A 72,089-nucleotide genomic window follows, 5' to 3' on the forward strand; every position below is an offset into this window, starting at 1 on the left:
TGGCAGAAAGACATTCAGAGACACGGGGCAATACTGATGGTGACGATTCCGGGGAGGAAAGATAGATTTCAGTATCATCAGCGTACAGATGATACTGAAATCCAAAAGAGTTGATTAGCTTCCCAAGTGAGGAGGTACTGTATAGATTGAGAAAAGCAGAGGACCTAAGACTGAGCCTTGTGGTACTCTAACTGACAGAGGTAGTGAGGAGGAGGCAGAATCAGAGAAGCGAACACTGAAAGAGCGATTAGATAGGTAGGAAGAGAACCAAGAAAGGACTATGTTCTGGAGACCTAGGGATTGAAGTGTTTGTATGAGAAGAGAGTGGTCGACAGTGTCAAAGGCAGCTGAGAGATCTAGAAGAATAAGAAGTGAGAAATTGCCTTTAGATTTAGCAGTGGCCAAATAATTGACTACTTTAGTCAGTGCTGTCTCAGTGGAGTGTTAGGAGCGAAAGCCTGACTGAAGTCGGTCCAATAGGTTGTAGGAGTTAAGATAGTGTGTGAGGCGAGTGTAGGCAAGTCTCTCAAGTAGCTTGGAGAGTCATGGGAGCTGAGAGATAGGACAGTAGTTAGAGAGACAGTTTGTATCAGAATTGTGTTTTCTTAGAATGGGAGTAATAAGTGCATGCTTAAACAGAGAAGGGTATAGGATCAAGAGGGGAGTTAGTGGAGTAGGAAGATGAGAAGAGTGTGGATACTTCATCCTCACTTGTGGGGTCAAATGAGGAGAAAGTGGCAAAGGGCTCAGGAAAGGAAGTAAGCAAGTCACCGGCTGAGGAAGAGCATGCCATTTCATCTTGGATTTTAGAAATCTTTTCCTTGAAGAAGGAAGCAAGTTTTTGCACACTGATATTGGCAGGTGGGGAGGGTGAAGGAGGGTAAAGAAGGTATTCAAATGCATTATAAAGTCACTTGGGGTTAGTGGCATGAGAAAAGTTTTACACGTGAGTTTTTCATATGTTTTCGAGTCGTCTTGTGCCGACAAGCTGTATTTCATACACTGTAAGAGGGGTAAATAGGATGTAAGTGCGCAATCCCTACTGCTAAATAACAATTAACCAGTGACACCTCTCTGGTAAAGAATAAAAGTATTTTATTAATTAGTACAAAGTACAGTTTTGATCATCTATAAGGTACACTTAAAGACTAAAAATGGGAGTGTCTCCTAATACCGGTATACATCAACTAGACATACAGACATAAAACATAAAATAAAAATAAAAAATAATAAGATAAAAAAAGTTCATATATATATAGAAAATATATAAATATGTAAAAATTCCACAGGGGCCTGATTCAGCTCCTGCAAATAGAACAAATGTTGCACTGAAAAATCGGGGCCAAGATTATGCCAAAAATAAAGTCCTGCAATGAGGATGATAAGAGTCCTGTAAAGCAGTATACCCACTGTATGGACAGTTAATGTGGGGGCCTGATTCAGCTCCTGCTAATAGGATGAAAGTAGGTACTTAAAGAATGGCAAAATAGTGCCAAGAATGATGTCCTGCAATGAGGATGGTATGGGTCCTGTAAACCAGGATACCCTCTGTATAGATGATGGGTATAGGGGTCCCTGAGAGTTTGGGCAGGGTTATTACCTGATCACAAGATGCTCACTGACCATAAATCGAAAAACGTCTGCCGGCAGACTTTCCTCCTGCTGAGCTGTAAATAAAGACAGTCTGGAGTCCGATTATCCTCTGTACCTTCAACGCGTTTCACCTGAGTGTCAGGCTTCGTCAGGAATTTGCAGAGTGTCAGTTGAGCTTTAGATGAGGCTATTTATTGCCGTCTCTCCGTCACTTCCGGGTTTCCCCGCGTGTACTTCCGCCCCTTCTCATACTGTGTGTATAGTGCTGCGTCTGGCGGGTCTTCCGCCCTCACAGCCGTCACCTCCCGTCGGTGACTTCCGCCCTTTCTGTGCGTCATCAGCGCTACAGCCGCATATGTTCTGTATTATCATCCGTCTGGTCTTCCGCCCTTACAGCCGTCACCTCCTATCAGTGACTTCCGCCCTTCATGCGCATCATCAGTGTTGCAGCCGCAGATGCCCTGTAATTCATCTTTCAATCAGCGACGCCCCTGCTGTCAGGCTTATGACGTATATCTACCTGTGGTGGCCCTGAAAGTTACTTTGTAGCTCAATAGCTATATGTAAAAATGCTTTCATTTCTTTATGAGCAAAAAAACGTCCATATGTTAACTTATGTCCATTGATAAAGATGAAAACAAATATGTATAAATCAAAAAGATAATGAAAATGAATATAAAAGAATAAAAGTATTATCTATTAATTATTATTCTTTTTATTATTTATCATTTTTTATTCTTTTGCTATTATTATTTTTTTATTCTTTTGCTATTATTATTATTATATTTACAAGTTTACTTTTATTCTTTTATATTCATTTTCATTATCTTTTTGATTTATACATATTTGTTTTCATCTTTATCAATGGACATAAGTTAACATATGGACGTTTTTTTGCTCATAAAGAAATGAAAGCATTTTTACATATAGCTATTGAGCTACAAAGTAACTTTCAGGGCCACCACAGGTAGATATACGTCATAAGCCTGACAGCAGGGGCGTCGCTGATTGAAAGATGAATTACAGGGCATCTGCGGCTGCAACACTGATGATGCGCATGAAGGGCGGAAGTCACTGATAGGAGGTGACGGCTGTAAGGGCGGAAGACCCGACGGATGATAATACAGAACATATGCGGCTGTAGCGCTGATGACGCACAGAAAGGGCGGAAGTCACCGACGGGAGGTGACGGCTGTGAGGGCGGAAGACCCGCCAGACGCAGCACTATACACACAGTATGAGAAGGGGCGGAAGTACACGCGGGGAAACCCGGAAGTGACGGAGAGACGGCAATAAATAGCCTCATCTAAAGCTCAACTGACACTCTGCAAATTCCTGACGAAGCCTGACACTCAGGTGAAACGCGTTGAAGGTACAGAGGATAATCGGACTCCAGACTGTCTTTATTTACAGCTCAGCAGGAGGAAAGTCTGCCGGCAGACGTTTTTCGATTTATGGTCAGTGAGCATCTTGTGATCAGGTAATAACCCTGCCCAAACTCTCAGGGACCCCTATACCCATCATCTATACAGAGGGTATCCTGGTTTACAGGACCCATACCATCCTCATTGCAGGACATCATTCTTGGCACTATTTTGCCATTCTTTAAGTACCTACTTTCATCCTATTAGCAGGAGCTGAATCAGGCCCCCACATTAACTGTCCATACAGTGGGTATACTGCTTTACAGGACTCTTATCATCCTCATTGCAGGACTTTATTTTTGGCATAATCTTGGCCCCGATTTTTCAGTGCAACATTTGTTCTATTTGCAGGAGCTGAATCAGGCCCCTGTGGAATTTTTACATATTTATATATTTTCTATATATATATGAACTTTTTTTATCTTATTATTTTTTATTTTTATTTTATGTTTTATGTCTGTATGTCTAGTTGATGTATACCGGTATTAGGAGACAATCCCATTTTTAGTCTTTAAGTGTACCTTATAGATGATCAAAACTGTACTTTGCACTAATTAATAAAATACTTTTATTCTTTACCAGAGAGGTGTCACTGGTTAATTGTTATTTAGCAGTAGGGATTGCGCACTTACATCCTATTTACCCCTCTTACAGTCTTCTCTATCAAGGTGCTATTGTAGTGCATCTTAGGATATTGTGCAGCAGCCCTTTCCACATACTGCAGGTACAGCGCAGTCTTTACCCTTTCTTATATAGTTTGTATTTCATACACTACCATCCACTACGGCGCTACTAGGGTGTGCTCGCAGCGAGCCATGCAAGGGGATGTGGTACACTGATACAGTGTCCATGTCGACTAACGTTAAATTCCGGGACAAAAAAAAGAAAAGAAAAACTCATGTCGACATTTTGACTGTCCACCTTCCCATTGCCGACCTAATACTTGTGTTGATCTTCCGACCCTGTCGACCTTTAGAGGTCGACCTAATGTATGTTGACCTTCATACAGTCTACCCTATGACCCATACCCGGCCACAGATACAGCTGACGTGCTGTTCTTCTCCACATACTGTATGATCATTTTGGTTTAAACTCCCATTATTTCATCGTTGCAGATTGAAAAGTTTCTCTTGCACATGAATGTATGCCAAGCCTGGGCTTCCACCCGCCTCTGTCTGTACTCTGTAGCTGCGTGACTGCCAGGCATTTCGGGGGGAGTAAGAGGAGGGTGGAGAGAAATACAGGGACATCTAGAAGCTTCTCAATCCAGCTGCAGCTGTGCAGGGAGAGGAGACTGTCAGTGTATATAGAGAGAGACCACAGACAGAGAGCCAGCACAGTCTAAGGGAGCTGTCGCAGGTGAGGGGACTGAGACCCGTTCAGAAGACAGACAGGCGGCTGCGTACTGGGCATGCTGGGAGAAAGTGACAGATGTTTAGACTGACTGCTTCTATTTGTTGTCTGTGTTATGTCAACATTATAAAATCATTGTTCCAGACCTGCTGTGTTTAAAGCTGCACTAACATCTAGCCTGCTGCAAATAGTGCTCCCTTACTTTGCCACAAGGCTTACACTCATTTATCAAACACTGCAATTTGGGGGTCCAGGTAGCCTGAGGCAGGTGACTTTTCTTGGGACAAAGTAAAAACCGGACCCAGACAAGACCCCGGAATGCCGGACCGGACATCAATGTCTGCATTCTGGAGCTTGTAGTGTCTGGTCCGGGGGGTGTCTTGTACGGGGGGGCCTCCCTAGGGGGACACACACCTCCCTGGAAAATTCATAGAGGCTGCATTCTCCCCCTTCTCCCCTTCTTGGTGACAGGTGACAGAGCAGCTCCACCGGACAGGACACCCTGGGCTGGACACTACAAGCTCCAGAATTATAGGTAATGATGAATACAGCCTGTCCGTTCCGGCGTTCCGAAGTTCTCTCCGGTCTTTACCCATACCTACTTTCCTTGTCATTCTGCTACTATAGATATATCAGTTGAACGCCACACTACTTTGATTGTAAGTTCCTATGTGCAGGCTACTTATACCTTCTGTTTCATGTCATTGTATGTAATTTGTAGTGCCATTTCCTTAACCTTTTGCATGCCAACGTAGCTGTGAGTGATCCTCAAAATATCCTCTAAAAAAAGCTCACAGCGACTGTTCTTTTATGCCCCTTTCAGACCGCACTTTGAACACGGTATATTGCCGTTTTTTTACCATTTTAAAACGGTAATCTGTGCGGTCTGAAAGGTGCAGATCCAATTAACCGGTTTGAAAATACCGTTTTTTCAAACCGGTTAAAATGCAGGGTCCTACCCGTTTCAGACCCGGTATTTTGGGATCAAAATCGGGTCTGAAACGGTATTTAGGACCCAGCCAATGAGCTGGGTCCTAAATTCAGAGCAGCGAATATTTAATGAGCACTCATTAAATATTCGCAGCACTGGAGCCGCCCCCCGCCGCCCCCCCCCCCGCGCGTGTCGCCCCCCCGCATGTGTTGACACCCCCCCACGCGGCAAGTGTGTCGACACCCGCCGTGCAGCCGGTACCTTCGTTGTGGATCCCGGCAGTGAAGTATGGTCGGGGAAGCACTTATGAAAAAAAAGCGTCTTTCAGAAAATGGCTGCCCCATAGGAAAACCTGTTTTAAAAAACTGTCTTTCGTATGGGGGCAGCCATTTTCCGAAAGTCATTGTTCTTATAAGAAAAGTGACTTTCGGAAAATGGCTGCCCCCGTACGAAAGACAGTTTTTTTAAACTGATTTTCCTATGGGGCAGCCATTTTCTGAAAGACGCTTTTTTTCATAAGTGCTTCCCCGACCAACTGCAGTGCCGGATCACGCAACGGAGGTACCGGCTGCACAGGGGGGGGGGGGGGGGGGGTTGTTAGCCCTGGGGTGGGGGGGGGGTTTGGGGGTGTTAACCCCCGGGGGAGGGGGGGCGGGGGCGGCGCGCGCTGAAGACTGGCTTTGACCCTGTTTTTGGAAAGTTTCCAAAAACGGGTCTGCCAGTGTCAAAAAAACCGCACTTAAACGGTAATACGGTAATACCGGTACCGTTTAAGAGATGCGGTGTGAAAGGGGTTTTACCTGGCAGACCCATTTTTGGAAACGTTTCCAAATACAGGGTCAAAGCCAGTTTTGCGGTCTGAAAGCAGCATTAGTATAAATAAATACAAATACAGCCAAGTGAATTAGTTGAAGTTTAGTTAAATATTGCACCCAAAAAAAGAACAGTCGCTGTGAGCGGTGCTGGCATTTTTAGCGGATATATTGAGGATCTCTCACAGCAGCGCCGGCACTCAAAGGGTTAAAGTCCGGTTCTGCGCCATGTGCTGCTGACTTATAAATACAACGTTCTGTGTGGATAATGCAATGTTGACATATAACAACACAGCTCACTCTTCTAGAATGATTTCAGCATTTAATGATATATTGTTGGGATTTCAACCAGGATATTGGTTATTGACTTGAGGTACAGTTTATTTAACTATTGACGGGAATGTTCTGTCATTTATCCCAGACCAAAGTGTGAGTGTTGCTCGGATGGTATTTATCAAAGAGGAATAAAATTGTGCAGGATAAAATGCTAGCCAATCAGTTTCTTCCTTACAATTCAGAGGCTATGTTTGAAAAAAAAAAAAAAAATGATAGGACCTGATTGGTTAGAACTTCACCACTCACAATGTGCTCTCTCTCTGCAGCAACTATTTTTAAAACTTCCAAAGAAATGAATGTCATGTACTGTGATCAGCAATTCCTTTGTGACACCAGCAGATGCTCCAAATGTGACCCCCGTCCTCTCGTATCTTTGCTCCTTAACACTTTATGTCCCTGATTCAGGATCATTCGGAAAGAGACGTATCTGGCCCCGTTTCGATATTGGTGGGTCTGCTCATGCGCAAGTGTGTATTTGTGCAGATGGAGACCCCGGCAACAAACGATTTAGGTGACTTACAAACGTGCTGGCCCGTTCATGGCGGGAAAGAAGGGCTAGGAACGGATGGCGGCGGAAACGGGGATCACCCATGGGGACACCCAGTGTTTTATAGGTATCACCATAATACACAGGTGGCCTGATGCCTGCCGGGGGCGGGCGGCTGCTGTCACAGGACATCAGCGCCACACCCGTCGTCAGCGAATTGCGGAGGAAATAAAAGAGAGTTCAGACTGACTTTTATTAAGGAAGGCAGGAGAAATCATTCGGCGACCATCAAATGATTTCTCCTGCTAGTGGAGGCCATACTTGCCTACTTTTGAAAACTAGTTTCAGGGAGATTATAGTTGGTAGTATAATTTTGCACAGCGCCTCATTGAGGGGGCGTTTCAAGTTCCACCCAAAGGGTGTGTCTAGTTCCATATATGGAGAGATTGTGAAAAGAGATTGTGAACGTGGCACCTAGAAGCGTGGGTGTGTACTGCTACATCTGAGAGGAATCTAGTAAAATGACTTATATCCAAATGTAGATGAGCCCCAAAGCTGTCAGTAAGAGTTACTATACTTGGTAATGTGCTGGGAAATGGTGCTGATGATTCAGCAGAATGCAGGAGAGGAGGTAACTATGATGTAACAGTGCAATGTGGGCTAGGTGACGTGAGGGAGATTGCTAGACTAATGAGGGAGAGGGAGATTGCTGCTACAGTAGGAGCAAGTTTCATCTTTGCTCCTTTGGCCATGGCTAGCCATGGCTATTCTATTGTTCTCAGCTGCAATACGTATTGTATTGCAGTTGAGAACAATAGAATTAGCCATGGCTAGCCCTGCCCAAAGGAGCAAAGATGAAACTTGCTCCTACTGTATGTCAGGGAGTCTCCTGCAAAATGCAGGAGGGGAGGTAACTATGATGTAACAGTGCAATGTGGATTAGGTGACATGAGGGAGATTGCTAGACTAATGAGGGAGAGAGGGAGATTGCTGCTATGTGTTAGCGAGGTGATCCGGTGGCGGGGGGTGTCCATTCAGCTGGGCGGTGTTTCAGTGCTTGTTGCTGCTTACCGAGCCCACATGAATTAGGCCCTACGTTAGATAGAGGGTTGTTTATAACATCAGCTAATTAATTCAGCCCAGGTTAATACAAAGTGAACCGTTTTGGAGAAAATTATGACCAATTAGAAAACATGATAAATTGTTTTGTTCCGCTGTATTTTGGTCTGTATGAAAAAAGTGTGGAGCGGGGTGGGGCGGGGTTGGTTGGGGACAGAGTGGGGGATTGCATGAGGGAGGGGCCTTACAATAGCTTGTTTACATTGTGAGTTTGTTCAAATTGGTTCCGGTTGTTAGGGCGGCGGTATCTAAGTCGACATTGACAAAAGGGTCGACATACCAATGATCTGCACATGACAAGGTTGATATTGTTTTTTTTTAGAATTCTTTTTTTTTTTTTTATTGCCTTGTTCATACATTACGATCCACAGTGGACTACAGTTGTGAACAGTAATGCGTGTGGGGATACACAATACACTTATTGGGGATCCATGTTGACACCTGTTGACACAGACACAAAATCCCATGGAAAACTCATGTCGACATTTTCATGAGTCGACCCTTTCCGTGTCAACATTTTGCTTGTGTCGAATTAGTGCAAGTCAACCTTTTCCATGTGTTGACCTTTTCACCGTCAACCAATAATGGTCGACCTATTCACTGTCGCGTGCTGTTTTGATACCAATAGTTTCATCTTGGACTAATATTTTAGAAATAAATGCAATGCGGGAGAGTGTCCAGGTGGTGGCACTGGTGCTGTTGCTGTCAATATGACAGAGCCCTTTACAGTACATGTCATGTCTGTTTCCTTATTTTTGATACTAATCATCCATAGTAATGCAGATGAGGAGGGAGAAGATGTGTTCTCTGAAAACAGCAAACATTTGTATTTAAGCATCCCTGGAATTGGACTGTTCTATGCTCTGCTCTGTACTATGGAAAGAGGGTGCGGCAGACTTCCACTAGCTGTCACTGGTCACTACCATATGCATCCTGTTGGAGCAGTGAGTGCTGCTCTGGGAATATGTCTGTGCTTCTCTCCCCCCTGTCACATGGGCCGGATTCCCAGCCCGGCCTTTTGAACGGCAGCCAAAGTATCACTGATTCTAGAACGTCCCGGCTCTCTGTCTGTTTGTCACAGCAGAAGTCAGTCAGAACCGATACTCCAGGCCAGATCTGCCTGCAGCCGGTGTCAGCGAGCATCACAAACGTTTGCAAAATATAACAAAGGGAACAGCTTGCTTACATAACGCTGTTCCAAGAAGAAAACACACTGTTGTAGTACGCCTGAAACACGTGCTGAGGATATGGCAGCTCATTAATGCATACAGTACTGTATCTCAATCTCAGTGGACTCCCTGTTTTAAAGAACGCAGAACCTACTGTACTCTAACATTATTCATTTCAAATGCACCAAAAACATAGAGGGCCTGATTCTGAGATGCGAACAGGGCAAAAAAGAGGATGTATAGTAACTGTGCACCAGGACAAACCACTTACCTCCCAACAGTCCAAGTTTTCCTGGGACAGTCACAATGTTTTGTGATTGTCCTACCCAAGGGCAGCAGTGTCCTTCGGAGGTATTGGGCAGTTGGGAGTCCCCCTGTCACTTGCTGTCCTACTGAGCAGAGCAGCGGCGATTGGATGCTGTGCGCACAGCATCTATTCAATGGGAGTGAGGGACAGGGGGCATGCCGGGTGCTCTTGTACATTGTCAGTGACATCCTCCGTTGTCTATAAATGCAAGACGATGGAGGACATTGAAAGCTAGGGCCATTCATGGACCCCAGCCCTTGGCTGTTGGTGACAAATATGTATCCATTTGCTGATGTCGGCGCAGTGCTGGTTACACGTAGTATGTACCCAGCATTAGGAAAACCGCTGTACTTTAGGTGGATACACACTGTGCGATTTCAGCTCCCGATTTTGACTATATACAGTAGCATACAGAACTTGCCTACTTTTTTTTCCAGAGAGGGGACCAGGGAGTACGTATCAGGGGGGCGGGGCAAGGCTGATGTCTCAAAGCCCCGCCCCTATGTCAGTCAAAAGCGGCAATTTCACGGCTCGGGGGATTGATGGAGAGGAGGATCCCCTCGCTGCGGACCCTTGAAATACGGTATTGGTTGCAGGGGTTGCGGGGGAAATGTGGGAGACTTGCCCACATTTACGGGGGGCTGGGAGAGGGACCCCATTTTCGGGAGCCTCCTAGCCATTTCAGGAGGGTAGGCAAGTATGCTATATAAAAAAGTTAGCACCAATCGCACAGTGGGGGTCATTCTGGTTGGCTCACTAAGCAGCGAAAGTTCACTGCTTAGCAGCCTTCTAATGCCGCCTGCCAGGCGTGTGAATGCCTGCCCTCCGCCATGCTCCGAATATTTCCGCTGCTTTGCGAATGGATCTTTTGCATAAACATCCATTAGCAATGTAGTGTGTGGGGCCGAAATCATTTGATGGTCGCAAATCTAAATCAGTCTGTGCTGACTTTCTGCCAGAATCGGGTGAAATCTGGCAGAACTCTTATTCTGGTTCACTCGCAAAGGCAAATTCTTTCTCAAATGGACAAAACCATCTGCACTGCAGGTGGGGCAGATGTAACATGTGCAGAGAGAGTTAGATTTGGGTGAGTTATTTTGTTTCTGTGCAGGGAAAATACTGACTGCTTTATTTTTACACTGCAAAATAGATCTCACTTTGAAGTAAAACCCCACCCAAATCTAATTCTCTCTGCACATGTTACATCTGCCCCACCTGCAGTGCACATGGTTTTGTCCATTAGAGAAGGAATTTGCCTTTGCGAGTGAACCAGAATAAGGGCCTTAGTGTAACTAAAGCGCACATGTATGAGCCTCAGAATATTGGGGCGCTGTCCTCCTGGGGCTGCATGGATCCCGATCACCCCAGGATATTTATAATGTAGGCATGTATTAGCTAAAAACCTTTCCCAATATGTATGAATAAATTTAGTAAATTCATATCCACATTAAAGAGCAGCCGGCTTCCAATTCAGGGACAGATATATTACACAGAGAAGCTTACACGGGTGTCATAGACCCACAATTCCCTGTTCCGTTGTAGAATGTGTCCAGTGAGACAGTGCTGAATGTGCAGATCGTTTCTATAGGGACAATAGGGCAGGAGCTGCTGATTGAGGGAAGCGGCACAATTACTGTTCACCAACCAGACCATGGGCGAGCACAACAATAATAAAAGGAGGAATTCCAACATTTTTATTACCCAGAATTAGAGATGTGCAGATTTGGATTTATCCGGATCTCAAAATGGGATCTTATTGGCTATCCGCCAGTCACATGTTTTGAAACCAAAACATGTGACTGCCGATAGCCAATTAAGATATAATTTTGAGATCTGAGTAAATCTGAACATCTCTACCTAGAATATTAATTCTATGGTGAGACATGCTATAAATGGGGGCCCAGTTATGGAGCAAATTTTATTCTGTCATTATTAAAATGTCTTTGGGTGTGGAATGTTTGATTGACAGCTATCAAGTTGACTTCCTTCGGGTCAAAATGCGACTGTCGATATGCTTCGTAATGAATATATAGACATCCTTTTTTTAAAATAGAAGACATGTCAGCAAAATAGGATGTTGCCCTAACATAACTGGTGGCCCCGTGGCCATTTACCTGGTCCCGGTCGTAGCACATGTCACCAGAAGTGTCTTTCATGTCCCAGTGGTCATCCGATAAGGCGTTCCGATGCAGACAGCTGACGAGCGGCGTTCTAACGCTAATGCCTGCAACTTACCCCAGCCTTTCCACTAGGGCCTAAGGTGTCCAGATCATAGTCAACAGTGTCTAGGTCAACAGTGCACAAGGTCGACATCCACAAGGTGGATATTGAAAAAAAAGGTCAGGACAAGCAAAATGTCGACATGTCAGCGGTCGACACATGAGAATGTCGACATATGTTTTTCATTATTTATTTCTCTGTTTTTTTTTTTATGTAACATCCACGTGGACTCTGATTGTAAACAATATTGAATGCAGCAAGGCTCCTGGCCAGAAGCATGGCGAGCGAATGTGCAACCAATCAGATATTATCTGTTACCTTCTAGAAGCTGAATCAGATTGAATGCATACTGTACCTCCCAACTTTACAGCCACGGGAGGAGGGATGCTCTCGCTTGCCATAGGTGCGTGCCTGAAATTTTCACCGCTGTGGGGGCATGCCCAGCGGCTCTGTGAGCTGCTGACCATGCCCCCAGATCCACTGGCTGCAGGAATAGTCTGTTCACGGATGACAGGGGGGACTCCCAACTGCCACCACCACCCCCTGCCGACAGGGCACTGCCGGCCACGGGCAGGACGCGGGAACGCCCCCCCCCCCCCCCCCCCGGTGCCGCAAAAAGCTGGACAGTTGGGAGGTATGTAAATGTTCCCACAAAATGTTAACCTCCACCTCCTTGCCCCACAGGTATTGTACACGTAATTAATTGGTTCCCTCTTTTCATGGAAGTCATTGCCATTAAAAGGAAAAGACACCAAGAATCTAATATAATTTAATAGATAATTATTTATTTCCTACTATTAGTTTTACAGCTTCATACCTGAATGCTTCTCGTGCTTGGGGTAGTTGTAAAAGGAAGAGGCGGGTGTGACGTGACATGTACAGTGGCATTAACCTCACAGATACAGTATTCTTATTGTATCAAGAAGGTTTTGCTATGAAAGATTTCCCCAGCGGCATCTTCGGCTTGTGTTAATAAAGCCCCACAATAGCCAACTGGGGCAGCCAGGCGTTATGGAACACGTTCTGTTCTACACAATGAAGGGTACTTGTTTCATAGCACGGCGCCCATCGCATCGTATACCATAAGGCATACAATGGTATGCGATACGATGCGATGGAGCAGCCAGGCATTATAGAACACGTTCTGTTCTACCCAATGAAGAGCTGTGCTACTATCGCCAGCCCCAGGCTACCACATATATGTGCTGATCACATGCAATAAAATGTCTTAACTGGGAATTTGATCGCTCATCTTTGCATATTGTAGGTAACCCATTCAATCAGTAAATCAATAGTATGGCTTATCTCACTGTGATAAATAGTGACTGTGGCTGCAATCAATCACATGTCATTGTATTAAACTTTATAGAATATGGTTATACTTTTACTAGGCCATTTAACTGATGATTATGTATGTATGTAAAACATAATTTTATTTTTATTCGTATATACTGTACCGCTTTGTGATATTAATAAATAGCTCTTAGAACTCTGACTCCTTTGAGGAAATGTAATTGTCCCATTCAACTTCCTTTACTATCTGATTTCAGTTTTGGACGAGGCTATCTATTCCCTTACCAGGATCTTTTTAAAACCCTTCTATAAATGTCCACAATTCAATATTCCAAATAGTGGCCCGGTTGTAATTCCAGTCGAATTCGAGATTACCCCTTTAAAATAACGTCTGAGGTTAGCCGGCATCCTGCCCAGGTGGCATTACATCCCGCCCATTGTATTTTTAAAGATCATTTTAATAATAATAATACTTCTAATAATAATACATTTATTTATATAGCGCTCTTTCTCCAATAGAATATAGATAGAATAAATGTAGTACAGTACAGGAACAATAAAGTACATAAAAGCTTTTCAGAAATGATACTTAAGGGATTTCCGGAAATGCTTGAGTAAACAGGAAAGTTTTGAGGCTGTTTTTATTGGTTTCTAGAGTGAGGGCCTCTTGAACTGTGCATTGAAGTGAGTTCCTTAGAATTGGGGCCTCATGGATAAAAGCTCAAACCCCAGATGAATTACAGGAGATTCTAAGCTGTATATTAGCTTTAAGGGTCTATGGAGTAAGGCAGTGGGGATTACAGATTGGTGAGTATGTCATCTGCCCACAGCCTACTGGGAGTGCATCAGATCACAGACAATGTCTAGGTTGACAGTCAATAGGTCAAAATGCACAAAATCGACATTGACAAAAGGTCAACATGCAGAATGTCGACAATGACAAAAGTATGGTGGATACATGGATGGTATAGCATGAAAAGCCCAATAAATGGTAAAGAAATTGTGAATATATCATGTCAAACTGGTTATGTGATGACCATTGCCATGTTGACCTTTTGCTTATGTCGACCTTTTGTCAAATTCGACCTTGTGCATGTTGATCTTTAGTCAATGACTTTCGACCTAGACATTGGCTGTCAACCATCCGGACACCCAGCCCACTGACCACTGACTTGGTTTGGATTTTTAAACAAATTTGTTGATGAGATTCTCGTTTTGGCCCAATGAATATTTCGGTTTTCCGATATCTGGATAACGGCTACTCGACCTGTACCATGGAGTACATAGCCAAGTGTTTAGTTGGATAGTTGGGTACTTGTGTACTAGCACGGCGCCCATCACATCGCATACCATATCGCATGCGATGCGATGCGACGCGATATCGGCCGATGTTCTACAATGGCATACAATTTTGAAGTATAAACATGAACCCGAAGCATGACGAGCGCAGTGAGCCCGCGAGGGGTGGCGGTACGCGTCCTACGACCTTTTCATACCCCCACTATCCACATCGGCATGGAGTTGATTATATAAAGTGTGGCGAGCGCAGCGAGCCACCGAGCCCGAAGCGCACCGAGCTCCGCGAGGGGACGCGGATAACTTCACAGGTATCCGCATCCCCTCGCGGGCTTCACAAGTATCCGCGTGCGCTCGCCACGCTTCGGGCTCAGTGGCTCGCTGCGCTCGCCACACTTTATAGAATGAGACGCATGAGAATGTCGACATATGTTTTTCATTATTTATTTCTCTTTTTTGGGGGGGGGATGTAACATCCACGTGGACTCCGATTGTGAACAATAGTGAGCGCAGCAAGGCACCTGGCCAGAAGCATGGCGAGCGAATGTGAAAAATTCATGTTGACCTGTCGACCTATGCGTGTGTCGAAATTTTGTTAATGTCAATGTCACTCTTATAGTCATATTGTCAATGTCGAAACAAGTGCATGTAGACCTTTGGGGGCCACTTAGACATTGATCCACAACCAGTGCCTAAATCCACCCCACCCCGCATCCTCAGCAAAGAGGAGTTAGTGCAATTGGCCAATGCAGCGCAGGTGAGTATAATACAGTATTTCAGTGTAGGATGGTATTCGTGGGGCTTGAGGCGGGTTAGGGGTTTATTTATTAAGATGTAATATCTATAGAAGATGGGATGTTGCTATGAGCAACCAATCAGATATTATCTATTCTCTTCTAGAAGCTGAATCAGGCCCTTACGCTCCACCCCCAGCTGTACAAATTGTTCATCACTCTATCAGGATGATTCTGTGCCATTACAGATCCAATGTATACCTCCCAACTATACAGCCACGGGAGGAGGGACGCTCTCGCTCGCCATAGGTGCACGCCTGGAGTTTTGGGGGTGTCGCCTGTACTCGCGCTGCTCCCACGAGGCCACGCCCCCATTTTCATTACTGTGGGGGCATACCCAAGGGCTCTGTGAGCTGCTGACCATGCCTCCAGGTCCACTGGCTGCAGGAATAGTCTATTCACGGATGACAGGGGGGACTCCAACCTGAACCCCCCCTCCCCCAGGCACAGGACGCGGGAACATCCCCTCCAAAAAATAGACGTGCCGCAAAAAGCTGGACAGTTGGGAGGTATGTAAATGTTCCCACAAAAAATAAACCTCCACCTCCTTGCCCCACAGGTATTGTACACGTAATTAATTGGTTCCCTATTTTCATGGAAGTCATTGCTATTAAAAGGAAAAGACACCAAGAATCTAATATAATTTAATAGATAATTATTTATTTCATACGATTAGTTTTACAGCTTCATACCTGAATGCTTCTCGTGCTTGGGGTAGTTGTAAAAGGAAGAGGCGGGTGTGACGTGACTTGTACAGTGGCATTAACCTCACAGATACAGCAAGAAGGTTTTGCTAATTTGCACCACTTCTCTGATATGTAAAGCTGAGTGTGGAGAAATGAAAGATTTCCCCAGCGGCATCTTCGGCTTGTGTTAATAAAGCCCCCACAATAGCCAGCTGGGGCGGCCAGGCGTTATGGAACACGTTCTGTTCTACACAATGAAGGGTACTTGCTTCATAGCACGGCACCCATTGCATCGTTTACCATAAGGCATACAATGGTATGCGATACGATGCAATGCGATGGAGCAGCCAGGCATTATAGAACACGTTCTGTTCTACGCAATGAAGAGCTGTGCTACTATCGCCAGCTCCAGGCTACCACATATATGTGCTGATCACATGCAATAAATGTCTTAACTGGGAATTTGATCGCTCATCTTTGCACATTGTACGTAACCCATTCAATCGGTAAATCAATAGTATGGCATATCTCACTGTGATAAATAGTGACTGTGGCTGCAATCAATCACACGTTATTGTATTTAAACTTTATAGAATATGGTTATAGTCCACTTTTTACAGGGCCATTTAACTGCTGATTATGTATATAAAACTGTTAATTTTATATTTATTAGTTATATACCGTACCTCTGTAATATTAATAGCTCTTAGAACTTTGACTCCTTCGAGGAAATGTAATTGTCCCCTTCAACTTCCTTTACTGTTTGATCTCAGTTTGGCACGGGCTATGTATTCCCTTACTTATCTTTGTAAAACCCTTCTATAAATGTCCACAATTCAATATTCCAAATAGTGGCCCCGATGAAATTCCATCCGAGTTCATGATTGCCCCTTTAAAAAAGGTCCAAGATCGACCGGCATCCTGCCCGGCCGCCGATCTCGGGGGGCATTACATCCCACCAAGTGTATTCATTTTTAAATAACATTTTAATAATAATAATAATAATAATAATAATAATAATAATTTAATTTATATAGTGTTCTTTCTTCAATAGGACCGAAAGCACTTAACAGATAGAATGAATGTAATACAGTACACGAATAATAAAGTACATAAAAGCTATTCATAAAGAATACTTTAGGAAATTACGGAAATGTTTGTGTAAACAGGAAAGTCTTGAGTCTGTTTTTGAAGGTTTCTAGAGTGGGGGCCTCTCGAACTGTGCGAGGAAGTGAGTCCTGTAGAGTTGGAGCCCCATGGCTAAAAGCTCAACCCCCAGATGAATTACAGGAGATTTTAAACTGTGTATTAACTTTGTGGCTGGGGAACCACGGGTCTATGGAGCAAGGCAGTGGGGATTTCAGTTTGGTGAGTATTTCATCTGCCCACAGCCTACTGGGAGTGGATCAGATCACAGACAATATCTAGGTTGATGGTCAATAGGTCAAAAGGCACAAAACGACATTGACAAAAGGTTGACATGTAGAATGTCAACAGTGACAAAAGGATGGTGGTCACGTGGACGGTATAGCATGAAATACCCAATAAATGGTAAAAAAAATCATGAAAATATCATGTCGACCTGTTCATGGGATGACCATTGCCATGTTGACATTTTGCCAAAGTCGACTTTGTGCATGTTGATCTTTTGTCAATGAAAGCCTTGTGCACCTTGCCCTTTTGGTGCCGACCTGTTGACTGTTGACCGAGACATTGTGCGTACATTATTTCCACCTGCAAAATTTCAATGCTTCCGTTGCCTATTCAATGCTGCCGTTCCTGACAGCATTGAAGGCAGATTACAACAAATCTGATCCGAATTTTAAAAAAGTTGGATATGTTTTGTCGGAAACGGCCACGGATTGTCAAATTCACGGCCATTTTTGCGACAATCAGCTGCCATTTTGTCTGACACTCGCCAGCTGTAACATTGAATTCTGACCCTATAGAGTTACAGTCAAGCTGAGGGAATAAGGCCTGGGATTCTGACTGTTGGGATGTTACTACATCCGATATCTCGGATTGAATACCCCACCAAGTCTGTCAACGATCTGGATACCCAGCCTACTGACCATGGACTTGGTCTTGAATTTTTTAATACATTAGTTGATGAGGTAGTTTTGACACCTCAACAAGCCCAAAGGGTTAATGTACAGTACTGGATAGCCCAAAAACAGTTGTAGTATGAAGTGCATAGCCAAGCGTTTAGTTGGATAGTTGTTTTAAATTCCATGCGTCAATAAGCCATCATTTATAAAGTATATCCTCGTGGAATCTATTAAAGATTAATTTTTTCACTAATATTAAATTGCTGAAGATGAAGATGAACAAGAACTTCCCATGGCAACTTTACTAGTATTCTATACTGAGGAAAGAGAGGTAAAAAAAATGTTTTTGTAGAGTCCATCCTATAGGGCAGTGGTTTTCAAATTTTTGCGGCACACTAAATAAGATTTTAAAATTGCCAAGGCACACTATTAGATCCCCACAGGGCAAAACACATTGGCACTAACAGGAGAAAAACCAAACCTATTGACCCCCCATATAAAAAACAATCACACTGGTCCCCACAGCTAACAAAAATAAAATACATTGGCCCTTTACATGAAAAGAAGAGACCAGTAAATAACAGTTGAACTAGTGGTGGCTGTAAACTGGTTTGGACATCTCTAGATCTGGGGGCACACTTGAGTCCTGCTCAAGGGACACTAGTGTGCCACGGCATAGTGGTTGAAAAACACTGGGGGGTTATTCAGACCTGATTGCTTGGCTGCTAATTTGCAGAGCCCTGTGATCAGGTATTTGCCACCTAGCCAGAGTGAAATCCCACCCTGTGCAAGCCTGCCAATTGGCTTGCATAAATATCAGAGCACTGTGATTACCTGCAAATCCACTCGCAACTCACTCACCATCAAAAATTCCTGTGTTTTCCCTGACACTCACAGATAACGGCCGGTTACCACCCCTTTCTGTCAATCAAATTTCGTATGGCCAGCAACCAAAAAAGTAGCAGGATTTCATCACAGGATGGCCTTGCGTCTGGGTACTATGGTCGTACACATGCCCAGTCTATTAATTATTTCCCGGCCTGCTAATTCACACCAATGCGATCAGGTCTGAATAACTCCCATAGTTACTACCTATCACCTACTCTGCATGTACTGTGGCCCTTATTCTGGTTGACTCGCAAGGCTGCAAATGTCACAGCCTTGTGAGTCTACCAGTCGCCGCCAGCCTCCTGCACAGTCACCCGCCCTCCCATTGCATGGCGCAATTACCCACAGGCATGCAAATGGATGATTTGCGTAATCATCCATTAGCAGCCTTTCGTGTGGGCACAAAATCATTCGATGCTCGCCGACCATCGAATGATTTTTCAAATGCTCGCAGATCTAAGACACCTCTATGGTTTCTAACATCTGCAAGTGCCTGTACAGGAACTTCTGTTGAGGTCATCTGCCCGCACCCGCATCATTGGGGATTTACCATGAGAACGCCCAGCATTCTCATGGGCTATGCAACCCCATGCCCCCCGCCCGCACTGTTGTGTGCGAGCACCCGGCTAATAATCTATTCACCGTGGCCGTTCGCACACAGCGGCTGCACATGCGCATAACTGACAATGAGCAGTCGCAAAACATCGATCCCCTGCGTGAACAAGCAGGAGAGCGAATCAGTCAGAATAAGGCCCTGTACTGTATATCGAGGCAAAAAATATCCCTTACTAAAAACACATTTACTGGATTTACTTCAAGCCAAGTTGTAGTAACAGGATCCATATGTACAAGATCCAATGGATGAAGCCTAGAACTATTTTCGTCAGAGTAGGCTTACCATGTTAACAAAAGTCTTGGAGGACAAGCCAGGCTGCTAGTAGTCTCATCCATAACTCCGGACAAGTCCTTCTGGTGAAAGCCAAAGTTGACATATTGCCAGTTTGGGTCTTGCGTTTATAAATGGAAATACAACAAAAAGGACCATTGAATGTTTTTTTTTTTTTTTCCATTTTTTCATATTTTTTTATGACTTCACAGAGACAATATGTCTAAGGGACCTGCAGTTGGCATTGACCTGGGCACCACCTACTCCTGTGTGGGTGTTTTTCAACATGGAAAAGTAGAGATTATTGCAAATGACCAGGGTAATCGGACCACGCCCAGTTATGTGGCCTTCACAGACAGTGAGAGACTCATTGGGGATGCAGCAAAGAACCAGGTGGCTATGAACCCAACGAACACTGTGTTTGGTGAGTATGGGCAATTTGGTATTCCATCAACAAGTGCAAATAAAGTGACTGCAATTATAACATTAAACATTATTGTCATACTTACATTTTCTATGTTGTAAAGTAAAAATGCCATTCATGTAGACTGTTCTCGTTCTTGCAGATGCGAAGCGGCTGATTGGTCGCCGTTTTGATGAGACAGTTGTACAGTCCGACATGAAGCATTGGCCTTTTACAGTTATAAATGACGCGGGAAGACCTAAGGTTCAGGTTGAATACAAAGGGGAGGTTAAGTCGTTCTATCCTGAAGAAATATCTTCAATGGTTCTCACCAAGATGAAAGAGATCTCAGAAGCCTACCTTGGAAAGGTGAGATTTATACGATCATCAGAGGGAGAAGAGATTTTGAAAGACAAAAGCCAACAAATTCTAAATTGTACGCAGTTGAGACCCCATTTGAATAATTTGTTGTAGTCACATCTGTGACTTTAATGCCAATGCTGGTAGAACCCTTCTCCTGGTCTACAAGCATGTGTATGCATGTACAAGGACTAGGACAGCCATATTAAACAAAATGGTAAATTAAGGGCCCGACTTCATGACCAGTTATGCAATTCCACCTCTGTAATCCCATAAAATAGTGCATCTCTGGGAATAGCCACCACCCAATCCCTGTCCAGTACATTTCCAATGTGATTCAGAGCCCACGTGTCTCAATCCGTCCTGCACTCTGTCCAGGTGTGGTTCAATGGATCTACAGTAAATAGACAGTCAATAGGTCATCCCCATACGGTCAACATTTAAAAGTTTGACAGGGTCAAAAGGTCAACTGTATCTAAGGTCAACAGGTATAAAAGGTCAGCAGGTTCAAAAGGTTGACATGCCACTGGTCACACAGAAAAGGTCGACACAAGTTTTTTCCATTTGTAGGGTGCCATTTGGTACGTTTCATCATATGTAAGTCATCACACTTCAGCCAAGGTCTGCTACACTGCGCTTGCCACAGGTTACTTTCCCCAATCATAGTTCAAGTGAATGGTAAATAAAGCAAAAGTCATGTGAACCTTAGACACAGTTGACCTTTTACCTGTCCACCTTTTAACCATGTCGATGAATTGCACGTTGACTACTTCACTATATAACTACTAGACAATGTCTGGAACCCCCTGTATACACACGCAGTTGAAAGACATCAACAACTTGATGGGGGGAGGGGGGGGGCAGTTGCTGTGGTATTTCAAAGGGGTAGCAGCCTACAGATTTACTAAACTCGAACCCACCACAAAACCACTGAGCAGCCACACTTTAGTTGTTGCTTTATAAAACGTATCTGTCAAATTGGAACATTTAACCATAATAACATAGTAATTATCATAGTCATAGAGGATATTCAGACCTGAGCGCAGTGGGGTGATTTTTGCAGAGCCCTGTGATTAGATAGTCGCCACCCTGCCAAAGTGAAAACCCGCCCTGTGCAGGTCTGTGAAGGGTTGGTGAAGATCACGCTCATCTGCGTTTACCTGCACATACCCTCACTCACCATCAAATGATTTTGCAGTGTGTGTGCGTAATCCAGAACCTATTCTGCTGGTGCGATAGAAACAGGTTCAAGGTGGAGCTGATGTCACACCTTGTTCCTGAAAATGCCTTGGCAAGCCTGAGTTTTCCATTACTCCCAGAAAGAAGATGGTTACCACCCCCAAACGCCAGTTTCCTGTCAATCAACTTGCCAATGGTTTGCTATCAGAAAAGACCCTGGATTCTTTAACAGAATGGCCTCACGCATGCGCTATATGATCTGAATGTATGAGCAGTCGATTGCTAATTGGCCAACTTGCGGAATCACGGGGCTGCAATCAGGTCTAAATAACCACCCAAGTAACATAAAACACATATGAAAATGTTATTTTTATTTTATTCTGAAACATACAAAGAAAAAAGTGTACATTTTTGAAAACCCAATGTTTCTTCCTAGACAATCAATAATGCAGTGGTTACCGTCCCGGCTTACTTCAATGATTCTCAGAGACAGGCAACTAAAGATGCTGGAACCATTTCAGGACTCAATGTACTGCGCATCATCAATGAGCCGACTGCAGCTGCCATAGCTTATGGTCTGGACAAGAAGGTAATTTTAATAGATAAAATATATTTCATATGTGAATATGGATACATTAAACATTGGCTGAATCCAACATTCACTCCTCTTTGTGGTGGTCACACCTAGGTGGGTGGTGAGAGGAATGTCCTGATTTTTGATCTGGGTGGAGGCACCTTTGATGTATCTATTCTTACCATTGAAGATGGCATATTTGAGGTCAAATCAACAGCTGGTGACACTCACTTGGGAGGAGAAGACTTTGATAACCGTATGGTTAACCACTTTGTAGGAGAGTTCAAACGCAAGCACAAGAAGGATATTACAGAGAACAAACGCGCAATTCGCAGACTGCGGACAGCCTGCGAACGCGCCAAGCGCACCTTGTCTTCCAGCACCCAAGCCAGTATTGAGATAGATTCCCTCTTTGAGGGAGTTGATTTTTACACGTCTCTTACCCGTGCCCGATTTGAGGAACTCAATGCTGACCTCTTCCGTGGTACTTTGGAACCAGTTGAGAAATCGCTGAGGGACGCCAAGCTGGACAAAGCCCAGATCCATGATATCGTCTTGGTTGGGGGGTCTACACGCATTCCAAAAATACAAAAACTCCTGCAGGACTTCTTTAATGGAAGAGAACTTAATAAAAGTATTAACCCAGATGAGGCTGTGGCCTACGGAGCAGGTAAGAATGTTTATCGCTCTTTCAGGTATTTCCTTTTACAGTAAATCACATGTCTGTTCTTCCGCTGCTGAAGGACAAGAATTTTATGTTTGCAATTTTAAAGTAACTGTCCGATTATTGCTTTATATAGGGGTTACATTATATAATTTTTTGTAGACAGTAAAGTGATGATATTTTTAGATGTAGACTGACTCTTGAACTGGGATTTAATAAGCATGTGCAGCTAATTTCTGTTCTTAATATTTACTGATGTCCTATGATGCCCTAACACTAGCTAGTAATACGCTATAGGACTGGGGAGGTTACCTGGGGAAATATGTACATGGTGGAAGAGGTGGCTTATTGGTTTGTTGGCACAGGCCATTTGATAGTGGGGACACAGCACTTGGTACATTGAAGCCAGCTCCGGGCGACATGGTAGACACATAGCGGCCGTGGCCAGATGTGAAGGTGGGCTGATCAGGGGTGTGGCATCATGATTGCATCATTGTGGTTCTGCTCCTGCTATACATTGCCAAAAAAGCAGACACTGTATAACGAGGTCGGGGCTACGATGATGCGATATGCCATTGCCCGATTTTCAGGAGCCTCCTGTAGATTTATGACTCATGATTGTATCCATGTAATGTTACAGCGAGAAATGCATAGACAATTCAGTGGGCATTTCTGAGCAGAGACATGGAGGTGTCTAATAATTTTACCTACATAATTCAGCGCATATGCAAATAAAATGTGTATAATTTCCCAGGAAGAGCTATAATAGTATTTGCTGCATATGTTGAGATTGTATAAAGGACACAATAAAATATATTTAATGTATGATTTGAACATTTAGATTGTATTAATTGTTGAAATGTTGAGGAAGCTATGTATCTACTAAGGCTGAGCTTGACTTTTGTCACTAAATCATTGATTATTTAGGTTCCATTGCCCTGAAATCCTGTCCAATTCTCTATCTTCAGCCGTTCAAGCCGCCATCCTCTCTGGTGACACATCTGAAAATGTTCAAGATCTTCTGTTGCTGGATGTGACGCCTCTATCTCTCGGTATTGAGACAGCTGGCGGGGTGATGACTGTGCTCATCAAACGCAACACCACCATACCCACCAAGCAGACCCAGACCTTCACAACCTACTCTGACAACCAGCCGGGAGTCCTCATCCAGGTAATGAGGGCAGACAAACCTTTAGTGATAGCCTAGAACAGATCTATCCTGTTACTTCAGTTGGGAGCCAATCTCTGTTACAATTCTATGTTTACATTCAAGTACTAAAATATTTATTTATTACCAGTTATTTATATATTGCACATATTCCGCAGCGCTTTACAGAGAATATTTGAACAATCACATCAGTCCCTGCCCCAGTGGAGCTTACAATCTATATTCCCTACCACATATACACGCACACACAGACATTCCAGGGTTAATTTTGTTGGTATCCAATTGACCTGGAGTATATACAAACTCCGCACAGTTAGTGCCATGGTGTGAATCAGACCCATGACCTCAGCGCTGTGAGGCAGTAATGCCAACACTGTCACTGCCTGATGTTCTCTTATAGACTCGAAGTCTATAGAACTCCCATCTTAGTAAATAAACCCATAGACTACTGTATAGTGGGTGAGCCAAAGACCACTTTAAACTTCCATTAAACGATATTCGTTGCATTTGATGATACTTCATTACTTCACATGATTTGAACTTACATAAAGCATTGACCTATGCATGAACATTGGAAGATAGTCTGATAGCTAAGCTGACTATTGAATCAGTTATGAAAAACATGTGATTATATGCAAGTCCCACTGATTAAAAATGTTGGTACTCTCATTGCAACATGATGCAACACATAAAGTTTATCAGAAAATGTAAAACCAATAAGACGTTTAGTTGTTGCCACTGTTGAAAACAGAGAACTTTAGGCATCAGCTGAATTCTTTAAGCAGATGGAAATTGCAACAGTGACCTCTCAAGACCAAAAAGAGTACTGCACTCCTATACATTTAAAAAATGGGACGGAAGAACAAGGAAATACAAACAATCAACAGGTGTACATATTATATAATAGCGGCTGAAGTAAGGCGCATCTCAAAAATACACAACTTGGCTAATAATGCTGTGGTTTTAAGTACAAATGAATATGTAAAGTTACCACACCATTGCCTTGTGTAACTTAATACCAAATACAGTTTTAATTAGCTAAATTGGGATAATTGTATGAGAGATTTAGCTATCTCTTATATGTTCCATTTAAGAGTCCTGTTGGAGAAAAATGATTATTATCTAACAAGGTACTTTAATAGTTGACAATGAACAGCATTACAACAGTTAAAAAGAGTTAAAGATCTTATGAAATACCTTATATTGTTACATGTGCATTCATCAACATACAACATCCCTGTAGATTTAATGTTTTGACCTTTTAACCAAACACGTTCCAACCATTAGTTTGAAACTACTTGACCTGCCCCCAGATTGCCTAAGCCTGCTCTATGTTATATGTAATTATGATTTGGTTGGTAGGTCTTTGAGGGTGAAAGAGCAATGACTAAAGACAACAATCTTCTGGGGAAGTTTGAGCTGACTGGAATCCCACCCGCTCCTCGTGGTGTTCCCCAAATTGAGGTGACCTTTGACATTGATGCTAATGGGATCATGAATGTATCAGCGTCAGACAAGAGCACCGGGAAGGAGAATAAAATCACTATAACCAATGATAAGGGTGAGTGATGCCTAAGGCAATAGACAGGAGTGAAGTGGGTCAATAATCCAACTTTTACAATCGTATTCATCGATCAAAACTTTGTAACTACAAAACATGAGGTTTTGTATGTTGGCCTTATTAACAAACTCTTTGATTGGGTGTTTTTTTCTCTAACAATATAACAAAAAGAAACATTTAGGTGCCTAGCATTATTTTTTTACAAAAATATTGGCCCACCAACCACGACCAGGTGACCTTATCTGGAGGATCCTTAACACTAAGGATCCACCTTAGTGTTTGCCCAGCTTGTATGGTGAGAGATGATAGGGAAAATTGCTGGGATTTAAAACACTCAGTGCTTACACACCGAGTGTTTTTCAGCGGCCGGGCTTGCGATGATGTGGGAGTGCGCATCAACACTCACCGCTCATTGAAGCCCCATGCACACTCGGCGGCTTTCAAACTGAAGACAAGAAAAGTTGCCCAGTGTGTATGGGCCTTTAACTTCAAGTTCAGGTCATGGACCCCCCCAGAGAGTATTAGAATTCTTCTGATTAGCAGTGCCTAGAACTTCAGAGCATACTTGCCTACCCTCCCAGAATGGCTGGAAGGCTCCCAGAATTTGAGTCCCCCTTCTGGCCCCCGGGGAAGGTGAGCAAGTCTACCACATGTTCACCAAAGCCCCAGCAACCCCTGGAGCCCCTAAAACAAATTACGGAATTCGCTTGTCCGCGGGGAGAGGGGGCTAAAATTATGGGATTCGTGTCATTTTGCGTCATTTTAGCTCTGCTCCCTCCCTGCAGACCAACAAATTGCTGAGCAACTTCAAAAGTTGGTAAGTATGCTTTAGAGCAGGCATGTCCAAACTATGGCCCTCCAACTGTTGTGAAAATACACATCCCAGCATGCCTTGCCAAAGTTTAAGCATTCCCTAATAGCAAAACTGTGGCAAGGCATGATGGGCTTGTAGTTTCATCACAGCTGGAGGGCCATAGTTTGGACATGCCTACTTTAGAGTGTTCAACAGTGTACAGTAGCTCATACTGTAAAGGTGCCCATACACTAGTAAGATTTAACTTTAGATCTGGCTGGTTGGAACAAAAACATGGTTATGGATGAGTGACAGTTTGTTAGTTTTCCAGCATTTTCAAGCAAATGGTCAACTGTCATTTGCTCTTATCCACAACCAGGATTTTGTTCCAACCAGCCAGATCTGAAGATAAATCTGCGTGTGTATGGCCACCTTAAGTGTTTCTGTATTAAAGGGATGTTATAGCAAGCCAAGGTATAACTATTGTATGGGAACCATGGCTTATTTTTCAACACAGCTCTGTAAAGAATACCCAGTAAATAAACTGTTGACATTTTGGGATCAATTTATCAATTTGTTTTATCATACACACGAGTTTTAAAAATTCATGATTATTGGTGCTCCAACCAATCAGCTCCCAGCTGTCTTTTTTTTAAAAAAACATGACAGTTGGGAGCTGATTGGCTGGAGCACCATTTAAGTTTTAAACTCATTGAGTATGATAAAATTTGATGATAAATGGGCCCCTTAGTAAATAAACCTAGTAATAGTACATAAGGGTCTGTAAAGGGTTCCACAAATTCTCCTGGTAAAATTGACTTCCATTTTTTCATGGGTACATTGTTTTTTGGGGGCGCAGGCCGTCTGAGCAAGGAAGACATTGAGCGTATGGTACAAGAGGCTGACAGATATAAGGCTGAAGACGAAGTTCAGAGAGAAAAGATTTCAGCCAAAAACTCGCTGGAGTCATTGGCCTTCAATATGAAGAGCACGGCTGAAGATGAGAAGCTAAAGGACAAGATTAGTCCTGAGGACAAACAGAAAATCTTAGATAAGTGCAATGAGGTCATCTCCTGGTTGGACAAAAACCAAGTAAGTAATCCATGCCATTTGATCAAAAATGCTTTTATAAAGGCTTTATTTTATAGCACACAGCTGGACGACAGCACTTACTGTAGGTCAAAACAGATGTATGGGGCCCATATGGAGCACTAATAGCATCACCATTAACCCCCTTCAGTGGTAATCACGAGAATTTTCCAGGCTACGCCTTATTGCCCAGATTGGCATAGCCCGGAAAATTCTCGGGATTGCTGCTGGTGGGAGCCGGGCATTGTCGCTGAGCTGATGGCTGAATGCTGCCCGACTCTGGCTGTTCGGCATCGTGTCCCCTTCCCCTCTTGCCTAACCCCTGCACCCCCCCGTGGCTATGTGACGGTCTATGACCTGCGGCGATGTCACGCCGGTTGCTGGAGGCAGGGCCGGGTTGCCGGGGGGGGGGGGGGGTCGGGCAACGGCTGACATAGTGTTCAGTGGCGCTGCCCGGACCCTAGACACAGTGTGATGGGGTTTTTTTTAGGTAGTGCTCCCCATAAAAAAACTCGCCCAGTGGGGAGTGGTAAAGTACCTAAAAAAGAACACCACTGAAGGGGTTAATCCCCTGTGCATACAATAGTTTCAACCCTACTGTAAATCTCCAGGACCAACAATTAGGCATACTGTAATTACAGTAGAGAATTTATACTGAGAAATATATTTACAACCAACGGTTCAGTTCTGCTCCCATCAGTAGTGTCTTTTAACGGGGTTTCCACCTTCATATCAGGTGCATTATGCAGATGCAAGGTCGATTGTGAGACACAGTAGTTACATTTGTACAGCATTACATAGGACACCTTTTATGCAATGCAGTGTGCACAAAGGACTAGAACTGTAATAACGACTCTTCCAGGTGATATTAAGATATGGCTGAAGAGCACAGATCCTAGAAGTGATGTACAATAAAAATAATTTGAAAGTCAATTGGGGTGGTGGGAAGGATCGCTGTACTGGTGATTTGGCTTGTACACCATACCTACCAACTTAGTTGATCCTGGAACTGCGACCCTGCACACGCCTTCGAAAGGGTCGGAGCCTCACGAAAAATGTGCTGGAACATCACAGCAGCACTGTTGTTATGAATGTGGGGGAATGCCCTGCACTCTCTGATATACTAGGCTGCCCCTAGGTTCTCCTTGGCCCTAGGTTTTCCTTGCACAGTGTTTCCAAAAATTTTTTTCCAACTGCAGGACACTACTGCCCGCAGGAGGGATAGCTTGCAGTCCCATAAAATCAGGACTGTCCTGCTGGACAGTTGGAAGGTATGTACCCCTTTTTGAGTGGGCACCACAAATTAAATTGCATACTAAGGCTAATTTCAATCTGACTTGACAACTTTTGTTTTACAGTTCTCCTCTTTACTGCTTGTTTCTGTCATTCTTCTGTGTTTGTTCGTGTCCACCACACCACTAATTTGTCCACGTGTTTCTGCTTTGTCCTGAAAGATGGCCGAGAAGGAAGAATATGAGCACCAGCAGAAGGAGCTGCAAAACCTTTGCAACCCCATCATCACCAAGTTATACCAAGGTGCAGGCGGTGCTGGGATGCCCGGTGGAATGCCGGGAGGCTTTCCTGGAGCAGGTGGTAGTGCAGCAAGTGGTTCTTCTGGACCAACCATTGAAGAAGTTGATTGAGACACTGCACCGGCACTTTCAAGCACAGGATCCCTACCACAGTTCTGCTTTGCCAAACTCAACAGTCTTCGTAGACCATCTGATAGCTTCTGCTTGAGCTTGTTGCTGTTAAAAGAGATTGTTAATTCCATAATAGCCTTAAATAGCCTGCACTAGTTACACTTCACCGCTTAGTACAATGTGTGTGTGGTTCTAGTGGTATTTGTTCTCCTTATGTACTCTACTTGGTTATATTATGAACCTCTCACTGTGTATTTGAAAGTAGACCCTTACACCCTTGTAATACATATTATCTGAGGGTGCCAAGCTACCCCATTATGTTCTGTATCACAGCATACCTTACTGTGTATGGTGACATACGCCAATCTCCCTGGAATCCTTGGTATAAGACAAAATAATGGTAAATTATAGTTAAATCATTCCCAACTAATCTTATCAGGATCCCTTAATTGATTGTTCATTAGATCACACTGCCCACTATGCATTGTACTTAAGATTCACTGTAGGCTGCCGAATTAGGGGGGAGATGTAGCAAAACTTCAAAACAGGACAGGTGGCGAAATTGCCCACAACATCCAATTGGCTTCTAGCTATAATTTTAAAGAAAGCAATGGATGATAGCTTCAAGCTAATTGGTTGCAATTGGCAAGTCCTCCACTTTTCCTCTTTAGAAGGGTTGATAGATTTCGCCCAAATTGCTCTAATGATGCAGCTTCCTTTGGCTGTTTAATTAATATTTGCTGGCTGCCACATACATCACATACCCTTTTGACTAATAAGCATTTTAATAATGTTTATTGTCCATTTGATAACAAGGCAGAAATATGAAAAATGTCCATTTATCCATTGAAGATGCAATGCATACTGTACCATCTGTATTACATAAGCCTTCTATCGTACAGAGTGATACCAAGCACGTCAGTCATACCGTACTGTATGTACAATAATCGCCATGACAACTGATCACATGATGTGTGTGCGAGCATCGTTATCTAAATGACAAACAACAAACACGTACCATGAACATTTTATGAGAATTGTTTTTGACGTAATCAAATCTTTAACACCAATCAATTAAAAACTCACAAAGCAACCACATACAGAAGGGAGGGCAGAAAAACCAGAACAAAAAGGCCAAACTCTACCTTCCAGCGTACTTGTAAAACTTGCTTCTAGTCCTATTGACGAACCTTATGTCAATCAATCCCAATAGTCCAATAAAACAAATTACTGTTACTGATGCCCGTACCACAATGATTGTCTTCCTCAGGAATTAATACTCCTGTAGCAAAATCTCTCAAACCACTGTCTTCATTATTGAACCATTCTCTTTGATTTAAACTTCCAAAGTCGTCCTTCCATGCTCTATGCTCCGTTAGTGCTGCTGATAGTCATTGTTCCAGTAGTCCCATATCTGTCATGGTGGATGTGACAAACAGTATATTCTGGAATGTATAAGGTACAAAAACCCTGAACTTTGTTTTGTTAAGCACAATAACTTCCGACAGTAAATATGGATCCCGGAATCTGTAGAGATAAGTGCCTTTCCGGATTGTCTTCCAGGATTTTGAGCCAACCAATGATTGACCGTATTCTCTCATTAAATAAATTTCCTGTCTCCTCATTAAGCTCTCGCACTAATTGTTTTCCTTCATTTTTGTCTTAGTTCCTATAAGTAAAACAAAACTTTTGAATAGATGAAAACTTATTGAATAACCTGATGCAACCAGAACAATTGTGCTGTAGCCGATAGCAACTCATTGGATATTTGATTAGATCGTTATCTTTCAACATGGATGAAAACAAAAACAGGTGTTGAATTAGTGACTATGGCTCCCACTGGTGATGTGTTAATCTAATAAATAATTAGGAAATGTTACGAGTATTCAGTATTTGTGAATGGTCCAATGCCACCATTTTCTGTGTTGACTACCATCATCATCACAATGCAATGTAGACTGTCCATCTCTATTGCAAGTTCATCCATTAGCTGTCTTGGTAATTTTGCCATTTTTGGTTTCTTTCAAAAGAGCATTACTTGTTAAGAGGCATCAAAGAAACTCTTCATAGCCAGGTGCAAGGATTTTCAACACCCTAGGCCAGGCATGTCCAAACTATGGCCCTTCAGCTGTTGTGAAACTACAAGTCCCATCATGCCTTGCCACAGGAATGCAACTATGGCAAGGCATGCTGGAATGTGTAGTCTCACAACAGCTGGAGGGCCACAGTTTGCACATGCCTGGCCTAGGCAAAACTTCAGCTCGCACCACACACACACCAATACCAACTTTCCAGAACCTCACAGGAACATGAGTAGGTGGCTTCTTAGAAGTTCGACACCTGACATTTGCATTACGATCAACAAAGATGTTTTCCTCAGTCATCATTAATTATGTGATAGTCAGACCCAGATCGTGGAACCCATAGGCAGCTTCCTAATGGTAGAGCCAGCCCTGTTCATTGCATGAGCACCATCAATGGAACACCTGAAATGTTCCTTGCACCAGAGAACTTACCGAAATATAATTTTTGGGCAGACTTTGGTTTTCAAACTGTTCAAACTTCCTATCAATCATGGACTAACTGCTTGGCATCTGTTTCCACAAATGCGTGACTGCAAGTGTTCCAAACTCTACCGTTATCTGTAGCATTCAGTGGGGGATAAGTATCACACCTTGCAGAGTGGTAAAGTACCAGGATGTCTGCTTCTGACATTATGCAAGCTGTGTGGTGATTTACTGTATCAACACGTGGAGAGAGATAAAGTGGGCAGAGATACAGTACTATCCGTCATTTTACATGCTGAGTTATAAAAAAAAACGCAGGGGCAGATTGGTTGGTACTTTAACACTCTCCACTTTATCACTCTCCAAACTTTGATACATCTCTCCAAGTGTACCCGAGTGCTCGAATTAGGAGGACATTAACTAAAATGGGAGTTTTATTGAAGATGGGATTTTAAAGTGGTGAGTAGTGGCCCAGCCAATCAGATCCTTACTGACTTTTTTCAAACACAGCCTGTAACATGGCAGTTAGCAGCTGATTGGCTGGACATTTATCTCTCCTTATCACCCTTGCATTTATCTCTTGTTAAGGCTTAATACATCTGCCCCATTTTGTCAAATGTAGCCTGTAACATGGCAGTTAGGAGCTGATTGGCTGGCTGTTTATCACTCTCCATTTTACCACTTTTTGAAGCTTAGTACATCTGGGACTTAATCTATTTGTAGTTACCGGTAAATTGTCATTTTAACTCTTCCATGCCAAGACATTCATGTTTTCTTTGACCTTATTCTGTAATGTGTACTGTCTCTATAAGAACTTGAAGCTTCTACTGCACCAACGTGAGTCTGACACATTTATTTTCTCATTTGGTAGTAATAAAGCACTGTATATACGGAGCCTGGGTTTGGTTCCATTTCTCCTATGGGGTGTACAGATGGAGCGTCCCTTGTCCTTGCTCGGTGCCCAGCAGAACGCCCCCCTCTGGTAAGCACCGGCGGACAGGGACTCCATTAAACTGGGGCGTGCATGCGTCCCAGTCTCTCGGCGGCTGGGTGCTGGGACCCTGCCCGTCTCCACTTTGGGGAGCGCATCACCGCTCATCACTGGGCCGTACACAATGGGCGGCTTTCAGCACAAAATCGCCCAGTGTGTATGGGCCTGTACTCATGTGTTAGCTGCAGCTTATTTCCAGTATCAGATGCTGTTAGGACTGTGAGGGGGCATGGGTGAGGGGGGTGTCTATAATTCTAGGTTCTATTTCTCCATCATGAATTCACGGCCCATAAAAACTACTAATAGATCGGCCTAGTTCCAGAATAGTTTATTTGTACATCCCTTGGACTTGCAAAGTATGGGTCCTTGTAATGGCATAACAGTAGCCTATGCTGTGATTAGGTATCAATGCTGGAGGTGTATTGAGTTGGAGAGAGTTAAAGGGAAGATAGAAGAAGTACCAGCCATTCAACTCCTAACTGCCATCATTGAAATCATTGAAACATAGGGCTGATTCAGGCACACTCACTGGGCTGCGAGTTCACAGCCCGAGCGTTTATTGAAGACCGAAAATGCGCATGGTTCACAGTGCGCATGTGAGAGGCTCCCTATGAATGAAGCCGGCGATGGCTAGCCATCTCTGGGAATTCACAGGTTGATTGACAGGTTGAGAGGGAGTGCCACTGACGTCTGTCTCCTTCTCCCCAAGGTGATTGCAGCGCTGAGTAAGCCTACACTTAGGCCCTTATTCAGGTTGATTCAGTCCGTTGCGAATTTGCATGGGGGACCGATGTTTTGCGTATATGCACAGCAGCATTTCTGCACTTGTGTATACGCTGGCAGTATGCGAACTTGGCGCAAAATCTGTTCGCCGAGTGCGCGCTCCCTGCCTTTCGAGCGGGGGGGGGGGGAGAGGAGAGGGACGTGGGGTGCCGGCCTGGGCCATTAGCATATGGGAACGCGTTTCATGGGCGTTCACATGCTAATGCGTTTGTGATGCATGTGCGGGGGGGGGGGGGCAGACTGCTGACATAACCAGATGTCAGTTGCCCGCCCAATTCCGTGGAATTATACACGCATATGTACAAATGGTCTGGACCACCATTACATATGTGTGCGCTTTCAGCATCATTCGATATTCAGCATCCATCAATAGATGGGGGAGGTTCCCACTGAAATGCGAATATGTGTTTATGTAAAACATCCATTGGCATGCCGGGCAAACGAACCCGGCGTGCGAAGGGGGGCGGGTGTACTACCATTCACAGGGCAGGTTCTGGTTGACTCGCAAGGGTGCGAATTCGTGCCCGAGCGAGTCAGCCAGAATAAGGCCTTTAATTGGTGGCTGCAAACAGGGGAAAGATGATTGCAAAAGGATTCCCCCTATGTGCACGGCTGTGTACACATTCGCAGCTGTGCACATGGGTGGGATTTCACATGTGCAGGTTGTTGTGGGGCGCTGTTTACCTGATCGCTGGGCATGCGAGGACCTGATTCACTCATGTTAGCAAGGCTACAATTGGACAGATAGACAAAACCATGCTGCACTGAAGGTGGGGCAGATGTAACATGTGCAGAGAGAGTTAGATTTGGGTGAGGTGTGTCCAACCTGAAATCTAACTTGCAGTGTAATAATAGAGCAGACAATAGTTACCCTGCACAGAAACAAAATAACTCACCCATATCAAACTCTCTCTGCACATCAGAGGCAGAACTCTGGGAGGCAATGGAGTCATCTGCCGCCGGGCTCCTGCTCCCAAGGGGGCACCTCTCCTCCCCTTCAAGTTTGAATCAGTTAATTGAAAGCAGTTGATATCGCTAATGTGGCTGTTTGGGTTCAAACATAATCTTTGCAAGTGTCATACTCTGTTTTAGATCCCATGACCTGTCCTAATGGAGACAGATACCTTAGTGATTGAGCTATTTGGGGGGCACCAACTTTTATCTTGCCTCTAGGCAACTCTGATGAACTTACGCCACTGCTGCACATGTTACATCTGCCCCACCTGCAGTGCAGCATGGTTTTGTCCATCTGATAGCAGATAAGAACCACTTGATCCATTAAATCTTTTGGTAACCTCAACCCTATTGGATCCTTAGTTTTTGGAAAGATATTCATATAACCAACCCAAGCAAGTTACTGGCTGTTTTTGAAAAATGCCAGCTGAAGCTGGTTGGTTGGCACATTACCGCTCTCCAAGGCTTACCCCCATTAATACCATTTATTTTATATACAGTAGCTCAAACATATTCCTCAGCGCTTTACAGAGAATGTGTGGCCAGTCACATCAGTCTCTGCCCCATTGGAGTTTACTATCTATATTCCCTACCACATGTACACGCACACACATTCATTTTTTTAGGAACCAATTAACCTACCAGTATACTTTTGGATAGGAGGGGGGGGACTCACGAAAGCACTGGAAGAATATACAAACTCCACATGGTTATATTTTATACAGTAATTCCATCAGTAACTAATATTAATTAATAGACGGTTGAAGTTTTAAGAAAACCAATCGTTATATTGTACGATCCTAATTAAAATATTTAATTTAGCCTATCGCTATTTTTGTAGCGTTAGGGAAATAGGCTCTCCGAAGGCTCGACTGCTGTTCCACGTTAATTGCACAATGTTGTTTAAACAGGGAACTAGTTGGATTAATGTGTGTTGTTTTGTGATAATACCGCTTGCAATTAACAATAACATAACAGTTATTATATGTAAGCTGCTTAAGTCCGTTTTCTCTCTGTTATATGTACTGTATCTATTGGTTTCTATATGTACTCATGCTAACTTGGTTTTGTAGCAAATATGTTTCTGATTCTTTTACTGCTTTTATACCAAAAGGCCGTTTTTTGACCTATTTACACACCTGTCATCAGCGGAGGCGGGCCCTTTTGCCGGCGCATGGAGATTACATCATCTCCGAGCGCCAGAAAATCCGCCAGCTGGGACTCCCCGCGACATGGACAGCATGCTGGGGGAAGCCCAGCACTCTGGAAAGCTGCCGGGCTCCCCCCAGCCTCCATCTGCGTGCCCACATCCTCCGCACACAAGCATCCATTCATCTCCTCCCCGGCTCTGATGCTCTCTGCATAGTACAGCAGCCGCTCTCAACCTCCGTACTGACCATAGGACGCTGTGTCAGGAGGTATATGCCCCCTTCATTGATGTAAACGGGTCCTGGGTCGGATGCACCCGGTATACCCTTTTGCCCCTGAACATCCTGCAGATTTCCCATGTGGGATTGCTGGGGCAAAGACCCAGAATAGTTTTCAAGGGTGCATTTACACTGAGCCCGGATCCGGGCCAACCCGGCAATATCCCGGGAAATTAGTTTGTTGTAAAAAGGGTGTTATATGTAATTATTGCTTTCTCGTGGTTGTAGCTGTATGCGGCATTATGCTGAGCAGTAGCAGGAGCAACATGTATCATTTCTGATCAGTCAGTTTAATGGATTGCTTCTCAGGGGATGTAATTGGCATCCCGGTACTAACGATATCGTCGAACGGAAGACCGGCACTGGAATCGTAACATCTGTGGGCCAACATCCTGAATGTATCTTTCAGGGATAGGTACATGCGTGTCTGCAAGACACGCGTTGATCAAGTAACAAGTCCGGAGCATCTCTATTCCCCCTGGCAATTCCCCATTGCTGCCTGTGACTCGCAGCAAACATTATGCTGACAAACGGAGTTTAAATACAGACGTCGGCCACGCGGCTGCTCTCCCCCCTCCCACGCCGTGAAAAACCCCATGTCGACGTTTTGAGCTTCCCCATGTCGACCCAATGCTTGTGTCAACCTAATGACCTGTCGACATAACCCATGTCGACCTTCAGTCATGTTGATCTTCCTGCATCATGTCGAGCTAATGCTTGTTGACCTAGTAACAGTCTATCCAATGATCCCATTCCCTTGAAGCTCGGAGGGTATTGTTGGCATCGCCATCTTCTTTGTATGTTCTTGTTTGTATCTGGTTATCCTTTATGAATATTTCCAAATCCAGGAAGACGTCTCTCTGTCCCGATCCCAGATACATCTGGCCAGGGGTGGATCCAGGATAAAATGACAGGGGGGGGGGGGGCACCATGATAAAAGAGGGTTTAGGCGAGGGAGGGGCGGTGTTAGTGGTGCCAGTGTACATGCTAAGAGAGCGGCAGGAGAGGGTGGGAATGGGATTAAAAATAGGCCCTGGCATTTAAAGTACGCAAGCCCACCATGGTGACAAAAGTGTAGGATGTAGTTGTGCGCGCTCCAGAAAAGGTGGTGTGGCCACTCAACAGGGGGCGTGTCCTTGAGTGTAGTGTACCACACCATATACAACTTCTACACATTATGCAACAAAATACTAGACCCCATTATACTTGCCCCTTACACATGATGCCAAATGGAATGAGACAAAATTCACATAATGCCACACGGATTAAGCCAAAATTCACATAATAACACACGGATTGAGCCAAAATTCACATAATGCCACACGGATTGAGCCAAAATAACACACGGATAGAGCCAAAATTCACATAATGCCACATGGATTGTGTCAAAATTCACATTATGCCACACTGATTGAGCCAAAATTCACATAATGCCACACGGAATGAGCCAAAATTCACATAATAACACACGGATTGAGCCAAAATTCACATAATGCCAAATGGATTGAGCCAAAATTCACATAATGCCAAATGGATTGTGTCAAAATTCACATAATGCCACACGGATTGAGCCAAAATACACATAATGCCACACGGACTGAGCCAAAATTCACATAATGCCACACGGATTGAGCCAAAATACACATAATGCCACACGGACTGAGCCAAAATTCACGTAATGCCACACAGATTAAGCCAAAATTCACAATACGCTTCATAAACAGGGACACTGTGCTCCAAAGGTGCGCATTAAACATTTACTTCATAATGTCCATTACACGTTAAGTTACACGCATTGGGGGAAATTTACTAATATGAAAAATCTAGTTTTTCATATTAGTATTTTTCCTACGACTGTTTCAGTCGTATGCAAAGTCGTGTTCCGGAGGGGAATTTACAAAGCAGTCATATACGACTGCTTTGTAACCCTCCGATGTCGTAGGAATTCGTATTAGCTGGCCATATATACGGCCGCGAATACGAATTTTTCTGGCAGTCTGCACGGATCAGTCAGATCCGTGCAGGCTGCAGTGTGTAAGAAAAAATAAATAAATATATTTTTTTTTAAACGGCGTGGGGTCCCCCCAACAGCCATAACCAGCACCAGGCTGAAGGGAACCCCGGCAAATAGGGGTTCCCTGATTTTTAACAACCAGCCCCAGGCTCCAGGTCCGGGGCTGGTTCCCAAAATACGGGGGACAAAATTACTAGGGTCCCCCGTATTTTAAGAACCAGCACCAGGCCAAACCAGCCAGCAGGGTAATGCCACAGCCGGGGGAGACTTTTTATACAAGTCCCCCCGGCCAAAGCATTAACCCTCTGACCAGTCAGCCTGGCCAGGGGCCCTGGGGGAGTGGGGACCCCCCCCCCTTCCTCCAGGACTTACCAGACCAGGCTAATGCCTGGTGCTGTCCCTGGTGGCCCTGGAGCGGTGGCCACCGGGCTGATCTTGGTGTAAAAAAATAGAAGAATAAACTATTGTTTTAAACTGTGGAACTATGAGTCCCAGCAAGCCTCCCCCGCAAGCTGGGACTTGAAGAACCACAAGTCCCAGCCTGCGGGGCATTAAAGGGCCCGCTGGGTCTTGTAGTTCCACAGTCAAAAAAATAGTTAAATAAATACACACTGACACCTGAAAAATAAAAGTATAATACATACATTACACACACACTGATACTTAGCTATCTTGATCCCATAGGTAGGTCCCAGAGTCTTGATCTGGTGCCTTGTCCTGGTTCCGGATCCATGTCGGCATTCTTCACCATGTCAATCTTCGCGTCGGCGTCCGGTCCGGGGTCTGAAGAAATCCATGGTGGACCCGTGGAAGGAAATCCTACTCACCCAGGTCCACCATGGAAGTTCTTCTGGCTTGATCCGACGTAGTCCAGGGCTTCTTCCTTCTTCTTCCATCTTCTTGCTTCTTCTTCAAGCTGCCGGCGACTCCGGCAGCTCCCCGACTGTGAGAGCCGCAGAGATCCTTCCTCCTCGGCGTCTGTACTCAGAATGAATTCTGGCCCATCAGGAGCCGCCTAGCAGCCAATCAGGAGCCAGGAAAGTCGGCTCCTTATTGGCCAGAATTCATTCTGAGTACAGACGCCGAGGAGGAAGGATCTCTGCGGCTCTCACAGTCGGGGAGCTGCCGAAGTCGCCGGCAGCTTGAAGAAGAAGCAAGAAGCAAGAAGATGGAAGAAGAAGGAAGAAGCCCTGGACTATTTTCGTGCCTGTTTTACACTAATTAGCAGCCGTATTATCAATATGGCTGCTTAGTAAATCAGGAACCACCATTCTTTTGAATGGTGATTCCTGTCGTATTCTATCGATGGTGTAGACATTCGTATTTGTAAATACAAATACGAATGTGCCATCCTTAGGAATACGAATTGTTGTAAGTTCGGGATAGTAAGTCCCGAAAATACAAATGTGTAAAAAATAGGTGTATTTCTGCCTACGAATATACCTATTTTTTACGAATCCATATTGGTAAATTTCCCCCATTATGTCCATTACGTATTATGCCAAACACCATAATGCCTATTAAAAATGATGCTACATACAGTAAGTAAAAAATACAAAGTTAGCCCAAAGGCTATTAGAAGCGCTGGTGATATGTATCAAAGATCCCCAGCTATACACTGTTGCAGCCCCTTGTCAGAGGTTGTGTACCTCAAACAAGACAAGGAGAGTGGTAAAGCTCATGTAGTTTGCACTAACATGCGCTTCCAAGGGGCGCAGTCGTGTTTAGCACTAATAGACAATTAATTTCAATAAAAAAATTATTTTAAAAAAAATAACAATATCAATAAGAAGTGCACTTCAAATACATAGCAATAAACATGACAATACAAGACAGACAACATGTAACATGTTACATACAGTAAGGGCTGCTTATCTACATGCTCATTGCCAAGGGTTCCATTCTCATTGCCAGAGGTTCCATGCTTGTTGCCATGTGAGATTAAATGCTCATTGCCAAGGGGGAATACATGCTCGCGGTAAATGGGGGACAGCCACCGCCAGGCAGAAGTGATAGCCACTGACAGTGGCAGAGCCTGGCTGTATTCAGAGCACTGCAGGTCCCGGCTATTTGAAATAATACTCTTTTCACACCAGAAAATGCATTCCTGGGTTGGCCCCTTTTACACCAGCCTAGTCCCTGCATTTTCTGGTGGGAGGGGGAGAGAAACCCCCCCCCCCCTTTAACCTGTTATCTCATTTAACCGGCTATATCTTCGGAACCAACTGACCCATTTACATGAGACAAGTATCATATTGAAGAACTTTTGAGTGGGCTTTGAATGATTTTGGTCCCGTGAAACTGGAACGATTGGTTCCAGAGTAATCTGCCCTCAAAGAAGATGAACAGCCATGAAATTACATTTAAAAAATAAAAAAAATTGGTTTAGCCACAATATCTCTGGAACATATTGACCGATATGGACCAGCCTGGTATCATATTGAGGGCCCAGCAATTTGGAATTGAATGAGATCAAACCTGAAGCTTCTGTGATGCCAGGGGGGGAACTGGCAGCCATCGGAACCAGGTGGGGGTCGGAATTAACGGGTCCTTATCCTATGGGGAAAACGTTACAGCTTTGCCAGGCGATATCTCCTGCTCCCTGGGTGGCACGTGCCCAGGTGCCCCCCCTGAATCCACCAATGCATCTGGCGGAATAGGTAGGGCAGTCTAGGGTGAGTTAGCCTTCAACATCTCCTCTCATACACTGGCAGATTACAATACTGTAATTAGATGACACACAATCCTCTCATTACTCTACAATGGGACTATAAACATTATTTATATTTGTTTATTTATTTATTATTTTTGTTTGGGGAGCAGTTTATTGTGGAATTCATTACATTACCATATGTTGGTGCCTTATTCATTCAGCGCGAGTTTGTCATTAATATTCATAGCCTAATCTAACTGACCAGCAAACTCTTATTTTGGGATACGGTCAGAAGTCGACCCTATTTAGTTCATCATGCTTTGGGTCGACCACTGAGGGTCAACATGGCTTATGTTGACCAGGAAATAGGTGGCTAATACATGGTTAAGGTTGGTAGGGTTGGAAGGTCGACAAAAGCATTATGTCGACAATAGAAAGGTTGACAGTCAAAAGGTTTATCACTTTTATGGAGCCGACGTGCCGATAGGCGGTATTTCATGCCCTACCACAGGGCCGGTGCTAGGGTGTCCGGCGCCCTCCTGCAAACCATACATTTTGCGCCCTTTCACATTGCCATTGCAACAAGCTGCAGCCCGATTGGGGGAGCGTATGCAACATGCGATCCTATGGAGGATCTCGGTGCATGTACATGTATGCATACACCATCTCAGTGCTGTGTCCGCAAAATGTTGCAGGCACTAAAGGTGCCCATACATACTGCGAGAATCGCATAGTTATCGGCTAGATCACATCACACGGCATGCATGCAATGTGTGTGCGATGCTATCCGAAAGCAGTACAAAAAGTATGTGCAGCACATTACACCCCTCTCGTGACTGAGGGGGAAAGAAGGGGAGAGCAGGAGGAGATGGAAGAAGAGGGGAGGAGATAGAGGGGGCGGAGTGTTGAGGACTGGCAGCGGCACTGGCAGAGCACACCGAGAAGAGGGAAGGAAGGGGAGGCAGCGCTGCTGCCTGTTCGTCATTTCATTGACAGCTGACAGGCGCAGGGAGCAATGGGTAGGGGGCGGATCCGGACATGACATGTCATCCAGGCATTCACAGACAGCGCTACATGCCTCAGCGCAAGTGTCCGTGAGGAAGAGGGAGCTGCTCAGCCTCTCCATACTGCCGCCCCCCGCTGTCAGACAGGCGCTGCAGGCGGCTTGCAGGAGGCAGTGACAGTGAGGGCTGAGGCAGCTTTAGCAGAGCAGGGAGGGAGACAGCGCCTTTTCAGCATGGCGCCTCCCTGCTTTGCAGGAGCTGCTGCGTGGGTAGCGCCGGCCCTGCCCTACCATTCACTATAGCATGGTGGGAGAAAAAGATAGCACCATTTTCAAAGCATGGTGAGCGGACGCAGTACATTTGGACGGTGTTATTGTCGACTATGTCCTTGATAAGTCATGTTGTCATTTTGACTGTCGACCTTCCCATTGTTGACCTAATACCTACTGGTAGCTAGAAATCCCTCCCCCCCAGCAAAGCGACCCAGGCAGCAGTGAGTGCTGAGCTGGTCCCACTCCATGCATATCAAGTGAGTGGGGACCCAGCGCAGTGCATATTTGATGAGCGGGTCCCCGTCTCGTGCATATGTATTGAGTGGGACCTGCTCATTACATATGCATGTGATGGGGACCCTGCTCATTCAATATGCACCGCACTGTGTCCCCGCTCATTAGATATGTACAGGGTGGGACCAGCTCAGCGCTCACTGCTGCCTGGGTCACATATACGTTCAGCCAGCGGCGCCTACCACAGACCCCGGTGGCGCCGCTCCTTCAAGCCGTCGCGGGGTCTGCCACATATGTAGCTATGCAGCAAGCGGGGTTTTAGGAGCTCAGTCGCACAGGACCGCAGTGTTTGTTTTTTATATTCGGAAATAAGGCCCCCCGTTGGATATAGTAATGGGTGTTTACATGGGGTCCATGGAGGTGTGCTACCACAGGACAAGGTTCATGAGCAAGAGTAAGAAGGAGAAAAAAGATTTGTCTCAGTAGTGGTGCACCAAAGAATAATTTTGAGACTTAAAATGTACCTTTTAATGAATTAATTATTAAAAAAACTGCGAGATATGACAAACTACATAAAACATGAAACAATGACAGGTGAAAAATAGTGCAAGTTAAAAACTTGGGCTCATGCGGCGTCCCTTAGCACTTTCTTCCTAATTAGCTTTATTAATGATTGTCAATATGTCTGTTCCCTGAGTATCGGCTATGTAGCCTGTACTGTATATCACTCGGAGGACGTGTTATACATGATTGTATAAATAAATCTTGTCAATTGATACCCTCTTGTCTGTATGCAGAGTCTTGTATTTGTCAATTACATGTCAAATACTATACGCAAATCCCAGTTCCCATTGATGTCTCAGGTCACTGTTAGGTATTAATACAGAAATGAAAACATGAATAAACATTTATCCAATATGAGATTGTGTCAGTTTGTGTTTTTGTTACACTTAGCATATGTATCTGCAGATAATGAAACATATGTTGCAAAATGCTGCAGTATCTATTGCAATACTGGTTAAATGGCAATGCTCTTATTATACACCGTGTAGCGTATTGGTCCTACTGTTGGACCAACACAGTGATTTGCGGGTAAATTGTACTCAGGGCAGCAGGCATATATCGCCTGGTGTGTGCCGCATCGATTGGTCTGTAGGTATAAAATTCACCATATATCAGCCTATTGGTGGCTTATAGTATCCGCTTAATTCAATGCAGTATATGATGCAAAGCATAGATTGCTAATTCATGTATTGGTTATATGGTGGGCACAATTTCAATATATGACCCGGGGGGGATAGGTATGGCAAAATATAATTGGTCACGCGTGTGTGACCCAGTCCGTGCAAGGTAATCGGGTTGGCTATGCGGGTTACATTTCCTGTGTATCCATACGCTGGGATATGCAGGGTGACCTTAATCGACTCCAGTCACCGTGCCTCATGCTAGTGATAGCGGTACTGACAGAGAGACATACGCACAATATTAACAAAACAATAGAGTCCTTAAAAGGACTGAAAATCAGACAAGAGTATAGGAAGGCTAAGGGAGCGACCGCTCGGCTGTCGAGGCCGGTGTACGCTTCGCAGTTCTTCTTCAGGGCAACCCTGCCGCTGCTAATGCTTCACTGGAAATATCAGGAGCTAGAACAAGGGGCTGTGACCATGTATGCATATGGAAGCAGTGGTCAGGGCAACCAGGCATGGCCACATCATGTTGGGGACATAGTTTATTACACCCAGGGCCGGCGCCACCACTAGGCAGCTCTAGGCATTTGACTAGGGCGCCGGCCACTGGAGGGCAGCAGTTTGGAGCAGGTCCCACCCCCCCCTGGATGGAGGTGATCCCCATCACCTCCGGAGGGACTAGGTGGCCGCCACCGCATCACCCATTCCTCCTCACCACCCCTGGAGTTACTGCATCACAATACCCGGCACCTCATCCCACCCCCCCCCGCGTGGAGCGGCCGGCAATACACGGCAATACCTGGCACCCACCCCGTGTGGAGTGGCAAAATACCCGGCACCACCCCTCCCCAGGAGGAGCGCTGGATCGCCACCACCCCCCTACCCACCTAGGGTGTCTGGCACCGGCCCTCATTACACCGCTGTGAACTACTTCATACCTCATATTTTCTTCTGTGCTGGGTAAATACTGGCTGCTTTTACATGTGGCCTACAAATGTTTTACAGTTTTATTATTACACTTTGATTTAGATTACAGCTTGAATACACCCCACCTAAAATCTAATCTCTCTGCCCGTTACATCTGCCCCACCTGCAGTGCAGCATGGTTCCGCCCAGTTGCTTGCTTTCCTGCTTTAATTACAGACAAAAATCAGCAGCATAGAGAGGTGCAAAGGTGCCTACACCACCGCCAGGCCCTGGTAAAAAATTGGGTGTGGCCTATGGGGAGGACACCCCTTAAAAAAAAAAAAACCTTAGCAGGGCTGCAGGTGGGTGGCCAGCCAGCCGGCGGGTGGGAAATCCTGCTCAGGGAGAGAGAGGACAGGCTGCCGCTACAGCTGTCTCTCTCTGCAGCTCAGCACACGGCACTGAGCAGCCTGTGCTGGGCTATGGAGAGAGGCTGTGCTGCAGCAGCAGCCTGTCCTCTCTACTCACACTGCCCAACTAGCTGCAGAGGGGGAGCAGGGAGTGGGACCTGGGCCCCTCCATCTGACCCGGACCTGGGCTCCCCACCTCTTGGCGCCATTGGTGAGGTGTGCAATCTGCAATTGCTCCAGAGAGCAGCGAGTGCAAGGGAACATTGCACTGATGCACCACTATCACTCCCAACCACGGATACAGTATGTGTCGAAATGGATGTGAGGTCATGGCAAACACTAGGTGCCCTATCCTATTATTAATAACATATTTTATCTTGCTTTCAAACACAGTGAATCACTAAACCCAAGCGTGTGAGCCAGGAATAGACAGGACCTACACATAGGTGTATCACCGCTGGCATACACCTACGGAATCCGACCCAATACCAGTACCATAACTATAATATGCGCCCCCCCCCCACACACCAGAAATTACGGAAACGTCCCTCCCCCCTTCCGTAAAATAAATAGATATAATATAACAGAGGCCGCCGTCTCCTCTAGCATCCTCAAAAAGTGTCTGTTGAGGAGGCAGCCATTTTGTGATGGTCATTTTCAAGCAGCAGCCAGGAGGAGTATTGGGACCCGGACTGTAGACAAGGAGATTTGTTTGTCTCGGAGGCGGCGGCATATTTAAGGGGTAAGGCAGGCTGCTGGTCCTGAGCAGTGCAGCGTAACAATAGCCCCGGCGCCCACACTTAACTCAGTGCCTCCCCGCGACCGCGGGGTCTGCGGAGCTATGGTTACGCCACTGCCCGTTACATCACAGTTGCTAAAAAGCACCCGCAATGTGTCGCTGATGAATCAGATCCAATAGATTTTATGTGCAAGACGACCCAATGCACATGGAGACTGCACAATGGGTTGGATGGGATGTTAAACACATGCAGTTTGTACTGATTTATAGGCCGGGTCTGTCGGAATCTGGGCAAATCGGATCAAATTGCAGTAATGTATGGGGGGGGGGGGCATAAAGATGTAAACATCAGGCAAAACAACATGGAGAGTTTGGGAAGAAACCACAACATGGAGTTTGGATGTAGAACAGGGATAATCACCAGGGCTGCTGGTAAGTGTCCCTGATTGCAGTACCATTGGCTGTAAGTGGGCTGAGTTTGCCCTGGTAATGATGTATTATTTAATGTACTTTCAGCTTCAAACCCCCGGGGCGTCACAGCGAGATGAGCAACAGTGAAATTGACCTAGTTTCGGCTGTGTGGAGTTTTATGAGTTTTCATTGCATCTTGTGAGAGCACAGAAACATTGTCCCGTGTGATTCACTGCAGCACATAACAGCATATTATAGCACACGTCAGGAGTAACATGTAACATGCATGCCTGCAGAATGCACCCACAGGTCGGGACTCTCAGGGAATTAAATTAACTTAGTGAAGCCACTGTGTGAGATCACAACTAGAAATGCTCTTTACAGTCAAATGGAACCTGGATCCAAGTTGTCCACCCCAAAAAAAATAGTAATCACTGATCGGATTGGCCCACAGAGATATAGGGGAATACCCCAGGTGGCCAGCACTGCCTTGTGGCCCGCCATCCCTTCCAGGGATCAAAGGGGGCTTTTAAGACGTGATCACATGGCAAGGCGATCATCGATAGACTGCGCATGCGTACGGCCAGAGGCGTGAAGGCCCCCATACATCGAGGTGATTTTGTCCGATTTCGGCCGATTGTGAACAATTGGCCCGTTAAATCGGACCAAATCGCCTCTCCCTGACATGCCGTGTGGTCTGAGCAGGGATGCATGCGATCCATCACAACGGATCGCATGCTTCCCTGCCGCCGTGAAGGTCCCGGCAGCTTGCAGGGTATCGGGTGTCCGTACACTGCTGCGAGACGTCGCAGGCAGTGTATGAGCACCTTGACTCTAGGAGGCAATGGAATCATCTGCTGCCGGGCTCCTGCTCCCAAGGGGGCATCTTTCCTCCCCTGTCAGTTTGAATCAGTTAATTTAAAGCTGTTCATATTGCATCTGTGGCTGACTCATGTGTTTGTGTGTGTGTGTGTTTAGTGGGGGGGGGGGGGGGGGGGGGGGCACCAATATTTATCTTACCTCTGGGCAACTGGGACAAACTTACGCCACAGCATACAGCCCATAGTACCCATGCACTTGGGCGCCCTTAATGTCATTAATATGAACTAATATTAACTAATTAATGACACAGGTGGATCTCATAGCCACTTATAATTAACCTGTTTCTGATACCGACAGAGTAACTAAATCCCGGATCCGACCCGGTATTTGGAATATGTTTCAAAGCCAGGTCAGATCCGGGATTTACATCCATTTACACTGTAGTGCCAACCCGGTGCTTGGAGAGGACATCATCTGAAAAACTGGGGGAGAGAAAGAAACTCGGGTGGGGTGCACTCCAAGTCCCCTATTCAAATTATTCTGTTGGAATTAATATTTTGTTTTTTATTGTTTTATTTTTTTATTTTTATTATATTCTCTGCTTGTGCTCAAATTAAATCCTTAATTAATATTTCTCATTCATGAGAGAACAAAATTGTATAAAGAACCACCTTACTATGTGCTAATAAAATTCAAAATTGTCCTGCGAATATGGATTATGAATAATGCATGATGGTGTTATTCACATCCCGTCTGCTTGATACATTTCTCAGAAATAAAGGATGACCATCATATACCCATCAATCACACACCATTGATGATATAGGTGTCACTTATATAAGTGAACAGGGTCTAATCATTGGTCAAATCATAATATAAGCAGACAAAAGGAAGTATTGACACCTATCTATATTTACATATGTACAGTATCTGCCTTTCCCACTCCTCTTTTCTGAGAACACGGCTGTTTGTATGTATCAAAGTATCAATGCTGCAATTCACTTAAGACACATAGGGGTTTATTCTAGTTCATTCTTTCTGAAAAAATCCTTCTTAGATGGACAAAACCATGTGCACTGCAACCTCTGTTCGTGTTTAAGAAAAACAAATCGATTAAAAACTCCGTAGCCCCTAGCTTCCTGAAACCAATAATAACCCCACCAAAAGAGTTAGGCCCGAGTACTTGGCTTGGAGGCCAACCTAAGGGATTTTTTAGGTGCGGGTCAACAAGATGTATTACATGTCAACATATAGAACTCAGGACGTGCCATTCCATAAAAGACAAGGAAGGTGCTAACATAAAGATAGATTCCTTCATCAATTGTAATACTAGTTACACTATCTACATGTTGACTTGTGGGTGCGAACTTATTTATATAGGACGCACCACAAGGAAGGTTAAAATCCGCTTCCTTGAACATAGAAGGAATATAATGAAACATGCCCAAACGCACAGTGTTTCCCGCCATTTCCATGAGGTCCACGGGGGAGACCCCAAGAGCCTTAGGCTGGTGGGTTTAGAACACGTAGCAAGAACTGCACGCGGGGGAGATAGATATAGAACTCTATGTCGACAAGAGGTGTACTGGATGTACAAAATGGACTCTATACATCCAGGGGGGCTAAACGAAGCTGTAGAACTAAATACAGTGATCTAAACATTAATGATATCGATCACAAAAATAGGCCATGGAAAAACAATACTATGTAAACCCACTCACCACCGTTATTGAAACACTTACCCCTAATATCCACTTGATAAGTGGAGAACGTATGTGTATATCTTACAATAACATTACTGTAAGACTATTGTAGAAATATATATTCTTGAATTGTACTCATATACTGTTGAAAAAATATCCTCTCCCTCCTCTCCTCCCTTCTTAATACCATCCATCGGCTCTCCACCAGACAGGCAAACCCCCCCCCCCCCCCCTTTTTTGATAAATCCCGGAACGAAAAAAGTCCTGAGGAGTATCATCCCCAACCCACAGAAGAATTTGGTTTTCTGATTATTATCACAATAAAGTTTTCTATGTACTGCCTAATTAGTGTTTGATTTATATGAATATCTGTATACCTCCTCATTACATAATGTAAAGACTAAGTAGGGGACATACTCCCCAAGGAATCAAGAAACTTCTCTATAAAAAAAACTAAAAAAAAAAAAAAAAAAAAAACCAAAAAAATGGAACCCAAGTGTCTACACGAGACCAGTATGTCGACGGTGTCGACCATACCAATTTATAGTTATCATATTAATATACACTGTGTATTACTATTATTACTCAATACCAGTTATAATCTATATATGTATATTGCTTTCAGCATTCATTATCACTATTCTTTCTCCTAATGTATCTGTCCTACCTAAAAATATATCTCTGCCTACATGCGAACACACCTAAGAATAAATATACCCATCCGCTATAATTACTGGACATTTTTTAAATGAATTTTTTAAATGCATTTATTCTGTCTATATATTGTTTATAAATACTCTGTATCACCATGGATACTGTAAAATCACATGTGCGCTCCACGAATGCTCCATTAAAATGTAGGAACCTTAATTAGGTGGACTCTGGTCCTCTGGCTGATAGGGACTTGCACCGCCAATTACGTTAGAAACAGCAGCCAGTTGCGTGGCAACATACCCGGAAGTGCAATCCCGGCCATCTTTGAAAAGGGCGAGAGTCGCCAGTATATTGTATTACGAGGGAATTGTATTGGTGGAGCGCATATGCGGTTCACCAAAGCGGAAGTGACGTCACCGGATATCCGGAAACGGACTTCTGTAAGTAAACGAAATGTCTTTTTCTTTATGATCATACTTGCGTTAAAACACTCGTTTTTTAAATTAAAAAGTATGAGAAGGTTCAGCTTTGTCTCCTATTCACAATAACCTAGAGATCAACCCATTTTAGTGGTATATGTAATCAATGTGCAACAGGTGCAAATTGTTTTCCCCTCCCTCTGAGGGTATATAAACCCAGTTAGGGAACACCACAGACATCACCTTGACAAAGCTCTAAGCGAAACGCGTTGGTGTAGGGGAGCAGGCTCACCCCTAAATCTACAGACTATCCATCTACTGTCCTGCAACCGGACCAACCTCCAGGAATCATCTCCTTGGCTAACCATCAAGCCCACCAGGTAGAGCACCGCATACCATCAGGAGCTCCCTGGTCAGGAGACTGACACCCCCCTGCAAAGGGATTCAAGTGGCAACAACATCAAGCCCACCAGGTAGAGCACCCCCCAACATCTGGAGCTCCCTGGTTTTTGACATCAGCATCTCTTACTAAGGATATTGAAGTGGCAACAACATCTAGCCCACCAGGTTGAGCACCCCCAACATCAGGAGCTCCCTGGTCCGATCACCTTATCTTTCCCAGCATTTCATCACCCTCATTCCGTACGGGACAATCACCTGGAGGTGTCATAGGAACGGATACAGGACATATCACGACCAGACTGTGGGTGACTATCCCTGCTCTCCATCTATTTGTGGTATCCACCATTTCTTTTATACTGTATTTTTTAATGTATTTCATGTGATAATATATGTGAATATCTTAATTGATTAAATATTTTAGAGACACCTGTTGCACATTATTTAGCAAGCGCAGTCTCAAATCCCCCTTTTCCACTGTCTATTTTTTTGGGCTAGACTTCCCAAACCTAGAGACTGCTGCTTCAACAAAGCAGCTCAGCTCAGGCGCCCCTCGGGCCACTTTTTTAGTGACCCTACCCTTCCTTTTCTACCGGGCAGGTGTAACATGTGCAGAGAGAATTAGTTTGGGTGAGTTTTTTTGTTTCTGTGCAGGGAAAATACTGACTGCATGATTTTACACTGCAATATAGATCTCACTTTGAAGAAAAACCCCACCCAAATCTAATTCTCTCTGCACAAGTTACATCTGCCCCACCCGCAGTGCACATGGTTTTGTCCATCTAAGAAGGATTTTGTCAGAAAGAATGAACTAGAATAACCCCCATAGTCTCAAAACAGTGATGTCCTCAAATATATCAATATTAAGCTCACTCCATTTGGCAACAGTGTTGTTACTTTCTCTCATTCACAGGCAATCTAATGTCTACCTATAGATAGAAATAACATAACCACGGCATACAATTCAATTGAGTAGCTAACAGCTCAATCTACCACCTGTGAGGTGAGGCTTGGCAGATGGATCACTTTACCTCTACACACAGCATAATGAGCATGTAATTTAAATAGTCATTAGATCTGTTACACGTTCCCGCCGGCAGAACCCGGCAAATAAATGAGCCAAAAAAAACACATGGAGTATGAAAGAGAAGTGGGGGGGACAGTCGTCCTACTCAGAGCCAGCGGCAGCCTTTTTAGCCGCGGACTCACAAGAGGGGTCCCGTTACCAGTCTGGCGCTACGTAGCGCTTGTCTCCAGCAGCAGCTATCACAGGGAAATCCCGGCACAGTGGAGACGGACAGCCGGTCAAGTGAGCGCCCACGTGATCGGCTTCTTGCTTGTGACGTACGTTTCGCAGGGAAAGCTTGTTCACACGGCAGCGTCTCAGGGAAAGCTTGTTCACACGGCAGCAGACGGGATGTGAATAACATCATCATGCATTATTCATAATCCATATTCGCAGGACAATTTTGAATTTTATTAGCACATAGTAAGGTGGTTCTTTATACAATTTTGTTCTCTCATGAATGAGAAATATTAATTAAGGATTTAATTTGAGCACAAGCAGAGAATATAATAAAAATAAAAAAAATAAAACAATAAAAAACAAAATATTAATTCCAACAGAATAATTTGAATAGGGGACTAGGAGTGCACCCCACCCGAGTTTCTTTCTCTCCCCCAGTTTTTCAGATATACTTGTTATAACTCGGGGGTGCACCCCTGAGCATAACCAATAGAGCATAAAACCAAAGAAGGCCGAAGCCACTAGGTTATGTTAACTAATAATATAGGATAAATACCTAATTACTATCAGTCAGTCCCCTTCTAAATACGATTTCTCCATAATTGTGTCTCTCCCTGATTAAATAGTGCAGATCCCCACCTCTATTCTTTGAAGAGGACTTCATCTCCAAGCATTGGGACTGCTGATCAACACGGCGAGACTCGAAACACCACACTTGGGGCAAGCTTAGCACCAAGGTAAGCTGCTGCGCTGCCCCCAGCCCCCGTCTGCAAGGTGAATGAATGCCGCACACAGATGGCCCACAATTAAGCCCTGCCCCCTCTGGCATTAGGCCCCGGCCCCTATTGTGATGTGCAATCATGTGCACTGTCCTCCCAAGTCCCCCCTACTGTTTGGCAGCTGCTGCAATGTCCCTCCACTCACATGAACTTGTAAATACCTGTAGTTCCTGCTTTAAATATGTGTGTGAGTGTGTGTGTGTGTGTGTGTGTGTGTGTGTGTATGTATGTATGATTTTTTGGGGGGAATTGTCCTGCTATCCTGACCGCAGCAGTGGTGTACATGCGCACAGAATCTACTCCCTTGCAAGATAGAGGGACAGGGGGCATGCCAGCAGCTCACAGAGCACTGGGCATACCCCCTCAGTAACTGTAAACATTGCCGCAAATCCACACCCACTTTTGCCAAGGTCACGCCCCCTTTTCAGGAGTGCATATTGGAAACCCCCTTCTGCAAATCCTGCATTTGCCCCTGCGAGGGGATATGTATGCGAACACATCCCCTCCCATGCGGCCAAAAAGGAGTCAAATCATTTGATGATAGCCAACCAACTAATGATATTGCTGCCAGGGACCTGCAGCCAGCTTTCCTCCTGGCTTCTGCTGAAATGAACACTCATAAAATGTCCGCCCCCATACAGCAGACAGTTCTCTGAAACTGTCTGCTGTTTGGGGGCGGACATTTTGGTATGGTCCGTTTTTTATCTCAGCAGAAGCCAGGAGGGGAGCCGGCTGCGGGTCCCTGGCACTCAAAGACAGCGGAAAGTAAGGAACGGGGGCGGTGGTGGGAGGGGGAGGGTTGGTGTTCATTATCTTTACTGGGTGGGGGCTCTGCCAAAATTTTCGGCGGGGGGGGGGCGTGGTTTTTATAGTTACGCCACTGCCTATCGAGTGTGATACTCGCCAAAGGTGTTTGCAAAGGGGCTCTCCACATGTGCTTATATGTGCATGCTCATTCGCAGACCCCCCCCCGCTATTGTAAACCGGGCCAAGTTCAGACCCGTCATTTGATTTATTTAGAAAGCAGAGTAAAGCCCCGTACACACGGCGGAGATATATTGCTCTGTGTCTCCTTTTCATCAGCGACCAGAGATGGTCGCTGATGAAAGGGAACCTCTGCCGGCGGTGCCGCAGAGGTAATTAGCTGGTCGCAGGAGCAAGCTCCTGCGAGCAGCAATTACAATGTGGCTGAAAACGGGAGCACGCACCCGGCGATTTATCACCGGGGCACGCTTCCATCACTGGCAATATGGCCGCCTGCGACCATATTCCCAGCGATTATAGCCCCTATCGCCCCATTAGTGACACTTGCAGCGGTGCCTTGGTTTGGCAGTCCAGGACCAATGAAAAATATTTATGGTGAATGTAATGAGAGATCTTACACTTTAATTACTGATGGACATATTTCCACGTGCAATGATATTGGTAGGTAGCTATTTATCAGTCATTGAGACTGCAGTTCTGATTGGTTAGCCCATATTTAGCTATAACGCCTATAATTAAACCACTTTGTTTATTTGTTTTTTATGCTGGGTATTACTTGTTTTTGTATATGTTGACCCATTGTATATTTGTATAAGCGATGAATGGAGAGTTAGTTAGTCTTGAAGTATTATATCAGGAACAGGTTTATTATAAGTGGCTATGAGATCCACATGTGTCATTAATTAGCGGCTTGCTGTGTAAATACTGTATACTGTGCATAGACTTGGTACGTGCTTTATTTTTCATATCTGAGGAAGAATTTAACTTCAAACTATAAGTGGATTTTCCTATTTATATTAAATTTAAGGGCCTGATTCACTACAGATCGCATAAAACAATCCACAGCGCAGTTTCACGATGGTCGCAAAACTGTACGGGGTACGACCCATCCTCATTACACACTAGTAGAAATAGCTAAATAGATCAATTGATCTGCAGATACTGTATATCTACAGACGGATCGGGCAGCATGTTCTCTGTAAACGCTGCCTGATCCGTCAGGATTGACTTCCCAAATGTCTGGGTGCATGGAGCTGTCAATCACCGCCGAGTACTGACGCGGCTGTACGGGCAGTCAGTGGCTTGTCCGTACTCAAAGCACGATGCGCCAATATATCTTTAGATATATCAGGAGTCCACTGCATTGCACAGCAAATGAGCTATATCTATAAACGACGTAGTTCACAGATATATCGATGGTACACACTGGACGATGGTGCATTGATATATCGTCCAGCCCAGTGGTCGAAGTGGAAATTTTGAAGTGGAGGTATGGAAATTTTGAAGTGGGGTTATGGAAAAGTAAAGAGTGAATATAGTGCGCACCTTCGGACACCCCCCTGTCCATCAACGTCCCCTGCCAGACTGCCCCGTTGTACAGGGGTCGTACAAAAGCACAATATGCGCTGCTGAGTGATCAGAGAGCATCCTGAGGGGGAAAAAAAAGTTTTTTTTTTATCTTCAGATTAAAGTGGCGGTATGGCATACCCCCGTATACCGCCCCACTTCGACCACTGGTCCAGCCAATATATCAGCCAATGTGTGTGCATACAGATAACCGTGTAGCTCCATGCAGCAAGTTCAGGGCTGGGCAACACCGGCCCTCCAGATGTTGATGAACTACACATCCCAGGATGCTTTGCATTAGTTTTGCTATGTGGCCATGCTGAAACTGATGCAAGGCATGCTGGGATGTGTAGTTCATCAACATCTGGAGGGCCGGTGTTGCCCAGCCCTGAGCAAGATGGAATTAATTACACCCAATCTGCATTGAACTCTTCATCAGGCCTAAAGACTCTCACAGATATAGATAGAGTATGGGAGCTTTTTGTGTAGGACAAAAATACACTTATTGTATAACAAAAAAAAAAAGGCACTAGTCCAATGCTATATAACTGCCGGTGTGTGCAACAGAAACAGGTTTCTCAATAAAAGTAAATATAGCAACTGCAAATGCTTTTCGGGAAGCCAGCCAGAATGAAAGCTATACATTTTCATCTGTCTGCTGTTGCCATGTTTGTAGGTTGCTAGACAAGTTTCCACATGAGGCTCTGAGACTATGGGGCAGATGTATTAAGCCTGGAGAAGAGATAAACTGGAGTTAAAGTGGAGATAACATGGAAGAGATAACGCACCAGCCAATCAGCTGTGTTTGAAATATGACAGTTGGGATCTGATTGGCTGGTGCGTTATCTCCTTCCACTTTATCTCCAGTTTATCTCTTCACCAGGCTTAATACATCTGCCCCTATGAACCTAAAAGAGAGAAGGTTTCCCTATCGAGTTTTCCTGGGACAATGATCAGACCTTGATATAAAATGTTCTAATGGGTGAATAAAAGAGAGAATTCGGTATTATTAGGATGACATTGCTAAGAAGACTGAGGCTTTCCACTAAACACAGAATCCCAACAGGGTATACTTACCCTTTCCTCCTACCCATAATACTACCTACAGTTGCTGTAGCCTAACCTCTAACCCCCTCCTTTACGGCCAAACCCCCCCCCCCCCCATGCAGCCTAATCTCCCAACGGAATGCAGCCTAACCTTTACCTTCCCCCTGCCAAAGCTAACCCCCCTCCAGGATGAGATTCCAGCACCCGTATTTCCCCTGGGCATCCCGATCGTGTACATTATGGCCACATGCCAGTGTACCCCATCGCATCTATCATTTTGGGGATTTGTGTGGTTTAAATTTGTCCCTGTAATTTAGCCTCTAGTAGATCATTATAATTATGGTCATTAGTTATTAATAATGTATGTTAAACAGACTCATTTCTCCTTTCTATTCAACATTTTCAAAAGTTATCCTGAATAGTACAGTTGGGGACCTTGTTTGGCTGGATATACATATAAGCTACAGTCCAAGTCCTACTTTGGTCCCTCTCCAGCCCCAGTTATTTGGCGATAAGAACCAAGTAAATCCGAACAAAACCAAACCCGCTCATCTCTAGTTTTTGGGTTGGTTTAAAATCAATTTAAAAACCCATATAATCAATATATTAATTAAAAATCGATAAAATTATCTAAAATCATGTAATTTTTGCAACCTGAGATTTGGATTTAAAATCCACATTCCTATCCAAGGAGTTTTGTTTGAATTGGATCTCCGTGAGTAATCGTGACTGGGCTTTGGTTTGTCCACAAAAATTGGGGGGAATTAAGATATGTGGAGAACCAGGCCCTGCATCTTAAAAGGTGTGTACATACGGTGCAATATTGTCGCTGAGAAACTTTGACTTAATATCTCTCAGCAATATATTGCTTATAGCCCATACACACTGGGCGGCTTTGAGCTGAAAGCCGCTGAAACCTGCTGTTTTGAGCGACTTTCATCTCAAAGCCGCCCAGTGTGATGAGCGGTGAGCGCTGCTGCGCGCTCCCACATCATTGCCAGGAAAGCCGTTCATCTTACCAGCAGATGAGCAGCTTTGAGGACGGCTTTGCATAGCGCTGCTATGCAAATCTATGTACCATATTAATAACAATAGTGCACTGTTACTAATGTAACATAATAATAATAATAATAATAATAATAATAATAATAATAATAATATAAATCAAGGGCTTAGTCTGGAACCTGATCCTGAGAAGAGGAGTTAAGGCCCACCAGTGGTTACCCCTGTTGCCCTGTGGGCCAGTCCATCCCTGTATTCCCCTTTGCTAAGTCTGTGAATACACAGTCCCCATTCATCCTGTATTATTTATTTCATAGCCACCGTTATTACCAGTGCGCCATATCCCTGGAGCAAGCAATATATCTAAGAACAGGTGTAAAGGAACCCTAATTTATAGAGGCCTTCAGAATCTTGGGGCATTTTCTGGTTCCTGCTTTGTACATCCGTAACACTATGGACCTTATTCTGCTCCACACGCAATGCTTCAAAATTTGCAGCATTGCATGTGGATAAAACCCTGCCCGCCGCCACCACGGCCACCCCTTCAACCCCTCTATCGCAAAATTCTTAGATTTGCGTGCTCCACTGATGTCAGCTGCCCACCCCCCGCACCCACGTCAAGGGTGCATTTACATGGGAACCCCCTGTGTTTTTCTGGGAACGCCCATGAAAGACTGGCTGTTCCCATGGGCGCAGCCCTTCGCCGCTGCCCCACACCCCCTGCATGCACTGCTAGGTGCGAATGGGATGGCGAACTAGCAGTTTGTCATGCCTGCTTGCACCCAGCATCTGCACATGTGCATAAATGTGCATGCGCAGATGCTAAACATCTCTCCTTCCATGAACTGCTTGTACATGGAAGCCTAACAGACCTGGTTATGCACTTGCGGAAGATGCAGTAATACACAATACAGAGAGTATTAATACCTTGCAATATTAATAGAAGATTCAATGTATCTTGGGTACACGATCATATTGTGTCAGTAGAAACTACAGAACACCACTTCTGTAATTCAGTCCGTAATTAAGGTTTGGTTGTTTAACAGATACCATATCTACAGGACAGGTAATTAGTATTTATAGTAGAGGCAATATTTATTGTAGATGAATGAAGGTTTACACAAGGCATCTTGATATTTATGACTAATTACATGGTGACAAAAGGTTGGCGAACTCCTCCTCTGTATGCAACATTATAAATGTTCATTCTCGTTAATATGATCTCCCAGTGTTGCCTAATGTGCCCATTCTGTCCTAGATATAGTTATCCTGATTTTTCCACACTTTGCAGCTTTCCACCATGGCTTAGTTGTCTCCAAGAGGTGGCCAAACCTGACCTCAAGGTCTATGTACCAATAGTTGATGTGTCTCAGGCAACCTGTGGATCTACTGTATAGTAGGAATGAATGCAGCAGGTTTGAAAATGTGTCAGTTAGTAATGACTACAGCTGTGCAGCAGCTAGGTGATCTGGGAAATGTGACAGTTAGTAATGACTACAGCTGTGCAGCACATGTCGGCTCAAAAAACAGAGAAAAACCCCACTGTTGACCTAATGCTTGTGTCGAACTAATGACCTAAACTCATGTTGACCTAGACCCATCTCGACCTTGACCCATGTCAACATAGAACCTTGTCGACCTATCTCCATGTCGACCTAATGGTGTCAACCCCAAGCTTGTCGACCAACATGCTGTAGACCAAATGACCGTATCCCAACGTATGAAGCAGTGATAACGGAAAAGAAGTGAGTCAGAGGAGATGTGACCCATGGCAACCAATCAGCATGAAGTGACATCTATAATTTGCATAATATACAATTATACAGAGCAGCTGATTGGTTGCCATGGGTAACTTCTCCTCTGGCTCACTTCTCCTCCGTTATCACTGCTTCAAACTTCTACCCATCTGTCTCCACGTGGTTTTGGACCTTTTCTTTCTTAGCCTTCTTTCAGAAGCCTTCCTGAACTGTATTTCCACTTGTTCCAGGGACAGCTATTGTCACATTAAATTGTTCTTTACCTGGTTCAGCCACACCCAAACTCATTTGGTATGAAAGAGAAGAGAATCCAACATTTTGGCTAGTCATAACCAGCATAACTCAAGGTAGAAAATCCAGTACCTTTTGCCTAAGCAGTATGAATCACTGGTCATAGGACAATAATACATTTTGTGCTGGTTTCTGTTTGGGTAAATAGATATAATCAGGGCTATTTTTCAGCAGGCTCCAGCAGGAACTGAGGCCCTTATTCTAGTTCATTCTTTCTGACAAAATATTTCTTAGATGGACAAAACCATGTGCACTGCAGGTGAGGCAGGTGTTACTTGTGCAGAGATAATTAGATTTGGGTGGGGTTTTACACCTGCCTCACCTGCAGTGCACATGGTTTTGTCCATCTTAAGCCGTGTACACACGGGGACGATAGGGGCTGAAATCACTGGAAATGTGGTCGCAGGCGACCATATTGCCAGTGATGGGAGTGTGCCCCGGCGATAAATCGCCGGGTGTGCGCTCCCGTTTTCAGCCCCATTCTAATCGCTGGCAATATATGGCTGAGCAATATATCTCACCGGTGTGCACAGGGCTTAAGAAATATTTTGTCAGAAAGAGTGAACTAGAATAAGGTTCCTGCTGGAGCCTGCTGAAAAATAGCCCTGGATATAATAATATACTGAACTCCATTACAATATCGCACATTGCATCTTCTGGTGATCTGGTCTCCTGGGGAATCTCTGATCATTTGTGTTGGACTGTATGTATGTCATGAAGCACTAGGGGTGAAATGTAATAGGATGAGAGATTCAGAAAGTGAAAGATTTGGTAAGAAATCTCCAGATTTTTAATGCGGCAATCATTTACACTGCAAAATCAAACTGGTTTTGCAGTGTAAATGAATGCTGATTTAAAAAAAAAAAAATAAATAATATATATATATATATATATATATATATATATATATATATATATAAAGGCAAAAAAGCCTACCAAAGGTAGGTAAGAACACTCGCCAACTAAACAACTGAAAATGCTTCTAGTTGTTTTAAATATAAGTACAGAGTCACAAATGAAAAGAGGTAGTTTAACCTGTTCAGTTAGTCCATCTTCCAACGTGTGGCTTCTTCTCTCTTGGGAATTGGTCCTGTTGGCTCCTGATTACTGTGCAACAGTGTTGTCTCCTTGTGTCCATTCCTTGACAAAGGTCACTGTGGCTGACCGAAACGTTGGAAGATGGACTAACTGAACAGGTTAAACTACCTCTTTTCATTTGTGACTCTGTACTTATATTTAAAACAACTAGAAGCATTTTCAGTTGTTTAGTTGGCGAGTGTTCTTACCTACCTTTGGTAGGCTTTTTTGCCTTTGTATATGGACATGGGCATTGCCTGTGGTCCTTAAAGAACACCCCACGGTTGCCTTATTTAAAATTGTGCGAGTGCAGGCTTTTTGTGGATCTATATATATATATATATATATATATATATATTGAGATTTCTTACCAAATCTCTCACATTTTGAATCTCTCAACCTATTAAATTTCACCCTAGGGGGGTCTATGTACTAATCCTTGGAAAGAGGTAAAAAGGACAAAGATAAAGTACAATTTGCAGATAGATTTAGGAATTGGGCACATTATTTATTTATTTAAAGTGTTTTATATATTGCAGCACATTCCGTTGCACTGTACTTAAGGTGCCCATACACGCTACAAAATTTCTGGGCGTTTTGAACTAGATCACATTGCATCACACGCAAATCGCATGTAAATCGCATGCAAGGCTAGTTCTAAAAGCACAGGCTGCACAGACTTTATATGCTTTGCGATGGGATGCTGCAGGAGTGCGCATTGTGCGGCACCCTTGCACCATGTATGGGCACCTTTACCTCATTGCAGCTCCCCAATTGAATTTTGGACTGTTCTGCAGCCCTACGAAGCTGCCACCATTGGTGGCGAGAGAGTGGGTGGTTACTTTTTCCTGGGCCCGGGTCAGCTGGAGGGGCCCGGTTCCCGCTCCTCCCTCCCCCATTTCAGGGAGCCAGGCAGTGGGGGCTCAATGCCATAACTGAACTGTAGAGAGAGACAGCTGCAGCTTGTCCTCTCTCTCTCTCTCTCTCTCTCTCTCTCTCTCTCTCCCTCTCGTGTCATTTTTTTTCACGGGGACATGGCCACACCCCCTCCCAGAGGCCCTATCCCTGCCTGGTGACCATGCCCCCTCCATTTTACCTGGCCACGGCCAACCTTTCAGCGCCCCTGGCTGCCCCTGCCCATGAAACACTTGTGACATTCCCATAAGCTGATAAATTTGCACGTACTGGTAGGTTATTTGGCTCCTAACAAAATTAACCCTAGAATGTCTGTGTGGGACAGGGACTGATGTGAATGTTCAAATATTCTCTGTACAGCGCTGCGGAATATGTGTGCGCTATATAAGAAACTGTTAATAATAATAATAATTATAATAATTATAATAATAATAATAATTAGGCTCCACTCTGTTACCTCCCAGTTGCCACCTAGGAACATCTAGATGTATATAAAAGGCTAACCACTCCTCACCTCTATGAGGTGAAGTACCGCAACTAACAACTAGAGGCCACTCAATGGATGAAATTACTCCTTTTGTGCTAAAAGATGTCATAACAGAAAGTGAAAGCAATTTTTGCAGGGACCCTGATCTGTGTCACACTTGCTGCATATGGAGAGAGGGAGCTGTGAAGATAGAGATTGGAGGAAGGAGCAGATACCGACTGGGGGGGGGGGGGGGGCTAAAAACTGTCACAGCTCAAAGTGAAAGTACTTTGCAGATGTCTTCATTTTGACAGGCTTTAAACTAGTTCAATCACTTGCGTAACAATAGCCCCAGCAGACCCTGAGGGGTGAGGGTGGGGGGGTGGAAGCTCCAGATATCATGTGGGCACTGGGGTTCTGCTGGGGCAATTGCTGCTAGACTGGGTCCTGCACAGGGCCGTCTTAACATTGTCAGGGGCCCCTGGGCAGAACACTAGCGCGGGCCCCCCTCACATACGGCCCCCCTCACATACAACCCCCCCAAAAACCTATGAGCAGCGGGGTCTGAGCAGCGGTGGCTGGGAGCTTTAGCGCTATTTGCAGGGTCGGCGGGAAGCGCTGCTGATTTTGAAAAGACTGGTCGGATGCTGATTGGCTGAGAATTCAGCCAATCACCATCCGGCCAGTCTCAGTGTCCCACTGACCCGTCAAATAGCAGGACACTGTCCAGCCGCTGCCAGGCAGACAGAGCACATGACACCCCTCCGCTACCCCCGTTTGTCAGGAAGCCGGAGCACAGGACGCCCTTCCATATCCCTGGTGCAGCTAGCCGGAGCACAACTTCCCCCAGGTACCCGGGAGGCTGCGATGCTGTGATTGGCCGGAGCGCGTACCTGTCAGCTGACGCAGCCTATCCGGCAGGGAGGGAGTGTGCGGGTCCGCACTGCAGGATGCTGAGCCGGGCAGAGAAGGCCACAGGCGGGGATCAGCACCACAGAACGCGGCATGCACTGGGCATGATGGAGAGCGGGTGGATGGCTGACAGGACCGCCCTGAGCTGCCACCTCCGGCTGGAGTGGGTATACGGGCAGTGTGTCACAAACTTGGGGTGCACTACCACTCGGGGATTAGCTAGACCTGACACAGGGGCGCGGAGTCTAACCGTGCCGTGGGTTTTCTGCCAGTGACCCCTCCAAGCGGGATATGGGCTTCTGCGGCACCCGACACTTCGGTCGCGGCCCCCTGGTCAGGTTCCCCGTATGAGTGGTGGTAGCTTGTGAAATATGGAGTGTGGTCGTCAAGCCCGGTCAGTAACAGGTGGACAGAAACGATACCAATGGATGCAGCAATGATTAGTCAGAGTCAGGCCGGGTCATACACAAGAAGGCACAGGATGCGGTACACAGGGAGCAGGCAGGGGGATGGTCACAGAACAAGCCAAGGTCATACACAGGAATCACTGGACACGGTACCGGAGGATCAGGCAAGAGAATGGTCAGGAACAAGCCGAGGTCAGATGCTATAATCAGAAGTCTGGAATAGGACAAGGCACTGGAACGCTGGAGCTGGTGTGAACCTATACTCTGACAGCTTCTGTCTGCCAGAGACTGCCTTTTATAGGAAGCACAGGGAACTCACAGGTGAATTAATCAATGGGCTGAGCATGCTCAGTTTACACAGAGCTTCCCAGCAAGAGAGGTTCACCAGGTGTAACTAATTAGCTGAGCTCAGATCTCACAGCACAGTTCAACTATACAGAGCTTGTCAGCAGCATGAGACAAAGCCAGCAGGATTTGACCAGCAGGTAACTGAAATACATGCATATTGTGAAACAGTGTTGTCTTCCCCATTGGGGTGGGCCCAATGGTCATAGGGCCCCTGGGCAACTGCCCATCGTGCCCAATGGGAAAGACGGCTCTGGTCCTGCAGATAACGTGTCTGTGTCCCCCGCTATGAAAAGCGAGTGCAGATAGTGGAAGAGATGATAAACTTCCAGGCTGAGGGATTGTGTGAGCTTTGCACAGTTCTGTTAGGTAGGCAACAAGTTTTAGTGTTAGGAAGGGGATAGCGGACATTTTGTATGATGCTGTAGGTTCAGCCATCTCTTTCTCTGGAATTTTCCCCGCCCTCGCTCCCCAAGTCAACTTTTTGTCCCCACCCATTTTTATTTTCTTTGCCGGTTGGGGTTTGTCAATCTATATTTGTGGCGGGAAAGAACAGCAGTTACAGTGGCTATTACGCTGCTGTTTTTAGGGTGTGCTCTTTGCCCAATACATTGTATACACTGGCTTTCCTACCGGGGGTCATTAGGACTTGGCTGTCTGGCCGGCCCTATACACCTATTATGGTGTATTGGGGAGAGAGTCGGAGACCCAGCATTTGTTGGCGTTGCCAAAAAAATTAAGGAATTCCATGTCGTGGACATGAGTGTAGTTGTTAAGTCGTAATGTCACTGTGGGTCTGGTCGTTCTTTCTTATTGCCACCATACTTAGTTTAAAGAATATAATAAATTCCGGTTGACCAATTTTAAAAGGCATTTCAGTTGTCTGTGTGATTATTTCTAGTTAAGTTAATTTAGTTAATTAGTGATAAGATTATGTGCAATGATGTCATACAGTCCATATCTGCCAATACAAAGTTTATACCTCCCAAAATGTCTGACGCCTCAAAGGAGAAAATTATCAAGTAGGCAAGATGAGGTGGTGGCCATTTTGGGAGGGATATTTTTTATGGGATGGGTTGCAGAGTGCAGACAAGTTGTCGGCAGGTCCCGGTATAGTGATAGCCCCACAGTTCCCCAGCGCCCAATCACAGCAAGATACTCAAAATGTGGGTGGCAATGGCGGCAGTGGCTGGAGAGCCCATCATAATCCCCTAACAGGGCATGTGGTGCAATGGCATCCACAAACAACGAACAGGTAATAGGTAAGTGGGGGGGAGGGGCGCAAAGCACTTTCTGGCATGGGGTGCGCATTGATCCTAGTTACGCCACTACTCGCGTACATGAATAGAAGTCTATTTGTATTCCTGGCCTGATGCAGATGCAGTGACCACCAAAAAACCGAGGTTTTTGGAAATTTGGCCCCATTTTTCTGCTTCCTGCCTTGTATATTGTATTATGATGTGATGAAATCTAAAAGTGAACTATGTGATTGATATTATGTTACTCTAAAGCTGGCAATACATTAGAAAGACCTGCTTCCAATCATGATTGTGTCCAGATTTCCTTCAACTCCCTGGCAGATTTTAAGGTTTTTGGACACGCAAAGTACTCACAATGTGCACACAGTCCTCCCTGATACCTATGTCAGTGTCATCTGCTGATGCAGCTATGTTTATGTACCCTGTACCCAGGGCCGGTGCAAGGTATTTGTGCGCCCCAGGCAAAAGGGGGGGATGTTTGGGGGCACTCTCAGCAGTTAGCCTCAGCGATGGCTCTGCCTGCACTATGGAGCAGCCGGCAGCAGCAAGATCACTTACCAGCGCTGGTGTTGGGCCAGATGACAGAGCGCCCGGGGCGCGGCTGTAGCACCAGAGCGGGGCTGTTGGGATCCCCTAGCTGGCCATGACTGGGAAACAGTGACAGGCGGCATGGAGCACCCCGGCAAGTCCACACTGGAGCAGCACAGTCCGGGCAGCAGCGAGCAGCAGGATGAGTGGCCGGGTGCTGGGGAGACAGGAAGCAGCATGGCTGGCGTACCCGCATCAGCAGCAGTCCCGGGCAATGGCAGCAGTCCCGGGCAATGGCATACACAGCACCGGCGGCTCCATAGTGCAGGCAGCGATATCGCTGAGACACTTATCCCACCCCTGGAAACTGTAGCGGTGGCTCAAGGGACCTGCTGCCACACATAAATAGAATTCATTTAAATCTTGGGCTGAAATGGTGCGCCCTCCAGTGGCCTGCGCCCTAGGCAGCTGCCTAAAGCTGCCTAGTGGTAGCACCGGCCCTGCCTGTACCTGTCCTCTATTGCAGCGGTTCTCCAACTGTGGGTCCTGACCCCAAAGTGGGTCCCGACCTTCTCAGTATGGGGTCGCGACTCCATGTTGCTGACCATCAGGCTGATGACTTTTCTAACCTCAGTCATTGCTTCAAGGAGTCTGTTAAATTGTCTGTTATTTTAGACTCCTCCCATCATTTTGTGCCTCCACAATGCTGCCATGTATGTGCTGTCTGCTGACTACACATGTGATGTGATGACCTTCTGTAGTAACTTGCTGGGGTCCTGTCATTATTTTTATTGTCTGATGGGGTCCCAGAGCAAAATAGTTTAAGGACCCCTGCTCTATTGTATTCAACTGTATGCCACTGTTTGCTGTTGTGTTTGTTTATGTGTTCTGCATCTAGGCACTGTGGATCCCTTGTGGAGCCATATAAATAAATTATAATAATAATCTGGTAGGTCCATAAATTTATAATTTGTGATAAGTTTATACAATTTGGGTTCTATACGAACAAGCAAAAAATAAATCATGAAACTCGTTCCAAAAGAATACAGTTACTTGAAATGTCACATAAAACCTCTCTGTCTGGGAATTCCCTCTGAGCTACAGTATCAGTAAAAAATGTTGGATGTTAGTAGAAGCTGTAAGAAGTAGTTTCAAGGGGAAAATGAGCCCAATCAATTGTTAGTGAGGACCCTTCATATCCAGACAGACATTCTGTGGGAGATCTAAATTGCAAATCAGTCTTTACAGTTATAACCAACACAATTGTTTCACCAACCTGATTTGTAAATAAACACAATTTGGGAACCTTTCCAAGTTCAAGTCTATGGTGCTCAATCTACCCATGCATTCAGAGGCAGTGGGAGGCTTCCAACCAGTGTTCCCTCTAAGCTGTGCGCAGGTGCGCGCGCACACACCTTGACGAGCATGCGCACAGACATTACAACAGAGCGCACAAAGCAGCAGTGGTCCCTTTTTGCATTAACTACATTGTGTACTGTATTTTGAATGTTTAAATGTTTAATATCATTTTGAAGTAAAGTTAACTCAAATGCTGAATGTCATTTTCCAGTTATATATAAGCGACGCACAAAAATGTAAATTTCATTCCAAAGTTGCACAGCCAAAATCTTTAGCCGCACACAGCCTTCATAAAATTAGAGGGAACATTGCTTCCAACACTCCTTTCTCGTTTCATGCCATCCCACCCAAGTCAGATACTTTGATATATTTTTAATAGAGTTCTTTTTCATGTTTAAATCCAAATTTATCTTGGATTGGATCCGATATCTATCTATTGCTGCCCATACACTTGTGCGATTGTATGCGCTGCTATATCTTGGTGATTTCCCTTGAAACTCCCCATTCCATAAATCGCATCTGAAGTGCTTTTTTCACTCATTTGATGTGCATACAATCATGAGATAAATCGCATGCCCCTTGTAAACTGAAATTGGGGGATGGAATGAGGGCTGGGCTATCTGGGGGGGATATAAACTGGCAGATCGCACATCGCATTGTGATAAATTGTATGCGTTTAAAAAACACATGTGATCGCACAAGTGATGCGATAAATATTATGTGCAGCACATAATATCTTGAGATGCGAGATTTTACCAAAATGCCCATGCATCGCATCGGGTGACAAATGCGATTGGCGTGCGTTACACGCAATTTGTTTCTGTGATATATCAAAATTGTATGATTGTACTCACCAGTGTATGGGCACCATGTGTCTGTATGTGTGTGCACCTTTACACCTGCATGGTGCTGAAGTTGTTTTTGTATACTGTATAGTATATAAATATTAAACTTTTATGTAACAATGCCTAGCGTGACATACTGTATGTCTGATTTAGTAAATAGTAATTCACGTGAAAGATCTATATAAAACTTCTGTCTGATTTAAAAGATCCACCGTCACAACATTTGCAGGGGACATGGATATGTTTAATTGTCTTTGGAATGTCTGCAGTGGTTTCCTATGAGATAATTATTCCCTGTATTCCAAAATATTAATTACTGCTTGTGCTGGTTGTATCATTTGTTACTCATCAGGTATACAGGGAGTGGATAGTCACAGGCGTTTCTGGTGTGTCATGAAAGGTGGTGGCACATGTATTTAAGCATCATTTTGTACCCTGGTTGAAGGTCGACAGGGGTGCACTGAGGATGGCTACACACATAATGGAGGGGACTCTTTTACTAATCTGTTTTGTGGCTTTTCTTGTCCCAGGTAAGTCTGAACGATATTTTGGTGGATTGCAAAGGAAATAAGAAACTAAGGGGTAGATGTATGAAGCAGTGATAAGGGAGGAGAAGTGATAAAGTGCCTGGTCAGGAGCTGATTGGCCGGTACTTTATCACTTCTCATCCCTTACCACTGTTTCATACATCTACCCCTCTGTATTCTCAAAATAGTATATATTAAAATGTAGGTTTAGTTTATCCAAGTGGTTCTATAACACAGGGGTAAATGTATGAAGCTTGGAGAAATGGTATGTATCCCCATAAAGAACGTTATGTGCAAGGTGATATGCTCCAGCCAATGAGCTCCTTACTGTCAATTTACATATTGGAGCTGATTGGCTGGTGCATTATCACTTTGCACATAATGTACTTTGGCCCTTACTCAGATCTGATCGCAGTACAAATGTATTCTTAAAATGGGCAAAACCATGTGCACTGCAGGTGGGGCAGATGTAACATGTGCAGAGAGAGTAAAATTTGGGTGGTGTGTGTTCAAACTGAAATCTAAATTGCAGTGTAAAAATAATGCAGCCAGTATTTACCCTGCACAGAAACAAAATAGCTCACACAAATATAACTCTCTCTGCACATGTTACATCTGCCCCACCTGCAGTGCACACGGTTCTGCTTATTTTGAGAACAAATTTGTACTGCGATCAGATCTGAATAAGGGCCTTTATGTAAATAGATACCACTTCTCTAAGCTTCATACATTTACCCCTCAGTCCTTAGGAGCCCAAACAAGCCATGTTTTCCAGGTCACCTTGCAGGTGCGCTGTGTGTCACATTTTAAAGATCCACAGGTGACATGGAAAACATGAACTGTTTAGGGTCTTAATAACCGGGTTTGACAGTTACTGATATATCCCATATATACTGTATGCTGATACTAATATACCAGCTAGTACCTCTGTGCTGTATACAGATGTAGAAATATACATACAGGGAAAATGTATGTTTTTTTTTTTAATCGGCGATTACCTTTACAAGTATTTCTTGCTTTGTAAAACGAATTGGTGTTCGATAAAATGTGATGCAAATTGTCCTGTTATAGGCACAGATTGAGATCAGTTCATCTGTAGTCAGGATGTAGTTCTGTGATATACTGCACAATATACCGTGTTTCCCTGATAACACAGTCTTAATTTTTTTTTTTTTTTTTGGGGGGGGGGGAGACAAAAACACCATAGGGCTTATTTTAATTAATTCCCTCATTCCCTCATTAATTCAGTAGGGCAGTGGTTCCCAAACTGTGTGCCGTGGCTCCCTGGGGTGCCTCGGGACACTTGCAGGGGTGCCCCAGGTTGGTGGTCCAGGACCAATTCAAATTATTTATGGTTAATTTTTGATGGGAAAAACCAGTGCTGGTGGCTGCCAATCATAAAATGTGTACAAACAGAAGCAAATCCTGCCCTTTACCACATAACAGACCAGAAGGATGGCATATAAACCCAATCTACTTAATGCTATATTTATTCTGCTTTTTTTTTCTTTGGCCTAGGGGTGCCGTGAAAAAAATTCTGATACTCTAGGGGTGCCGTGATTCAAAAAGATTGGGAACCCCTGCAGTAGGGCTTATTTTTGGGGTAGGGCTTATTTTGAACCGTTGTCCAGAAATAAGGGTAGGTCTTATTTTCTGGGTAGGTCTTATTATTGGGGAAACATGGTATATATTTTCATCGTGATTATGTATTGTGTGTTCTATGTTTCTGGGAAATACCGTGGGGGTAATACACAATTAGCACTCACGAGGGGGTCCAAAAAGGGGGTCCAGCCACCACACAAAGTGGGTCAAGGAAGCAAGATATGGCAAAGTTGCATAACATAGAGGGGGGGGGGGGGGTGAGAGGACGTTGATTGGATCCAGATTAGATTCACAGCCACTAACACCCACAATACCGACACCGCCGGGGTCCCGGGGGCCCAAAAAGAGGTCAGGCCACTACAAAGTGGTCCAGAGATGCAATATATGGCAGAGAAGCATAACATGGGGTTTAAGAAAAAAAAATCAGTGGTCACATTCGGTAGACCACCACAATCAGGTGTATGCCAGGCACACCATGGGCATGGCGAGCTGTTAAGCTTAAAACAGATGAAGGATAGCGTTCAAGTAATGCTAATTGTACAACCAAACCCGGGCAACGCCGGGGACCTCAGCTAGTGTTTTAATAAAAAAGCCCTTAGTCAATTATATAAATGTAAAATTTGAGCTTTCCGTTGCTGAGTATGAGGAGCGAGTTGGAGCTGGATATTATTTAGCACAGCGGCTGATTTAATTTAAGCACAGAGGAGGGTGTGGGTGAGAGAAATGTGGTGATCAATACAAATAAACAGGTTGGCACGCATGGAACATAAAGAACATTTTGATTCAAGAACAGAAAACGAGGCAAGAGAAAGTGCTTATCATCTGATGGTACTGTGTAATTATTGTTATTCATTTTCTTGTTGGGCTGGGTTTTTTTATTATAGGGACAAGATACGAGCCTTTTGATAATTGGATTTAGCAACACCTTGTAAAGATAAACTGGTGTGTTGAAATAACCCCTTAGCAATATTTACTCTATGTTTTTTTTTTTAAACTACTGAAATCATGGATTTCCCATTGAAAAGCATTCCACTAGAGAGATACACCTTTATGCATGCATAAGCATTGAAATGTACACATACATTCTTTTCAATTGCATTTCAATGAACATGGAATTTCCCATTGACAACCAAATCGGCTAGCTGGATAGCTGGAAATTTTGGGGGGGAGTTTTGTAGGTAAATGAAAGGGTGGATCTTTACTGAATTCCCACATCTCCAGAGTTCCACAGCTATGCAAATTATTTAATTATTTGGTGTTTGTTTCAACTGAAATTTGGAAGTGGTTAATGAACACAGTATCTACAGAGATTATGCTCAATATTGAAAGCTTACTACTATATCATTAAGGCCCTTATTCTGATCGGTGCGGCTGGATCCGATTATGCGGCCAGCACCGTGCGTCCTAAACCCCGCCTTCCATACGGATCGCCAACTCCGTACGCGGTAAGAAGCTGGCGGAACGGACCGCACGTTTATTTTTCATGGAATACACCTCCTCCATCTCAGGGAACCTCCCCCATCATTCGATGGTCGCAGACCATCGAATGCAGGACCGAGTGGTCCACCAGCTCCCGCAACCTCAGACCACATGGACATTTTTCCGTGCAAAAGCCAGGATCTGGGCGGGCAGCTGACATCCGGCGATGTCATATGTCCGCCCCCTACACGTGCGTCACGGCCGCATTACCATACGTACGCCCAGCGTTTGCATGGGAACGCCCATGAAACGCGGGGCGTATGCATATGGTAATGAGCCCAAATAGCCCTTCACGCCCCTCTCCACCCCCTGTTCGGAGTGTTCACATATCATGCGGGATTTGGCCGTACGCCCCGCTCGCACATGCGCAGACACAAAACATCGGTGGCACGAACGCAAGCGGATATTACCGCACCAACCAGAATAAGGGCCTAAATTCTTAAAAATCATTCAATGACGCCAGCACCCACCTTCCATTTGCACATCACCGTTCAACTAAAAAGTAAGTCCTGGCTTACTTTTTACAGAGAAATGGGGGGTCATATGAGCGGATGTGTAGGCATACACATCTGCTGGCAGCATAGCGAGGGGATACGGCGGGCAGGGTGGGCGTGCATTCGTCGGGGCACCGTTAGCCTGTTCGCTAGCCTGTGAACAAATATGCAGCGTAGCGGGCAAGTGTGAATCGGGCCCATAGTGTCCTAAATGCCGACTAAGACAACAAATATGGATTCTGTGTACTGGACTCTTTTGAGCATATTAGGAACAAAAACCTAATAAGAATAAAGGACAAGATAAGATGTCATCATCATAGTTTGTATACAAGGCGCCACCTTGTATGCAGCAGCTTTTGGGTTACTATCCAAAATAACACACAGTATAAATAGGATTATACATGGAGATAAAGACATGAAACTACAGTATGGCCCTGATTCTGGTTCACTTGCAAAAGCAAATTCTCTCTCTAATGGACACAACCATGCTGCACTGCAGGTGGGGTAGATGTAAGATGTGCAGAGAGAGTTAGATTTGGGAGAGTTATTTTGTTTCTGTGCAGGGTAAATACTGGCTTTTTTACACTGTAATATAAATATCAATTTGAAGTACAAACCCCACCCAAATCCTAGCTGCCTACCCTCCTGCATTCTGTAGGAGACTCCCTGAAATAACAATAATCTCCCTCTCTCCCTTATTAGTCCAGCAATCTCCCTCATGTCACCTAGTCCACATTACACTGTTAACAATTTTGGGGAAAAAAGGAATGAGAGACAGATAAATTTACATTGAATCATCAGCGCCATTTGCCAGGACTTTAGCAAGTATAGTATCTCTCACTAACTGCTGTGGGGCTCAGCTACATTTGGGTCTAAGTAATTATAAAATATTCCTCTCAGATGTAGCAGCACACAGCCACGCTTCTAGGTGCCACGTTCACAATCTCTATTCACAATCTCTCCATATATGGAACTAGACACGCCCTTTGGGTGGGGCATGACACGCCCCCTCAATGGGGTGCTGTGCAAAATTCTATTACCAACTATAATAGATATATATAGCTCCCTGAAACTAGTTTTCCAAAGTAGGCAAGTATGACCCAAATCTAACTCTCTCTGCACATGTTACATCTGCCCCACCGGCAGTGCATGTGGTTTTGTCCATTAAAAAAGAAGTTTGCTTTTGCGAGTGAACCAGAATCAGGCCCTAGGTGGAAAGAGATAAAGTACCAGCCAAACAGCTCCTCACTGCCATGTCATTGGCTGTATTTGAAAAATGACAGCTAGGAGTTTAATGAGCGGTACTTTACCTCCATCGACTTTATCTCCTTCCAAGACTTTGTAAATCCCCCCCCCCCCCCCCCCCCCCAAGTCTTGGGGGGAGAGTGTTCTGAGTTATAAGGAACCTGTTGGAATGGGGAGGGCAGACAAAACTGTATATATGTGGTTTATAACACTAACATTTTATATATCTTCCCCATTTAGCCAGTTGCCTGCAGTGCTACTCATGTCTAGACGAGAATGACTGCAAGCCTGTTACATGCCCCGGAAACAAGGATAAGTGTAGCACAACGGCCCTGGACATACAGTCTTGTGAGTATTTACTTACCTTCTCCAATGTCCTGACTGTGGTTTTTATTGAGCCAGCAAATCTGATCTTTTTGTGCCGTGTTGTGTTGAATAGTAGAGCAACATTTAGCTTCCTAGGTGTTATGGATCAGTGTCGGAACTTACGAGTGGTTTGCCCAGGTGCAAAACTACATTTTTGGGCCCTCCTCTTCCACTCCAAACCAAGTTCACAATATGCCACATAGCAGTGGGTGGCAGAAGTGGGCCCCTTAGTCTTCAGGGGCCCT

The 72,089-nt window shown here is 44.7% G+C and overlaps 1 protein-coding gene across 2 annotated transcripts; it reads left to right on the forward strand.

The window, feature by feature from the left end:
- Nucleotides 1-4,242: 4,242 nt before the first annotated feature.
- Nucleotides 4,243-30,704, forward strand: LOC146042348 (heat shock cognate 71 kDa protein-like). 2 transcript variants are annotated; one of them, XM_083162328.1, is made up of 9 exons: nt 4,243-4,376; nt 19,855-20,066; nt 20,209-20,414; nt 22,021-22,173; nt 22,273-22,828; nt 23,791-23,993; nt 25,353-25,551; nt 27,204-27,436; nt 28,888-30,704. In XM_083162328.1, the coding sequence occupies exons 2-9, from the start codon at nt 19,862-19,864 to the stop codon at nt 29,074-29,076; spliced, it is 1,944 nt and encodes a 647-aa protein (XP_083018454.1). In that variant the 5' UTR covers nt 4,243-4,376; nt 19,855-19,861; the 3' UTR covers nt 29,077-30,704. The 2 variants fall into 2 exon arrangements, with proteins under 2 accessions (XP_083018454.1, XP_083018453.1); XM_083162327.1 differs by lacking the exon at nt 4,243-4,376 and adding an exon at nt 10,059-10,114.
- The last annotated feature ends 41,385 nt before the right edge of the window (nt 30,705-72,089 follow it).

Source organism: Crinia signifera, chromosome 19, assembly GCF_055691185.1.
Source record: "Crinia signifera chromosome 19, ASM5569118v1, whole genome shotgun sequence".
Classification (NCBI taxonomy): domain Eukaryota; kingdom Metazoa; phylum Chordata; class Amphibia; order Anura; family Myobatrachidae; genus Crinia; species Crinia signifera.

Bases quoted from the DNA above. Each gene is read 5' to 3' on its own strand.
- LOC146042348 (XM_083162327.1), top strand. From the start codon at position 10,074: ATGGAGAGGAGGATCCCCTCGCTGCGGACCCTTGAAATACG. The intron at 10,115-19,854 runs GTATTGGTTGCA...ATGACTTCACAG, and splicing joins CTGCGGACCCTTGAAATACG to AGACAATATGTCTAAGGGAC. The intron at 25,552-27,203 runs GTGAGTGATGCC...TTGGGGGCGCAG, and splicing joins CACTATAACCAATGATAAGG to GCCGTCTGAGCAAGGAAGAC.